At 42.2% G+C, this 72,089-nt stretch overlaps 4 protein-coding genes across 4 annotated transcripts; all 4 read right to left on the reverse strand.

The window, feature by feature from the left end:
• Nucleotides 1-3,012: 3,012 nt before the first annotated feature.
• On the reverse strand, nt 3,013-4,286 carry LOC123420313. The gene is made up of 3 exons (XM_045107323.1): nt 4,226-4,286; nt 3,397-4,041; nt 3,013-3,315 (listed from the first exon to the last, which is right to left on the reverse strand). Exons 1-3 carry the CDS (start codon nt 4,229-4,231, stop codon nt 3,058-3,060), a joined length of 909 nt encoding a protein of 302 aa, XP_044963258.1. The 5' UTR covers nt 4,232-4,286; the 3' UTR covers nt 3,013-3,057.
• Nucleotides 4,287-17,641: 13,355 nt separating this feature from the next.
• LOC123420316 lies at nt 17,642-19,145 on the reverse strand. The gene is made up of 3 exons (XM_045107327.1): nt 19,082-19,145; nt 18,253-18,897; nt 17,642-18,171 (listed from the first exon to the last, which is right to left on the reverse strand). The coding sequence occupies exons 1-3, from the start codon at nt 19,085-19,087 to the stop codon at nt 17,914-17,916; spliced, it is 909 nt and encodes a 302-aa protein (XP_044963262.1). The 5' UTR covers nt 19,088-19,145; the 3' UTR covers nt 17,642-17,913.
• Nucleotides 19,146-35,873: 16,728 nt separating this feature from the next.
• On the reverse strand, nt 35,874-37,149 carry LOC123420312. Its single transcript, XM_045107322.1, has 3 exons — nt 37,087-37,149; nt 36,258-36,902; nt 35,874-36,176 (listed from the first exon to the last, which is right to left on the reverse strand). Exons 1-3 carry the CDS (start codon nt 37,090-37,092, stop codon nt 35,919-35,921), a joined length of 909 nt encoding a protein of 302 aa, XP_044963257.1. The 5' UTR covers nt 37,093-37,149; the 3' UTR covers nt 35,874-35,918.
• Nucleotides 37,150-57,674: 20,525 nt separating this feature from the next.
• LOC123420314 (protein trichome birefringence-like 8) lies at nt 57,675-59,053 on the reverse strand. Its single transcript, XM_045107324.1, has 3 exons — nt 58,752-59,053; nt 58,284-58,673; nt 57,675-58,194 (listed from the first exon to the last, which is right to left on the reverse strand). The coding sequence occupies exons 1-3, from the start codon at nt 59,051-59,053 to the stop codon at nt 57,675-57,677; spliced, it is 1,212 nt and encodes a 403-aa protein (XP_044963259.1).
• Nucleotides 59,054-72,089: the final 13,036 nt, after the last annotated feature.

Genomic DNA, 72,089 nt, shown 5'->3' on the forward strand with positions numbered 1-72,089 from the left:
CCCAAATCTTCCGGTCAGAGGGTATTGCCTTTCTGAAAAGTACTCAAGACCATATTTGTTCTGTCAAAGTAACTACTATTGACATGAATGAAGAGGTCATAAAAAATATGAATGAACGTCTTTGAAAATAAAATTTCATGAGAGAGTACATAAAGAAATATTGTTTTGAAATATACTCTGTTCTGGCTAGCATGTGGTCTCCTCATGTTCATTGAGAGGTCACAAATCAGCGGTGAAAATATGTTGCATGAGAAAGGATAGTGCACGTTTTTTAAACGCTAAAAATACATCCCACCATGTGTTGGATGCTTTAGTGAGGAGGCTGCACATGAGGAGAACATGACCGGCGACCAGCCTCGATCTCGCTCGGCCATGCAGGACATGTCAGAGCAGAGTAATGACAAGAGAATAGACATGTACTTCACCATGGCAACCCGAATCAAGAGAAGAACATGGGCCACGGCCAGCTCGCACCTGATCTGGATACATCCGGCCAATGCTGAATTTTCAAATGCCACGGCCACACGAATCAAGATTAGTAGGTAGTCGGACCATGATCTGGATGTGTCAGTCCTCGTCCCGGCTTCCACATGGGCCCCTACGACGCTGCCGCAGTTCGGCAGCAGCCCATGCCCCCAAGCGCTTCATGAGTTGTTGCAGTCGTGGCCGAGCGAGATCTCAAGGTGACCTCGACGAAGGCGAGCGAGGCGTGGCGTCGGTGTCGGCGTCGGCGTCGGGCGGGACGGGGCGATGTGTGAGGCCATGGCGACGGGGTTGGTGGGGGCGCGGCGGCACCTGGATGGCCGGGCCGAAGCGGAGGAGCGGCGGTAGGAAGGGGAGGCTGGGAAGGAAAGATGTGGTGATTGGGGTGCGGGGGCGAAGGACGTGCTTAGGTTTCATCGTGTTCTTTTTTTCACCATCGGTTTTATGTGGGGGGGATGGAGTCAGAGGTGGGATAAAAAAAGGACGAAAATAAGCCGGGAGCGGTAGCTACCAACTCCCAAATTAGGAGTAGAGATACCAATCTCAAAAATCATTGTTACCAGTTCCTCGCGATCATACTACCTTACACTGATGTAAGTGGATTAAGCCCTAGGTGTCATAAGGATTGATTTTCAACATTTCAAAGACAAGATCGCCGCTAAGTCTTTTTTTCTTACAAGAACGTAAAAGCCTCCAGTGCCATGTTACAAATTGTTCAGCATCTCATAATTTTTTTTCCTTCAGCAAATCTCTGCACGGTGAAAATATTGTGTTCTCGTGGCAGCAAAAACCTCGCAAATAAAGTCCAAATTAAATGCATAGCATCTAGCCTGTCCAGGGACGAATCACCGTTTTTGGAACTTGGTCGTCTCGGTTTTCCTACGGACAGCTATAGTCAAGTAGCATGAAACATATATATACAAGATACTTAAAATTCGACAGATAATTTGAAATGGACGAACTAATAATTAAGTACTTCAACCGCTCATCAGAGGAGATGACGTCGTCGTGGCACTAGGTGTCGGCATTGTTGGCGGCGTATGGTTGGCCCGTACCCGAGGCCTCGGCAACATCATCGTAGGCGCTGCACTTCTTGGTGATGGTCTTATGATGCTTGGATGGTGGGGCAGTGGCACCCTTGTGCCCCACCTTGCGGCGGCGCTCCTCCTCCAGCCTTGGAGGAGTCTCCGAAGACTTCTGAACCAAATGGTACGTCTCCTCAAGCCTCCGATCGTCAGCTTCATAATCACTAAGACACAGTGTCCACGATGAATCGGATGTGGCCGAATCAGTGTCCTCGACCAAATTGGACGACGAGCCGGGGGGACGGCAATGACCGAGGAGTCGCGCTTGGCATTAGCATGTGGTAAGCAGTTGGGGATCCTGCTGGCCTGTGCTGGACCATCTTATTGGGGGGGGGGGGGGCATCGCCTTCGCCGGTGAGGGAATGGACTCAGAATTTGGTATCTCATCGACTTTTTGGACTTGTAGCGACGTAGCGCACGGCTCTGGCGGCGGCACTCGTACAAATAGGCAAGAGTGGAGAGGCGGGAAAGCAGCGAAACGGCGGGGAGAAGAAGCGGGAAGGTGGCGGAACGGCGGAAAAAGGAGGCGGGAAGACAGAACAATATAATGGCGGGAACATGAGGTGATCCTTGTTAATGATATTGTGAAGGCGTGAACGATATGGTCAAACTACGAAGACGGATAAGTTGAAATAACCGTGTGCGATATTTCGCACACGATTAGTCATGAAAAAAATCGTGTGCGATATTCTATACAAGGAACACGGCTGCAGAATTCGGTAACGGCTTTAAAGTTGTTGTGTAACCGACGTGCATGTCACAACGCACACGGAATGCTACATCCGTGTGTGATGGGAGGGTGTAATTCGTTTCTTATTATTGATAACAAGGGATAATATTGCAGATATAGTAAAGTCTACAAAAGCCAATTGAAAACATATGTGTATGGAGCTCAGGGAAGATTACTTGTAAATTATCGTGACAAATTATTTGTAACAATTACTTTAGGTGTAGGCTTGGCATCACTATCAGTCTGTGGTTCAATATTATTATTGTGTACGTCCTTTTCATCTGTCTTAACACTATCCATTTTCTTATGAGGGATGTTGATGATGTTGCTAAAAAGAGCCTCACCTACATTCTTTTCCATGTGCATAACATAAACGTTACGGGGAAGTTTTAGGTCCTTGGAGTGGGGGAGTGTAATGTTGATATGTTGATACCGTGCTAAAACTTTAGGATGTAAAAGCAACGGAGCAGATACATGTGTGTAAGGAAACGGGTGGTACAACTTTATTGCAAGCCATGGGCGCACATTATTACATGCACATACACAAACACACACATTACCCTTGAAAGTAGGTAGATCGAGCTGCAGCCCGCAAAGTGGGACCCCATCGTCCTTATTCACCACGTACAAACACACACATAGCCAGCTAGCATAGCATGCAGCTGGGGTTTAATTGGAACGTACATACGTGCTAGGATCTGCAGGTACGTACGTGTGGGATCGATGGGATAGAGTAGAGCTGCTAGCAAGGTGGATGGTTCATTCGGGCGCGACCCCGACGTAGGCGCCGATGGCGACGAGGCTATCCCCGGAGCTGCCGAAGAAGGCGACCGCGGCCGCATCATCCAGTGCACCGTTGTCCGGCAGCGGCACGCTAAAGGTCTTAGTCCCTGCAGATGGGTTGCGCCCGAACGTGTGCGAAGCCCCCTGGTTGGTGTCGAAATTGAGGAAGGTGATGCCATAGGTGTCGTAAGCGCCGGTGATGCTGCTCACGTACTCGCTTTGGTTCATGAAAATCTGCACCACATCACAAGCATGCAAAAACTAACTAAGTATACTTGTATAGTAGACAAGTAGAAAGGAAATTAATTAACGTACGGTATGCTCCTCTCCAGCTTTCTTGCCCCAGAGGGGGACACTAATGGCCTGGTCACTCTTGGTAAGGTAGGTGAAGGAGAAGCCATGGATGCGCTCGCTGCTGTGGATGGTGAAGCTCTCCAGCTTGCATGGATCGGCATCTGGCCTGATGTCCCGTGGTGCGCCGCTTTTGGCGCCCCACTTACCGACCTTGGCGGGCGAGCCTTTCACGTAGACGCCCAACGCCTTGAGGGTCACGTCTGAGCGGCCAAAGAAGGCGACCAACTCGCCTTTCCCCTGCGGCAGCGGCAAGCTGAACTCGCCTCCCTGCACCGGATACCCGTAGGTCTTGTGCTTGGTCGTGTTCGTTTCTAGCGTGAGCGATCCGATGCCCTCATTGTCGAAGGTGCCGCCCACGAGCTTGAGCTGCTCGCCTTCCCTCATTTCAATGGTGTTGGGATTCCCGCTGTTGCTGCCCCAGATGGCGCTCTTGACGCTGCTCCCCTGCTGGTCCACGTATTTGAAGGAGAAACCTTTGATGCCGCATACCCCAGGAGATTCGACGCTATAGATGGTGATGCTCTCTAGGCGTTGGGGCCTGCTTTCGGCGTTGATATCCTGAGGGGATCCGTCTGGTGCACCCCATGCACCAACCTTCATCACAACCTAAATGCATCACAAATTCATTAATCAACATCCTGCACATGCATTTCATTTCTCTATACATGTATACATCCATCCAACTCTAGCTCATTGATTCATTGGTATTTATGCGTGCCATGTTTGTATATATAAAACAGCTACGGTAAAGAAAAAAAGGTTACATGCACATACTACCCATATTTCTTACCGCCATCTTTTTCTGGAGCTACTTCAACTGCAAGTCCAACTCTGAAATGTATGTGTGTGTGAGAGTGTGTTGCGATGGATCGTATGATCAGGCATGGCCGCCTATTTATAGCGAGTTTGCGCCCAACAATGATACTATCTGCATGCTACAGTTGGCATCAATTAGTCACATAGGCTATTAATTGCATGGAGTGAGTAGGTCACTAATTAATAGCTTAGACTTATAGAGTCCGTTGGTTCAATGAATCCTAAGCCTATGACACCCCGCTACCGACTAGATCGTGATGACGCGCGTTGTGGCGCCGGACCATTTTTTCAATAGATTGTTTGGATTTTCTTACAAATTTATATGGAGGCAACAAAAAGTATCACATTGTTACACCCCATCCATTCTGACAAAGCGACCATAGAAATATTTAAAAACATTGACGCTAGAAATATGTGAACTTCTTCACAAAAAAAATCAATTCATTGCGGTTATTATAGTTGAGAAATATTTCCGAATTCACAAGCTAGCTAGGTTAATCCAAGTTTTTTATCGTGTATTCACATCAATCACAGCCAACAAAAGAAGCACATAATTCTTTTGCGGCTTGATGATCCGGTGTCCTCCTCTTTTACACACCAACATGATCCAGATGGAGCATGGGTGACCACACTGCTTGTTGGCCAGTGGTGATTGTACTATTCCAACTAATTTGTGGTCACGGATTGAGTCTGATGCATTCCCATGGCGCCTGCTGATTGTACCGTTCCAATTAATTGGTGGTCACAAAATGAGTCAGATGCATTCCCATGACACCTATCAAGTTATAGTTGGATTTCTCGTGCTGCAATTAGGCCTTCCGTAATGCATTGTATCTTAGCGTGTTATCCTAGGTATGACTAGGATCTAAGAAACAACCATCCTAATGCATTGTTTCTTAGAGGTTGTATCTAAAATAAGTTGCATTAAATGTTTTGGGGCTAATACTTGCTTGTGATTGGGCTAGCATCTTTTTTTGCCTATGATCTCATGCTAGAGCCGTATGTTATATAAGATACAACTACACTCTCTTTCTTCATTAACTATGGTGCCACATAAGCAAATTGCCTATGATACCGCGCTAAGATACTCTCATTACGGAAGGCCTTAGTTGTTGGTTGCAAAATGAGTCACGTGCATTCCCGTTTACTTAGCCTATGAAGCTAGCTACAGCTGGATTAATTGATCATGGTGCCTCTACTATTCGAATTTATTGCTGGTCTAAAAGAGAGTCAAATACATTCCCATGACCTTGTTCTTAGGTTTTGCATATTCTCAGTCAAGTTTCTTCTTCTCCGTGCGAAGCGATATGGTGGAAGCCATCATGTTTCTCCATCAGCATGATGATTTACGCTTGGTTGATGTTAGCGAGATGGGCTCACTGTTCGCGGAAGTTATCGTTGCCTCTCATTTTCGAAATGCTGGGTCTAGGTTGCTGGACACATATTGAGGAATCGCAGCCCTCGCAGAACACACTACTAGAAAAAAGGCTGTTAGTGGCGCACATGTTTTGGATACTTATGGCGCACTATAGGTGCGCCACTATTATCACGCCACTACTAATAAATAGTAATGACGCACGCATGGTGCGTCACTGTTAATATACATAACAGTGGCGCATCACCTGGTGTGCCATTACTAGGCCCACAAGTGCGCCACTGCTGTGGGTTACTAATGGCGTATTTTTAGATAATGCGCCACTGAGGTGTTTATTTATGTGGGCCACTAAAATGCAATATGGTGCGTCACTACTATGAATATTAGGAATTATTTTTTTTGCTTTTCTGATATTTGCAGAGGTTACAAAATACATTACAACACAGAATATAAACAGCACAACATATAAACAACAGATTTATCGAATACAATAAAAGATTAGTCTCCGAATACAATTCATCATAGTGATACATATATAAGTGATGTAGAAGTAAGTTATACATATTCTATACAATAGTTTCATAAAATATCATGACATCATCTCGAAAATAGTGATACATAGTGATGTAGAAGTAATCATCATAGTCAATGAGACATCATATAACAAAAGTTGGTCACTAGTCATAACCACAACTCCTCCTCATCATCATCGTCAACTCTAACACATTGTAGCACATCATCACATCATCTCGGAAATAGCTAATAATCATCATAGTCATTACCGCCAATACTATTTAATATCATTTTCGTCAATGAGACATCATATAACAAAAGTTGGTCACTAGTCATAATCACAACTCCTCCTCCTCATCATCATCAACTCTAACACATTGTAGCACATAATAACACATTGTACCTAGGACCTACTCCTCTGCTTAGGTAGAATATCATAAAACAAGATAGACCCTGACTCTCCATTATGGAGAATGGAGATGATCTTGTCTCCAATTCTTGGCCTATGCACAATGTTGCTTCCGAGTAGCTCTCTACGATTGACCATACATTTTTTCCAATCTTTGATTGTCATGACTTCATCGGTTTTAGAAATCCGGTATGGACAGGAGTGATGCAGATACATAGGCTGACCTGGCCGTGCTGGTCGTATCATCATAACATCAACGCGACCTCTTGGTAACATCAGATGAGGCACACAATCTTGCGGGATTTTCTGTTGAAAAACATAGTATTAGCTTTGTAGCTAGCAATGTAGTTTAGTTTTACAAGAATTTATGCAAAATATGCATGGATGTCGTAATAGTAGAAAATCTTACCATGCAATCTCCATGCATGTTACCGTAGTTCACCACGTGCACTGGTGGCACATATTGACCATAATGTTGGGGAGTTTGCTGATAGGTATTGTAATTCTCAAAATTATTGATAAATGCGACAAGAAGATGTTTCACCTTACAAGTTAATTCTGCTTCATCATTGTAGTAATAGGTTCTGCCTACCATTTTCCGTTCATTTTTTGAAGAATGAAAATAAGATATCAATGGAAATAAGTTGTCAACTATTTTTAAATAAAAAATATAAATTACTTAATAAATGTGGTGGAGAAACTCACATAATGGTAGAACTGGAGGCGTACGCACATCGACGATATTACCTTCAATTTCATCTTCCGGACGAATATCAAAGGTGATAAGCATATTAGGCTCAAATGCATAAGCCTTGCATAGTGCTACCCAAGTTTTGCATTCAAAAAAGGAGTAGGTGTCTACATTGTACAATTTTACGGCAAAAGTATAACCATGCTCGGTCCTCAAGTGAACTATCTTTACCTCCATATTTATTTCAGTACTGAAACCAATTTTATCCAACACATAATGTCTTGCATCGCAGGGGATATGCTAGTAGAATAGTAAAAAATAAAAATTATAAGTTGAAGCAAAAGAAGTCATGCTTAATTACGAATAAAGACTTGTCATTGTGACTTACTGTATCCACTTCGAAGTCCTCATCCAGCATGATGCTGAAGCGCCTATCATCAACTAGGTAAGGCGTGTCGCAAAGGCCGTGCTTATCTTGGCTGTATTCGCACATAACGAATTCCTCTTCGTCGTCGGACATTTCCTAAAATAGAGAAAATTTGGGCATGACATTTACTAAAAAGTGGACATATGGAGCGTCTGAAATTTGCCGAAACGGAAATGAATCAACATTCTGACAAAACATAGGCCACTCGGATATAGCAACAATGAACAAGTACAAAAGATGCTGTAAAATAGAGAATATTATGAACAACATCTCATGCCTAACCATATTGCAAAATTTCTTATACCAAAACATAGGCCACTCGGATATAGCAACATTATAAGTCTCTTAACCCCTAGATGCATTGGTAGACCCTCATACCAAAATTACTGATAAACACTACTACTATCTCCTATCCACATATATTACTTTAGATGGATTGAATAACCTTTGGACAAACTTTAGGTGAAAATATTACTATCTACTATAGAGATAGTAACTTAGACTAATAATTCTACGTAGTTGCACCATTCATCCATCCATCTAGCAAGCAACTAGCACCACTAATCCATCCTTCAAGCAAATCATATACGGAGTACTACCTACCGTCAGCATACATCCATCTATCCACCATCCATGTGTGTAACTAGTAGTACAAACTATATTTACATTTCTGCCATATGAACACACCTATAATAAAATTATTTCTGCCATATCAACACAATACTATCAATACATCTATATGAAAATTTTGTCTGCCATTTCATCACAATACAATCAATACATCTATAGAACACATCATAGCAAATCAGAGGAGCTGCTCACAGGAGAAAACCACTTCCAAAAAATCAGAGTCGGGCCATGGGGAGGGGGGATGAGGGTGGGGCGCCGTTCGCCGGAGTAGGTCGCCGGAGGGGCCGGACCGGGCTAGGAGCTCGCGGCGAGGGAGGGATGGACCCGTAGGGAGGAAGGAGGCGTTGGGATCGGGCCGAGGGAGGGGTGGAGCCCGTGGAGAGGGAGGAGTCGTCGGGTTTGGGCGGAGGGAAAGATCGCCTGAGATGGCCTCGGCGGCCGCGGCGACGGCGGTGGGGGGCGAACCCTAGAAGCAGCGAGCGACAGAGGAGAGAGAGGAGCCTGGTCGAGTGCGTGAGGAGCCTGGGGTCGGGTCGAGTGTGGGAGGAGCCTGGGGTCGGGTCGGTGGCATTTTGCATGTAATAAGAGCAAAGATTGTTAGTAGTGGCGCACCGTAGGTGTGGTGCGCCATTACTAGTTAAAACTAGTAACGGCGCACTTTCCCCTGGTTCACCACTGCTAAGTCTGGAAAGGGTGTGGGACGAGGACAAAAACTAGTAATGAGCACCGCACAACAGGTGCGTCATTAGTAATATGGCAAATAATGGTGCACCTATATGTGATGCGCCACTACAATATAGCAGTGGCGCATCACATACATGATGCGTCATTAATGTCCATATTAGCTATAGCCGTTTTTCTAGTAGTGACATGATCACCAGCGACACTAGCATAAGCTTGGGAATGCAGTGTCTCGAGGGATGGCAAACTTCATATATTGTCCGAGGGAAGTTCCGGTGCAAGCACATGAGGCGAGTGTCAAAACCAGATTGCGAAGGGGCCAATGCATGTATGTTTATCTCTTAAGTTTCAACTTTGAATGACATGTTTATTCTTATCCTGATGATTGCAGTGGGCCACCCGCACTAGTAGGAAATATCTTAGCAGTGGCCTGGCAATTTGGCCCTTAGTGGCCTGATTTAGAACCGCCACTGATTATGCGACAGGTAATGGCTACTGGTGGTGTGTGGGATCACACGCTACTGATAACAAGTTATTAGTTGTGTGCTTTCGTTTGCGCACGCCACTGATAAAACCAATTCTAGCGGCGTGACCGTACAACGCACGTCACAAATATCTATAGAAAGCGAGTGGCGAGCCATTTATGTCATACACCCTTGCAAGATATATGAAAAACAAAAAAAAATCATGGACGACGATTTGGTTGTCCTCTTAAATCTCCACGATGATGCACGGGAGGGAATCGCTCGGGTCGACGCCAGATTCCCTCCGGCTGGCGCTGCCTACTAGTGAGAGGGGTGTGACCCAGACCTCACGTCGCATAGCCGGGGACAAGTGCCATGTGCACATGCTTCGCTTGATTGCAGCGGTCCGTAATCTTGGATAACCCGACAAATAATGAAGCAGCAGTAAGTGTTCCACTGATAATAAAAATGTTCATTTATGCTTATGTAATCATATTTTTGTTTTTCTACCCAATTTACCTAAGGGCATCCCATTTATGGTATTTAGTATATCAGTTACTTGATTTCCTAATTAATTGAAATCCTTGTTAGCACTCTTCTCCATGACTATGATACACTGCATACAAGAAGTGTCTAGGTGCACCAAACTCGCGTAATTCTTCTATGTTGCGGAACATGGTGGCCTGTTGGTAGAGAGGCACGTGAACATTTCATTAATGCACCATGTATACAATCTATAATGACAATTCATATCCCATGTTGCATGTTTGTTTTTGCCATGGCTTATTATTTGTCTTGGCACTATGGATTGGTTTTATTTACTGAATACATGGATGTGTATGTTGTCATTCCAAGCCAATTTGTGTATGTTAACCTTACTTTTTTATCTTAGTATATATGCGACTTTCAATATTTATTGACTAATATAATGTTATATTTGTACAAGTATAATATATTTTATGTGCCCATATATATTATAAAATCCTAACTAGGTGACTATGATACACTGCATACAAGAAGTGTCTAGGTGCACCAAACTCGCGTAATTCTTCTATGTTGTGGAACATGGTGGCCTGTTGGTAGAGAGGCACGTGAACATATGCACCAAACTCACCTTCCTTTTTTATCTTAGTATATATGTGACTTTCAATATTTATTGACTAATATAAGGTTATGTTTGTACAAGTATAATATATTTTATGTGTCCATATATATTAAAAAATCCTATCAATTATCGTATAAATAGACGGGCACGGCAACGAGCCAGCAACCCTTGTTCCTTGCTCGCGCTTATGTGTATGCACGCTGCACCCAGACCAGTCAATCGGCTGGGTCTCTTCATATTGGACCTAGTCAATCGATCACCATGCACGCGCGCGCCCCATGGTTGGACGCATGCACCCAAGAAGCCCATCCAATCCCTTCTCTTCTAGCTATGCCCATTCATGCAGCCAGGCACGCCTTTGATAGGTAGGGTGGTTTCGCCGGTTCGCCTGCGGACTTTGATAGTTTTGGCCGTTTTTCCTATATGAGGACAATTTTTTAGATGGGTTCTTTTTACCGTCCCGTCTGAGGCTATCACAAGAGGCCCGGCGGCGTCCGAGGTCACGGGTCCTGTGGAGCGGGGGACCGTCCCGGCTGGATCTAACTTGTCGCACTAGGGTTGCAGCGGCGGCGCTCCCACGGGCGAAGAAGACGAGCAATGCATCTTGTCGGCGAGGAGACTCGTCGGCGCAACAGATGGAGGACCAGAGCCTCAGCCGCCTTGCAAACTCATCTCCTGCTATCAAGCCAAGAGTCGTTGGTAGGACGGGATGCTAGTAGGGGTCCTGGCAGAACCTGCTCCGGTTCGTCTAGGCTGATCTGAGGGAGCGCATGAGAGAGAGAGGGGGAGGGAGGGAGGGAGAGAGAGAGAGATAGATAGATAGATAGAGAGAGAGAGAGAGAGAGACTGACTGATGGGGCAGGGTCGGTTGACCCGAGCCAGCCCACTTAAGTGGATGGACCCACTATCAGAAGGGCAGAAGGGTAATTTGATAAATCTAGTTAAATTCAAATAACGTTCAAACTTCAATGATTTGCTCACAAAATTCTACACACCCAAAAATAAATAAAAATATGCTACACACTCCTAAATTTATGAGCAATTTTAATATAACTTTTGTTTTGTGCTTAAAGAAACCTTTTCTTTCAATGAAAAATTCAAAGATCCTTAAGTGGAAATGATTTGAAATTATTTTTATTAAAATTAATTTCTTGAGGAAAATATATGGGAAACTTTTTATAAAGGTCAATTATATGAACTACTTGAATTTCAAATCATAACAAGTTTATTCCTCATTATAAATGTTTATGAAACCCTAATAATACACATTTACTTAGGAAAAATTCTCAAAAACACTTTTAAATCAAATTTTGGGGATTAAAAAAGGGCATCTCATTATATGCATAATAGTATGAATTTGGATATTAAACATTGTCGTATCAGACAATGATGCTGATTTTCAGAACCCGAAGTTCGCGGGTCACTCAAAGATTTAGACTTCACTTTATCTCAGTCTCAAGGAAAGTTCATTCTTGCATATCAACTAAAGTATTTTACTACAGTACTTTTAAAAACTTTATTTTATTTCTGCATGATTGATTGGTTGGTGAAACGACAGACTGATTGTTGTGGTGGAGGTTACATCGTACCGGAAAGTTAGGACTAATAACAATTGTTCCACGGCTTATAGAGCGCCGTATTTACGCGTCAACCAAAGGTTCTGGTATGGGCCGGAGGGGTCATAAGTATCTTCTTCCTTATAACATATTCTCGGATACGCTGCCTGGTTGGGTCGTTGATACAACCAACGTGCGTGGGAACGCCGTGAACTTTCCCCGACGGGTCCGATGAAGGTAGTGATGTCTCGGGTGGGGTGACAGAGATGGATTGGGGCCCACGTAGGCCAGGGATCTGATCTGTCACGACAAGGGCGAATGTGTGGGGTTGAAGAATACTCGGAATGTATCCAAGAATCTCAGACATGACAAACCACACTCTGGAGTGTGAAACTTGTATCAGGGGTAATGCTACTTTTGGGAAAGGTGGCGCACCTCTGCAGAGTGTATCAAATTGTGACAGTTACATCCGTGTTCCTGAAAGAAACTATGTTCGCGGTGGAAAAGGAACCTTAACTGATTCTCAAACCCGTGAGGGCTGACTAAACTTGTTGTGTGACCCTCGTTACTCAACCCATCCATTGACCCTTTGCTTAGATTTTGAGGAGGTCAACAATGATGTCAACGATCAGAGCACCGAAGGCCCCAGGAATTCTAGTACGAAGCGCCAGATCTATGCGCAGGAGTAGAAGGAGTCGACTACATCATCGCATACGGAACTGATGACAATAGAGAAGATGAATCAGAGGAGTAACTGAAAGTGAGACTAGACTAGTATTAGAAGGTAACCTAGTCGAGCAGCTCTAGTATCTAAATTGTTGGGCTATCATGTTTCTCAGTTAGCTTTTACAAGTGTTAGGTCAACTATCTCAAGTTGAGTACGTACCGTTTGATCTTTATTTGATGTCTGAGGAAGAGGTTGAACAGTTTATGCACTTTTGGCTTGTAATATTAAGCGTTCTGTAATATTAGTGGACCGCAATATTTCTGTTGTACTACTCTGAGGGATGTAATATTTATGCAAAAGGACTTCCATGAGTGTTATGTCAATGAATTGTGCACTACGCATGCAGGGTTGTACGGGGTCACCGTGCCACCCCTCTTGTCGCCGACGAGACTGTCAGACGTGAGAGGAGAGGGGGACAGGGGTGGCGGCGCTAGGGAAGCCTTAGCTTGGTGGGGTGAGAGAGTACCCGTTTGTGACTGACCCACTTCTGTCCAAATCATATGACCTATTTTTTGGTTCTCAAGTAAAAGTGACCATTTATAGATTACTATTAGAACGCACGTGCGTTGCTACGGGCTACAATGTATGTAAATAAATTAAAAAATAAACAAATAAGGTCATCTTCAAGGTCGATGTTTATTTCTCACTCGTACGTTCGAGCGTGTTCAGACATCAAACAGGCACACTGTCTACAAACTCCGGGCTCCCTCAAATAGAGTCCATGTGTTAGGGAGAATGTGGTTGTCCAGACTATCCACAATGTTATCTCCAAACATGCGATCCCGACTCAAAAACGTCACCCCATGACGCGCTCTTCCATTTTCATGCCGAATTCTCCCCTTGTCCCTCGGTTTCCCTCCGTAGCAGGACAATTCTCATTGGAGCCCTCTTCTTTAAAATCGGATGACACCCATCTCACCTTCGTCATGGCTTCCTATTTCCTTCACACCCTAATTCCTCATGCATCGCCAAGGAGGAGTCCCCCACTAGCTATCCCGCTCTCCTTCCTAATCACCACCCCTAGTATTCATGTTGATATACCACCGGCATCAAAGAGGCCGAGGTTTGCGCCGCCTATGATGCCCGCGAACCAATAAGGAAGATCCGATGTCTCATGTGCCATTGTTACCGTGTCCTTTATTAACTCATGAAGCAAAACCGCTTGCTCATGCAATTTGCTCTACAACTTCGATAAAATTGAATACTCCAATCGAGCCATCTGGAACAAATCGCACTACAGGATCAACACCGCAAATCATTACCGACAGAAACTTATACAACAAGCATCATTTGGTTAAAATAAAACACCACACCTAAAGAAAATGCGATCATTTGACATATACACCTCCACCATCACTTACAGTCATAGCCGCTCCATACTACAATGACATCATGTGCAGCGTGTCCGTACTACGCTGATGACTCAGAATCTCCTTCACTGCGGTTATCTACACAATCGATTACTACGCCGGTCTTCTTCAGGTAATGAACCTTGGTGTGGTCTTGCAGGAGATTGTGCCGACCCCAGCTTGTCATGTTCTTCTACTTTCAGTAGAGCATCATGTTTGAGCTAAGAATGAGGCCTTCAATCTGACCAAAGGAAATTCTCAAGTATGGTCAGGAGATAATACTTGTGGCACTAAAACTATGCTCTTGCGAGGAACTTTGGAAGTGCATATTTATCGAACTGATAACTGTTCTGCTACAGACCATAGCATAGATGCTACGTCTACTGCTCCCCTGAAATGGCATGAGATGATTGTGCCATTTCGCATTACAGGAATATAAGCTGACTAACTGCTAGTGAGTAAGATATATGTAGCGCGTAGCAAACCCCCTACAATGTACATTCCTTCTTTTTCATATCACACTACAAAAATAACAGTGCAAAATAAATAAAAATATGTAGCAAATTGGATGGCAGCCTGCAAATATTCTTGTAACTTAACAAGAAAGTATGTGACATATCACGCTTATATATTTTCTTCAAGCAGATATGGACAAAGAACATGTTGTATATTGTCCCAAATCTTCCGGTCAGAGGGTATTGCCTTTCTGAAAAGTACTCAAGACCATATTTGTTCTGTCAAAGTAACTACTATTGACATGAATGAAGAGGTCATAAAAAATATGAATGAACGTCTTTGAAAATAAAATTTCATGAGAGAGTACATAAAGAAATATTGTTTTGAAATATACTCTGTTCTGGCTAGCATGTGGTCTCCTCATGTTCATTGAGAGGTCACAAATCAGCGGTGAAAATATGTTGCATGAGAAAGGATAGTGCACGTTTTTTAAACGCTAAAAATACATCCCACCATGTGTTGGATGCTTTAGTGAGGAGGCTGCACATGAGGAGAACATGACCGGCGACCAGCCTCGATCTCGCTCGGCCATGCAGGACATGTCAGAGCAGAGTAATGACAAGAGAATAGACATGTACTTCACCATGGCAACCCGAATCAAGAGAAGAACATGGGCCACGGCCAGCTCGCACCTGATCTGGATACATCCGGCCAATGCTGAATTTTCAAATGCCACGGCCACACGAATCAAGATTAGTAGGTAGTCGGACCATGATCTGGATGTGTCAGTCCTCGTCCCGGCTTCCACATGGGCCCCTACGACGCTGCCGCAGTTCGGCAGCAGCCCATGCCCCCAAGCGCTTCATGAGTTGTTGCAGTCGTGGCCGAGCGAGATCTCAAGGTGACCTCGACGAAGGCGAGCGAGGCGTGGCGTCGGTGTCGGCGTCGGCATCGGGCGGGACGGGGCGATGTGTGAGGCCATGGCGACGGGGTTGGTGGGGGCGCGGCGGCACCTGGATGGCCGGGCCGAAGCGGAGGAGCGGCGGTAGGAAGGGGAGGCTGGGAAGGAAAGATGTGGTGATTGGGGTGCGGGGGCGAAGGACGTGCTTAGGTTTCATCGTGTTCTTTTTTTCACCATCGGTTTTATGTGGGGGGGATGGAGTCAGAGGTGGGATAAAAAAAGGACGAAAATAAGCCGGGAGCGGTAGCTACCAACTCCCAAATTAGGAGTAGAGATACCAATCTCAAAAATCATTGTTACCAGTTCCTCGCGATCATACTACCTTACACTGATGTAAGTGGATTAAGCCCTAGGTGTCATAAGGATTGATTTTCAACATTTCAAAGACAAGATCGCCGCTAAGTCTTTTTTTCTTACAAGAACGTAAAAGCCTCCAGTGCCATGTTACAAATTGTTCAGCATCTCATAATTTTTTTTCCTTCAGCAAATCTCTGCACGGTGAAAATATTGTGTTCTCGTGGCAGCAAAAACCTCGCAAATAAAGTCCAAATTAAATGCATAGCATCTAGCCTGTCCAGGGACGAATCACCGTTTTTGGAACTTGGTCGTCTCGGTTTTCCTACGGACAGCTATAGTCAAGTAGCATGAAACATATATACAAGATACTTAAAAATCGACAGATAATTTGAAATGGACGAACTAATAATTAAGTACTTCAACCGCTCATCAGAGGAGATGACGTCGTCGTGGCACTAGGTGTCGGCATTGTTGGCGGCGTATGGTTGGCCCGTACCCGAGGCCTCGGCAACATCATCGTAGGCGCTGCACTTCTTGGTGATGGTCTTATGATGCTTGGATGGTGGGGCAGTGGCACCCTTGTGCCCCACCTTGCGGCGGCGCTCCTCCTCCAGCCTTGGAGGAGTCTCCGAAGACTTCTGAACCAAATGGTACGTCTCCTCAAGCCTCCGATCGTCAGCTTCATAATCACTAAGACACAGTGTCCACGATGAATCGGATGTGGCCGAATCAGTGTCCTCGACCGAATTGGACGACGAGCCGGGGGGACGGCAATGACCGAGGAGTCGCGCTTGGCATTAGCATGTGGTAAGCAGTTGGGGATCCTGCTGGCCGGTGCTGGACCATCTTATTGGGGGGGGGGGGGGGTGGGGCGTTGCCTCCGCCGGTGAGGGAATGGACTCAGAATTTGGTATCTCATCGACTTTTTGGACTTGTAGCGACGTAGCGCACGGCTCTGGCGGCGGCACTCGTACAAATAGGCAAGAGTGGAGAGGCGGGAAAGCAGCGAAACGGCGGGAAGAAGAAGCGGGAAGGTGGCGGAACGGCGGAAAAAGGAGGCGGGAAGACAGAACAATATAATGGCGGGAACATGAGGTGATATTTGTTAATGATATTGTGAAGGCGTGAACGATATGGTCAAACTACGAAGACGGATAAGTTGAAATAACCATGTGCGATATTTCGCACACGATTAGTCATGAAAAAAATCGTGTGCGATATTCTATACAAGGAACACGGCTGCAGAATTCGGTAACGGCTTTAAAGTTGTTGTGTAACCGACGTGCATGTCACAACGCACACGGAATGCTACATCCGTGTGTGATGGGAGGGTGTAATTCGTTTCTTATTATTGATAACAAGGGATAATATTGCAGATATAGTAAAGTCTACAAAAGCCAATTGAAAACATATGTGTATGGAGCTCAGGGAAGATTACTTGTAAATTATCGTGACAAATTATTTGTAACAATTACATTAGGTGTAGGCTTGGCATCACTATCAGTCTGTGGTTCAATATTATTATTGTGTACGTCCTTTTCATCTGTCTTAACACTATCCATTTTCTTATGAGGGATGTTGATGATGTTGCTAAAAAGAGCCTCGCCTACATTCTTTTCCATGTGCATAACATAAACATTACGGGGAAGTTTTAGGTCCTTGGAGTGGGGGAGTGTAATGTTGATATGTTGATACCGTGCTAAAACTTTAGGATGTAAAAGCAACGGAGCAGATACATGTGTGTAAGGAAACGGGTGGTACAACTTTATTGCAAGCCATGGGCGCACATTATTACATGCACATACACAAACACACACATTACCCTTGAAAGTAGGTAGATCGAGCTGCAGCCCGCAAAGTGGGACCCCATCGTCCTTATTCACCACGTACAAACACACACATAGCCAGCTAGCATAGCATGCAGCTGGGGTTTAATTGGAACGTACATACGTGCTAGGATCTGCAGGTACGTACGTGTGGGATCGATGGGATAGAGTAGAGCTGCTAGCAAGGTGGATGGTTCATTCGGGCGCGACCCCGACGTAGGCGCCGATGGCGACGAGGCTATCCCCGGAGCTGCCGAAGAAGGCGACCGCGGCCGCATCATCCAGTGCACCGTTGTCCGGCAGCGGCACGCTAAAGGTCTTAGTCCCTGCAGATGGGTTGCGCCCGAACGTGTGCGAAGCCCCCTGGTTGGTGTCGAAATTGAGGAAGGTGATGCCATAGGTGTCGTAAGCGCCGGTGATGCTGCTCACGTACTCGCTTTGGTTCATGAAAATCTGCACCACATCACAAGCATGCAAAAACTAACTAAGTATACTTGTATAGTAGACAAGTAGAAAGGAAATTAATTAACGTACGGTATGCTCCTCTCCAGCTTTCTTGCCCCAGAGGGGGACACTAATGGCCTGGTCACTCTTGGTAAGGTAGGTGAAGGAGAAGCCATGGATGCGCTCGCTGCTGTGGATGGTGAAGCTCTCCAGCTTGCACGGATCGGCATCTGGCCTGATGTCCCGTGGTGCGCCGCTTTTGGCGCCCCACTTACCGACCTTGGCGGGCGAGCCTTTCACGTAGACGCCCAACGCCTTGAGGGTCACGTCTGAGCGGCCAAAGAAGGCGACCAACTCGCCTTTCCCCTGCGGCAGCGGCAAGCTGAACTCGCCTCCCTGCACCGGATACCCGTAGGTCTTGTGCTTGGTCGTGTTCGTTTCTAGCGTGAGCGATCCGATGCCCTCATTGTCGAAGGTGCCGCCCACGAGCTTGAGCTGCTCGCCTTCCCTCATTTCAATGGTGTTGGGATTCCCGCTGTTGCTGCCCCAGATGGCGCTCTTGACGCTGCTCCCCTGCTGGTCCACGTATTTGAAGGAGAAACCTTTGATGCCGCATACCCCAGGAGATTCGACGCTATAGATGGTGATGCTCTCTAGGCGTTGGGGCCTGCTTTCGGCGTTGATATCCTGAGGGGATCCGTCTGGTGCACCCCATGCACCAACCTTCATCACAACCTAAATGCATCACAAATTCATTAATCAACATCCTGCACATGCATTTCATTTCTCTATACATGTATACATCCATCCAACTCTAGCTAATTGATTCATTGGTATTTAAGCGTGCCATGTTTGTATATATAAAACAGCTACGGTAAAGAAAAAGAGGTTACATGCACATACTACCCATATTTCTTACCGCCATCTTTTTCTGGAGCTACTTCAACTGCAAGTCCAACTCTGAAATGTATGTGTGTGTGAGAGTGTGTTGCGATGGATCGTATGATCAGGCATGGCCGCCTATTTATAGCGAGTTTGCGCCCAACAATGATACTATCTGCATGCTACAGTTGGCATCAATTAGTCACATAGGCTATTAATTGCATGGAGTGAGTAGGTTACTAATTAATAGCTTAGACTTATAGAGTCCATTGGTTCAATGAATCCTAAGCCTATGACACCCCGCTACCGACTAGATCGTGATGGCGCGCGTTGTGGCGCCGGACCATTTTTTCAATAGATTGTTTGGATTTTCTTACAAATTTATATGGAGGCAACAAAAAGTATCACATTGTTACACCCCATCCATTCTGACAAAGCGACCATAGAAATATTTAAAAACATTGACGCTAGAAATATGTGAACTTCTTCACAAAAAAAAATCAATTCATTGCGGTTATTATAGTTGAGAAATATTTCCGAATTCACAAGCTAGCTAGGTTAATCCAAGTTTTTTATCGTGTATTCACATCAATCACAGCCAACAAAAGAAGCACATAATTCTTGTGCGGCTTGATGATCCGGTGTCCTCCTCTTTTACACACCAACATGATCCAGTTGGAGCATGGGTGACCACACTGCTTGTTGGCCAGTGGTGATTGTACTATTCCAACTAATTTGTGGTCACGGATTGAGTCTGATGCATTCCCATGGCGCCTATCAAGCTACAGGTGGATGAACCGTGCTGATTGTACCGTTCCAATTAATTGGTGGTCACAAAATGAGTCAGATGCATTCCCATGACACCTATCAAGTTATAGTTGGATTTCTCGTGCTGCAATTAGGCCTTCCGTAATGCATTGTATCTTAGCGTGTTATCCTAGGTATGACTAGGATCTAAGAAACAACCATCCTAATGCATTGTTTCTTAGAGGTTGTATCTAAAATAAGTTGCATTAAATGTTTTGGGGCTAATACTTGCTTGTGATTGGGCTAGCATCTTTTTTTGCCTATGATCTCGTGCTAGAGCCGTATGTTATATAAGATACAGCTACACTCTCTTTCTTCATTAACTATGGTGCCACATAAGCAAATTGCCTATGATACCGCGCTAAGATACTCCCATTACGGAAGGCCTTAGTTGTTGGTTGCAAAATGAGTCACGTGCATTCCCGTTTACTTAGCCTATGAAGCTAGCTACAGCTGGATTAATTGATCATGGTGCCTCTACTATTCGAATTTATTGCTGGTCTAAAAGAGAGTCAAATACATTCCCATGGCCTTGTTCTTAGGTTTTGCATATTCTCAGTCAAGTTTCTTCTTCTCCGTGCGAAGCAATATGGTGGAAGCCATCATGTTTCTCCATCAGCATGATGATTTACGCTTGGTTGATGTTAGCGAGATGGGCTCACTGTTCGTGGAAGTTATCGTTGCCTCTCATTTTCGAAATGATGGGTCCAGGTTGCCGGACACATATTGAGGAATCGCAGCCCTCGCAGAACACACTACTAGAAAAAAGGCTGTTAGTGGCGCACATATTGACCATAATGTTGGGGAGTTTGCTGATAGGTATTGTAATTCTCAAAATTATTGATAAATGCGACAAGAAGATGTTTCACCTTACAAGTTAATTCTGCTTCATCATTGTAGTAATAGGTTCTGCCTACCATTTTCCATTCATTTTTTGAAGAATGAAAATAAGATATCAATGGAAATAAGTTGTCAACTATTTTTAAATAAACAATATAAAGTACTTAATAAATGTGGTCGAGAAACTCACATAATGGTAGAACTGGAGGCGTACGCACATCGACGATATTACCTTCAATTTCATCTTCCGGACGAATATCAAAGGTGATAAGCATATTAGGCTCAAATGCATAAGCCTTGCATAGTGCTACCCAAGTTTTGCATTCAAAAAAGGAGTAGGTGTCTACATTGTACAATTTTACGGCAAAAGTATAACCATGCTCGTTCCTCAAGTGAACTATCTTTACCTCCATATTTATTTCAGTACTGAAACCAATTTTATCCAACACATAATGTCTTGCATCGCAGGGGATACGCTAGTAGAATAGTAAAAAATAAAAATTATAAGTTGAAGCAAAAGAAGTCATGCTTAATTACGAATAAAGACTTGTCATTATGACTTACTGTATCCACTTTGAAGTCCTCATCCAGCATGATGCTGAAGCGCCTATCATCAACTAGGTAAGGCGTGTCGCAAAGGCCGTGCTTATCTTGGTTGTATTCGCACATAACGAATTCCTCTTCGTCGTCGGACATTTCCTAAAATAGAGAAAATTTGGGCATTGACATTTACTAAAAAGTGGACATATGGAGCGTCTGAAATTTGCCGAAACGGAAATGAATCAACATTCTGACAAAACATAGGCCACTCGGATATAGCAACAATGAACAAGTACAAGAGATGCTGTAAAATAGAGAATATTATGAACAACATCTCATGCCTAACCATATGGCAAAATTTCTTATACCAAAACATAGGCCACTCGGATATAGCAACATTATAAGTCTCTTAACCCCTAGATGCATTGGTAGACCCTCATACCAAAATTACTGATAAACACTACTACTATCTCCTATCCACATATATTACTTTAGATGGATTGAATAACCTTTGGAAAAACTTTAGGTGAAAATATTACTGTCTACTATAGAGATAGTAACTTAGACTAATAATTCTACGTAGTTGCACCATTCATCCATCCATCTAGCAAGCAACTAGCACCACTAATCCATCCATCAAGCAAATCATATACGGAGTACTACCTACCGTCAGCATACATCCATCTATCCACCATCCATGTGTGTAACTAGTAGTACAAACTATATTTACATTTCTGCCATATGAACACAACTATAATAAAATTATTTCTGCCATATCAACACAATACTATCAATACATCTATATGAAAATTTTGTCTGCCATTTCATCACAATACAATCAATACATCTATAGAACACATCATAGCAAATCAGAGGAGCTGCTCACAGGAGAAAACCACTTCCAAAAAATCAGAGCCGGGCCATGGGGAGGGGGGATGAGGGTGGGGCGCCGTTCGCCGGAGTGGGTCGCCGGAGGGGCCGGACCGGGCCAGGAGCTCGCGGCGAGGGAGGGATGGACCCGTGGGGAGGAAGGAGGCGTTGGGATCGGGCCGAGGGAGGGGTGGAGCCCGTGGAGAGGGAGGAGGAGTCGGGTTTGGGCCGAGGGAAAGATCGCCTGAGATGGCCTCGGCGGCCGCGGCGACGGCGGTGGGGGGCGAACCCTAGAAGCAGCGAGCGACAGAGGAGAGAGAGGAGCCTGGTCGAGTGCGTGAGGAGCCTGGGGCCGGGTCGAGTGCGGGAGGAGCCTGGGGTCGGGTTGGTGGCATTTTGCATGTAATAAGAGCAAAGATTGTTAGTAATGGCGCACCGTAGGTGTGGTGCGCCATTACTAGTTAAAACTAGTAACGGCGCACTTTCCCCTGGTTCACCACTGCTAAGTGTAGGAAGGGTGTGGGACGAGGACAAAAACTAGTAATGAGCACCGCACAACAGGTGCGTCATTAGTAATATGGCAAATAATGGTGCACCTATATGTGATGCGCCACTGCAATATAGCAGTGGCGCATCACATACATGATGCGCCATTAATGTCCATATTAGCTATAGCCGTTTTTCTAGTAGTGACATGATCACCAGCGACACTAGCATAAGCTTGGGAATGCAGTGTCTCGAGGGATGGCAAACTTCATATATTGTCCGACGGAAGTTCCGGTGCAAGCACATGAGGCGAGTGTCAAAACCAGATTGCGAAGGGGCCAATGCATGTATGTTTATCTCTTAAGTTTCAACTTTGAATGACATGTTTATTCTTATCCTGATGATTGCAGTGGGCCACCCGCACTAGTAGGAAATATCTTAGCAGTGGCCTGGTAATTTGGCCCTTAGTGGCCTGATTTAGAACCGCCACTGATTATGCGACAGGTAATGGCTACTGGTGGTGTGTGGGATCACACGCTACTGATAACAAGTTATTAGTTGTGTGCTTTCGTTTGCGCACGCCACTGATAAAACCAATTCTAGCGGCGTGACCGTACAACGCACGTCACAAATATCTATAGCAAGCGAGTGGCGAGCCATTTATGGTATTTAGTATAGCAGTTACTTGATTTCCTAATTAATTGAAATCCTTGTTAGCACTCTTCTCCGTGACTATGCTACACTGCATACAAGAAGTGTCTAGGTGCACCAAACTCGCGTAATTCTTCTATGTTGCGGAACATGGTGGCCTGTTGGTAGAGAGGCACGTGAACATTTCATTAATGCACCATGTATACAATCTATAATGACAATTCATATCCCATGTTGCATGTTCGTTTTTGCCATGGCTTATTATTTGTCTTGGCACTATGGATTGGTTTTATTTACTGAATACATGGATGTGTATGTTGTCATTCCAAGCCAATTTGTGTATGTTAACCTTACTTTTTTTTATCTTAGTATATATGCGACTTTCAATATTTATTGACTAATATAAGGTTATATTTGTACAAGTATAATATATTTTATGTGCCCATATATATTATAAAATCCTAACTAGGTGACTATGATACACTGCATACAAGAAGTGTCTAGGTGCACCAAACTCGCGTAATTCTTCTATGTTGTGGAACATGGTGGCCTGTTGGTAGAGAGGCACGTGAACATATGCACCAAACTCACCTTCCTTTTTTATCTTAGTATATAGGTGACTTTCAATATTTATTGACTAATATAAGGTTATGTTTGTACAAGTATAATATATTTTATGTGTCCATATATATTAAAAAATCCTATCAATTATCGTATAAATAGACGGGCACGGCAACGAGCCAGCAACCCTTGTTCCTTGCTCGCGCTTATGTGTATGCACGCTGCACCCAGACCAGTCAATCGGCTGGGTCTCTTCATATTGGACCTAGTCAATCGATCACCATGCACGCGCGCCCCATGGTTGGACGCATGCACCCAAGAAGCCCATCCAATCCCTTCTCTTCTAGCTATGCCCATTCATGCAGCCAGGCACGCCTTTGATAGGTAGGGTGGTTTCGCCGGTTCGCCTGCGGACTTTGATAGTTTTGGCCGTTTTTCCTATATGAGGACAATTTTTTAGATGGGTTCTTTTTACCGTCCCGTCTGAGGCTATCACAAGAGGCCCGGCGGCGTCCGAGGTCACGGGTCCTGTGGAGCGGGGGACCGTCCCGGCTGGATCTAACTTGTCGCACTAGGGTTGCAGCGGCGGCGCTCCCACGGGCGAAGAAGACGAGCAATGCATCTTGTCGGCGAGGAGACTCGTCGGCGCAACAGATGGAGGACCAGAGCCTCAGCCGCCTTGCAAACTCATCTCCTGCTATCAAGCCAAGAGTCGTTGGTAGGACGGGATGCTAGTAGGGGTCCTGGCAGAACCTGCTCCGGTTCGTCTAGGCTGATCTGAGGGAGCGCATGAGAGAGAGAGGGGGAGGGAGGGAGGGAGAGAGAGAGAGAGAGATAGATAGAGAGAGAGAGAGAGAGAGAGAGAGAGAGAGACTGACTGATGGGGCAGGGTCGGTTGACCCGAACCAGCCCACTTAAGTGGATGGACCCACTGTCAGAAGGGCAGAAGGGTAATTTGATAAATCTAGTTAAATTCAAATAACGTTCAAACTTCAATGATTTGCTCACAAAATTCTACACACCCAAAAATAAATAAAAATATGCTACACACTCCTAAATTTATGAGCAATTTTAATATAACTTTTGTTTTGTGCTTAAAGAAAACTTTTCTTTCAATGAAAAATTCAAAGATCCTTAAGTGGAAATGATTTGAAATTATTTTTATTAAAATTAATTTCTTGAGGAAAATATATGGGAAACTTTTTATAAAGGTCAATTATATGAACTACTTGAATTTCAAATCATAACAAGTTTATTCCTCATTATAAATGTTTATGAAACCCTAATAATACACATTTACTTAGGAAAAATTCTCAAAAACACTTTTAACTCAAATTTTGGGGATTAAAAAAGGACATCTCATTATATGCATAATAGTATGAATTTGGATATTAAACATTGTCGTATCAGACAATGATGCTGATTTTCAGAACCCGAAGTTCGCGGGTCACTCAAAGATTTAGACTTCACTTTATCTCAGTCTCAAGGAAAGTTCATTCTTGCATATCAACTAAAGTATTTTACTATAGTACTTTTAAAAACATTATTTTATTTCTGCTTGATTGATTGGTTGGTGCAACGACAGACTGATTGTTGTGGTGGAGGTCACATCCTACCGGAAAGTTAGGACTAATAACAATTGTTCCACGGCTTATAGAGCGCCGTATTTACGCGTCAACCAAAGGTTCTGGTATGGGCCGGAAGGGTCATAAGTATCTTCTTCCTTATAACATATTCTCGGATACGCTGCCTGGTTGGGTCATTGATACAACCAACGTGCGTGGGAACGCCGTGAACTTTCCCCGACGGGTCCGATGAAGGTAGTGATGTCTCGGGTGGGGTGACAGAGATGGATTGGGGCCCACGTAGGCCAGGGATCTGATCTGTCACGACAAGGGCGAATGTGTAGGGTTGAAGAATACTCGGAATGTATCCAAGAATCTCAGACATGACAAACCACACTCTGGAGTGTGAAACTTGTATCAGGGGTAATGCTACTTTTGGGAAAGGTGGCGCACCTCTGCAGAGTGTATCAAATTGTGACAGTTACATCCGTGTTCCCGAAAGAAACTATGTTCGCGGTGGAAAAGGAACCTTAACTGATTCTCAAACCCGTGAGGGCTGACTAAACTTGTTGTGTGACCCTCGTTACTCAACCCATCCATTGACCCTTTGCTTAGATTTTGAGGAGGTCAACAATGATGTCAACGATCAGAGCACCGAAGGCCCCAGGAATTCTAGTACGAAGCGCCAGATCTATGCGCAGGAGTAGAAGGAGTCGACTACATCATCGCATACGGAACTGATGACAATAGAGAAGATGAATCAGAGGAGTAACTGAAAGTGAGAGTAGACTAGTATTAGAAGGTAACCTAGTCGAGCAGCTCTAGTATCTAAATTGTTGGGCTATCATGTTTCTCAGTTAGCTTTTACAAGTGTTAGGTCAACTATCTCAAGTTGAGTACGTACCGTTTGATCTTTATTAGATGTCTGAGGAAGAGGTTGAACAGTTTATGCACTTTTGGCTTGTAATATTAAGCGTTCTGTAATATTAGTGGACCGCAATATTTCTGTTGTAGTACTCTGAGGGATGTAATATTTATGCAGAAGGACTTCCATGAGTGTTATGTCAATGAATTGTGCACTACGCATGCATGGTTGTACGGGGTCACCGTGCCACCCCTCTTGTCGCCGACGAGACTGTCAGACGTGAGAGGAGAGGGGGACAGGGGCGGCGGCGCTAGGGAAGCCTTAGCTTGGTGGGGTGAGAGAGTACCCGTTTGTGACTGACCCACTTCTGTCCAAATCATATGACCTATTTTTTGGTTCTCAAGTAAAAGTGACCATTTATAGATTACTATTAGAACGCACGTGCGTTGCTACGGGCTACAATGTATGTAAATAAATTAAAAAATAAATAAATAAGGTCATCTTCAAGGTCGAGGTTTATTTCTCACTCGTACGTTCGAGCGTGTTAAGACATCAAACAGGCACACTGTCTACAAACTCCGGGCTCCCTCAAATAGAGTCCATGTGTTAGGGAGAATGTGCTTGTCCAGACTATCCACAATGTTATCTCCAAACATGCGATCCCGACTCAAAAACGTCACCCCATGACGCGCTCTTCCATTTTCATGCCGAATTCTCCCCTTGTCCCTCGGTTTCCCTCCATAGCAGGACAATTCTCATTGGAGCCCTCTTCTTTAAAATCGGATGACACCCATCTCACCTTCGTCATGGCTTCCTATTTCCTTCACACCCTAATTCCTCATGCATCGCCAAGGAGGAGTCCCCCACTAGCTATCCCGCTCTCCTTCCTAATCACCACCCCTAGTATTCATGTTGATATACCACCGGCATCAAGGAGGCCGAGGTTTGCGCCGCCTATGATGCCCGCGAACCAATAAGGAAGATCCGATGTCTCATGTGCCATTGTTACCGTGTCCTTTATTAACTCATGAAGCAAAACCGCTTGCTCATGCAATTTGCTCTACAACTTCGTTAAAATCGAATACTCCAATCGAGCCATCTGGAACAAATCGCACTACAGGATCAACACCGCAAATCATTACCGACAGAAACTTATACAACAAGCATCATTTGGTTAAAATAAAACACCACACCTAAAGAAAATGCCTACATAATAGATCATTTGACATATACACCTCCACCATCACTTACAGTCATAGCCGCTCCGTACTACAATGACATCATGTGCAGCGTGTCCGTACTACGTTGATGACTCAGAATCTCCTTCACTGCGGTTATCTACACAATCGATTACTACGCCGGTCTTCTTCAGGTAATGAACCTTGGTGTGGTCTTGCAGGAGATTGTGCCGACCCCAGCTTGTCATGTTCGTCTACTTTCAGTAGAGCATCATGTTTGAGCTAAGAATGAGGCCTTCAATCTGACCAAAGGAAATTCTCAAGTATGGTCAGGAGATAATACTTGTGGCACTAAAACTATGCTCTTGCGAGGAACTTTGGAAGTGCATATTTATCGAACTGATAAATGTTCTGCTACAGACCATAGCATAGATGCTACGTCTACTGCTCCCCTGAAATGGCATGAGATGATTGTGCCATTTCGCATTACAGGAATATAAGCTGACTAACTGCTAGTGAGTAAGATATATGTAGCGCGTAGCAAACCCCCTACAATGTACATTCCTTCTTTTTTATATCACACTACAAAAATAACAGTGCAAAATAAATAAAAATATGTAGCAAATTGGATGGCAGCCTGCAAATATTCTTGCAACTTAACAAGAAAGTATGTGACATATCACGTTATATATTTTCTTCAAGCAGATATGGACAAAGAACATGTTGTATATTGTCCCAAATCTTCCGGGTAGAGGGTATTGCCTTTCTGAAAAGTACTCAAGACCATATTTGTTCTGTCAAAGTAACTACTATTGACATGAATGAAGAGGTCATCAAAAATATGAATGAACGTCTTTGAAAATAAAATTTCATCAGATAGTACATAAAGAAATATTGTTTTGAAATATACTCTGTTCTGGCTAGCATATGGTCTCCTCATGTTCATTGAGAGGTCACAAATCAGCGGTGAAAATATGTTGCATGAGAAAGGATAGTGCACGTTTTTTAAACGCTAAAAATACATCCCACCATGTGTTGGATGCTTTATTGAGGAGGTTGCACATGAGGAGAACATGACCGGCGACCAGCCTCGATCTCGCTCGGCCATGCAGGACATGTCGGCGTCGGCGTCGGGCGGGACGGGGCGATGCGTGAGGCCATGGCGACGGGGTTGGTGGGGGCGCGGCAGCACCTGGATGGCCGGGCCGAAGCGGAGGAGCGGCGGTAGGAAGGGGAGGCAGGGAAGGAAAGAGGTGGTGATTGGGGTGCGACGGCGAAGGACGTGCTTAGGTTTCATCCTGTTCTTTTTTTCTCCATCGGTTTTGTGGGGGGGGGGGGGATGGAGTCAGAGGTGGGATAAAAAAAAGAACGAAGATAAGCCGGGAGCGGTAGCTACCAACTCCCCAATTAGGAATAGAGATACCAATCTCAAAAATCATTGTTACCAGTTCCTCGCGATCATATTAGCTTACACCGCTGATGTAAGTGGATTAAGCCCTAGGTGTCATAAGCATTGATTTTCAACATTTGAAAGACAAGATCGCCACTAAGACTTTTTTTCTTACAAGAGCGTAAAAGCGTCCAGTGCCATGTTACAAAATGTTCAGCACCTCATAATTTTTTTTCCTTCAGCAAATCTCTTCACGGTGAAAATATTGTATTCTCTTGGCAGCAAAAACCTCGCAAAGAAAGTCCAAATTAAATGTATAGCATCTAGCCTGTCCATGGACGAATCACCGTTTTTGGAAGTTGGACGTCTCCGTTTTCCTACGGACAGCTATAGTCAAGTAGCATGAAACATATATATACAAGATACTCCAAAATCGACAGATAATTTGGAACAGACGGACTAATAATTAAGTAATTCAACCGCTCATCAGAAGAGATGACGTCGTCGTGGCACTGGGTGTCGGCATTGTTGGTGGCGTATGGTTGGCCTGTACCCGAGGCCTCGGCAACATCATCGTAGGCGATGCACTTCTTGGTGATGTTCTTATGATGCTTGGATGGTGGGGCAGTCGCACCCTTGTGCCCCACCTTGCTGCGGCGCTCCTCCTCTAGCCTTGGAGGAGGTTCCGAAGACTTCTGAACCAAATGGTACGTCTCCTCAAGCCTCCGATCGTCAGCTTCATAATCACTAAGAGACAGTGTGGACGATGAATCGGATGTGGCCGAATCAGTGTCCTCGACCGAATTGGACGACGAGCCGGGGGGACGGCAATGACCGAGGAGTCGCGCTTGGCCTGTGCTGGACCATCTCATTGGGGGGGGGGTGGCACTACAAGAAATAAGGTCAATTATGACTCCCTATATTGGTCACTGATTCGTCATTGCTGTCGTTTATTGACCTTTTTTCGACCAAATTTACAACGTCAACAGTTGGCCGTCAAGAATGAACAAACATGACCTTTCTAAAATTTTGGTCGCAGGTCTCTATCGACCAAAATTTTGGTTCGTTCATTACCCAATCGTGTGAGCCACATAGGATCTGACGTGGCCAAGATGACGTGGCATTGCTAGTGACCAAATGGAATCATCATAAATTTTAGATCCCTGTCCACCAATCTAGTTACATGGGCCTGGCCCAATACCTATTTTACTATTGAAAATGTCTGATTTGTTTGGGCTGAGTCATTTTTTTGCTAGAAGCACGCATATCTCACGATAGGCCCATTAAAAATAAGTAACAGAATAAAAGATTGCAAATAAAATGTATATTTCATTTCAGTAGCATATCACATCAAATACAATACATCATCTACCGGCTCCACGCATTAAGGTTCATCGCCTAACAAGGGCACATCAAAATAATTTTACATGTGCACAATAGAATACTTCTGCAAGTGCAAGTGCACAAAAAAAGGACTCAACAAGTGCACAATCGCACAAAAAGAGAGATCCACAAAGATTGGATGAGAACCACAAGTTTCTTCTCATCATCTTCCTCTGCACAATATGCTCTTGCCATTGCCGCCTGCAAGAAGAACATGATGGTAAGGCTTTCAGACCAAGAAAACTAGTAAAATTGCACGCACGATAACCAATGATAAAATAGTAGAAAAAATATACAAGATAAATTTTGCCTACAAGCAGTGGTAGTTACCACCTAGGTGCTTGCCTTCCACGTGTCCCAAATTATCTCCAACCAAACGGGTTAGTGAATGTGAGGGAAAACCGGATAGCAGCCAACCACCCACAACCTAATTAGTTGACTAAAAAATGGTACGGTGTGGGTTAGTTTCAACAAAATGCTACTTTCTTCCATTCCAAACAAGTCGAGACATGCTAGCGTGACAGCTGCTGCATATACTTTGTATAATTCGGACTAGAGTATATAGATTCTAGTATACATGTTGCAAAATAATATGTATTATTGTATGAAACAAAAAATATAATGTTGCATATTACTGAAAAATAGTATCATTGTGAATCGTGAGTGTGAATATGTATAATTATTACTGTTGTATGTGTGTATATATATCGATGGCGTGACGCTACTTGTTTGCACTATAGTATAGCTACGTGGACGCATGTAGTATATGTTCGTATACCTGATACTTCTTGTGTGTATGCACTCATTTTGATCCAATTGCTAATGAACAGTAAATGTGAGTGTCTGACATGCATATTCATAATCATTCATTGATGTTCTATCTGTACTTAAAAATAAACTATACTGTATGCCGTATATTACTTTTAAAAAGGTATAAAGTATATGGTCATTTATAAAAGAATTTGAAGTATATAGTATTTTATAAAGAAAGTAGTATGTTTATTTTTCATAATAAAAGGAGTATATGTATGAAGAATTATGATGTACTTAGTATGTACGTAGTATGTAAGGGATTTCGCAAAAGAAAAGCAGTATGAGGTATCTGAAAAAGAAGTATGGAGTATGTCTAAATTAGGAATATACCAAAATAGTATGATTTTTGCAGTCTAAGTAGCATTTTTTTTCTCATATACATATTTTTCTTAGAAAAAGTATATATATCCTCAAGTTGCCGTATATACACGATAGAGAAACAAAGTGTACGTATGTGGTAGCTAGCTTCTTGGACTCGTGCAGGTGCATGCTCATGTACGTACATACACAAATCTAGTATAACTTAGATCGAACGGCTGGTCCCTGGCTGCCAGACTTGAAAACTAGCTTTATCTATTGATGGGACGTTGTTATACCGTATCCATTCATAAAAGTCGGAACAATATTGCTGGTTGATTTATCAGGTGGAAAGAAAGTTACTGCAACCAAACCCGTTAATCAGCACACCACGTTTGGGTGGGATCGAACGGCAATGGGGGTGGAGGTATCTACTACATGTAATTATCAGCATGTAGTACACGGGCTCTACTACATGTATCTTTTAACACATAACTTTTTTCTTGTGGGGACATTGATCAACTTCTTTTAGGATGGGTTGACTAATTTTTTTAATGGGTTTTACTACATACGTATCTTTATAACGGATCATTTTTCTAAAAGGGAAAGAAAATCTACCAGTTAATTCCCAGGCCTGTAAGGAATTAGGAGTCTAACGCAAACGAAAATACTTGCTACTAATTCAGTTGACAGCAGTAGGAACTCGGCAGCCCGACACAAGGAATTTGGGAGCAGACGTAAACAATATTATGAGGAATGCATGGTCCACTAATTGAATTAAGGTGTGGAATGATTTGATAGACATCTGCCATGTAAAACATGGGAGAGAAATGCAACATAAAAACTAATAGGAATGCTATCTTCCAAGGAAGCGACTTCTGAAGACCACAAAACAAAAGTGCATGCTGGGAGAATATATCCTTATTGGCAGTGCAGAGGGGCATATTTATTGATAAGGAGTATAGTTTTATTTCATTTATGTACTGGTAATAGTCATGAAGGAAAGCACGCATTACTACTATGAATTGAAGGTTTTTTCCACACCTGTGCAGATAACTTTTGCTTGAACAGCTACAGTACATATGTGAATAGGTTGCGCCAGTAAGCTTCATCACACTGTAACAAAACAAAATGATAAATAACTGAAAAGCCAACAACAGTTGATGCCAAGAAGAGGGTCAATATCCAGCCCTTTGAAATGCAAATAAATCAAACTGGAGGCTAGTACTAACCAAGCATTGCTCCGAGCATCATAAGATGATAAAAAGTAAATTACTTGTGTATTCAGCTAAATAGTCAATGTTACTCATGTAGTCGGCTAATGATAGAATACCAGGTTGCTTTCACATAAAGAATGAAGATTGCTATGAATAAGGAGTAGACAACCACACATACTGTTATTTTTGCTATTCTAAATTCTAGACAGTTATTTTTGTTTTCAATAAATAAGGATTGTAGTAATTTAACAAATTCTCCCTACTGGTTCTAAATAGGACCGTGAACATGAGATGCATGTCATTTCTTGTCCAGCGGTAAACTAATACCCATCTACTGATGGCATAAAAGAAGTAGCTTTGTTCTTCCTCTGATCCTGACTGAGATAGTGAGATGTACACTAAAGTTGATGGTCATGTCATTGGCAGACTAGAACACAGAACAATTGGTGGGCGCACCATCGTACCATGAAAGTCTGATGTGCGCTTGTCTAAGTACTTGCGTTAGCATTCTGAAAGTTGTGTGGATTAGGAAATGGTTAAACAAAATGCACCATGTTCTCAGCTATTACTATAAGTACATGGACCTAAAACATGGTGAAAACATCGATCCATATGGTTCATTGATGATATGGCGTAAGCCTGAAAGGAACTCTGTGATAAATTACTCCACAAGAATCACGACTATTATCAATATTCATACTCCTCCAACCTAAACTTAGTAACAGTAACACAACCTCAAGATACAGAAAGATAGCGCATCTGATATAAATCAGAACAACTAAAGTCCAAGTTTGTGTAACCTTATAAAAAATATCTTTTGTTTCAGGGAAAGCACCATTAGTCGACCTAGCTTTCAATACCTGCAAACAAATATTTTTCCGTTAAAATAGATATTCTACTAATAATAACAATGCATTGTAAAAACTCATGACTCAATTATGTCAAATTGAGCCATTGCTATTGAGCTAAATAAGCTAGTGATGAATTGATTCCTGAAAACTGTAAGAACTGTAACTGAAAATAATTTTCTAACATAAAACAACTTCCGATGATTTCCCTTCACAACTAAACGTTTTACCTAAATATCTCTAGTTGCAGAAATATTTGGAATACATAGAAGGACGATATATGTGCACAGGAAATAAGTTGGATTGGGAATGTGGTCAACCAATCGATGCCTACATCATGTTTCCTTGCTCTGAATTTGTTTTCTTCAGAATGGCGACTTTTCACTCACATAACTAAATTTGATAACAGGTTCATCTTCCTTGCTCTAATCCTCACTTTCATCTTTTTTCCGAAACGACCCCCAGGCGGACTCCATTACCATTGATAATGAAAGAAAAGTATTTCATCACGTAATGCATGATGCTTGATCTATTCATCAAGGTAGATGACAAAATAAAAGTACTACTGTCATGCAGAAACAAGGATTGGAAACAATGGTGCTTTCAGTAAACTGAAAAAATGTTTTATAATGTTTGCCAAATCAGATTACCACCTATCAGGCATGAGTTGTTGCTTTAAACAACAAGCACTAACATTGTTCAGCATCTCATAATTTTTTTTCCTTCAGCAAATCTCTGCACGGTGAAAATATTGTGTTCTCGTGGCAGCAAAAACCTCGCAAATAAAGTCCAAATTAAATGCATAGCATCTAGCCTGTCCAGGGACGAATCACCGTTTTTGGAACTTGGTCGTCTCGGTTTTCCTACGGACAGCTATAGTCAAGTAGCATGAAACATATATATACAAGATACTTAAAAATCGACAGATAATTTGAAATGGACGAACTAATAATTAAGTACTTCAACCGCTCATCAGAGGAGATGACGTCGTCGTGGCACTAGGTGTCGGCATTGTTGGCGGCGTATGGTTGGCCCGTACCCGAGGCCTCGGCAACATCATCGTAGGGGCTGCACTTCTTGGTGATGGTCTTATGATGCTTGGATGGTGGGGCAGTGGCACCCTTGTGCCCCACCTTGCGGCGACGCTCCTCCTCCAGCCTTGGAGGAGTCTCCGAAGACTTCTGAACGAAATGGTACGTCTCCTCAAGCCTCCGATCGTCAGCTTCATAATCACTAAGACACAGTGTCCACGATGAATCAGATGTGGCCGAATCAGTGTCCTCGACCGAATTGGATGACGAGCCGGGGGGACGGCAATGACCGAGGAGTCGCGCTTGGCATTAGCATGTGGTAAGCAGTTGGGGATCCTGCTGGCCTGTGCTGGACCATCTTATTGGGGGGGGGGGGGGTGGGGGCGTCGCCTCCGCCGGTGAGGGAATGGACTCAGAATTTGGTATCTCTTCGACTTTTTGGACTTGTAGCGACGTAGCGCACGGCTCTGGCGGCGGCACTCATACAAATAGGCAAGAGTGGAGAGGCGGGAAAGCAGCGAAACGGCGGGAAGAAGAAGCGGGAAGGTGGCGGAACGGCGGAAAAAGGAGGCGGGAAGACAGAACAATATAATGGCGGGAACATGAGGTGATCCTTGTTAATGATATTGTGAAGGCGTGAACGATATGGTCAAACTACGAAGACGGATAAGTTGAAATAACCGTGTGCGATATTTCGCACACGATTAGTCATGAAAAAATCGTGTGCGATATTCTATACAAGGAACACGGCTGCAGAATTCGGTAACGGCTTTAAAGTTGTTGTGTAACCGACGTGCATGTCACAACGCACACGGAATGCTACATCCGTGTGTGATGGGAGGGTGTAATTCGTTTCTTATTATTGATAACAAGGGATAATATTGCAGATATAGTAAAGTCTACAAAAGCCAATTGAAAACATATGTGTATGGAGCTCAGGGAAGATTACTTGTAAATTATCGTGACAAATTATTTGTAACAATTACTTTAGGTGTAGGCTTGGCATCACTATCAGTCTGTGGTTCAATATTATTATTGTGTACGTCCTTTTCATCTGTCTTAACACTATCCATTTTCTTATAAGGGATGTTGATGATGTTGCTAAAAAGAGCCTCGCCTACATTCTTTTCCATGTGCATAACATAAACGTTACGGGGAAGTTTTAGGTCCTTGGAGTGGGGGAGTGTAATGTTGATATGTTGATACCGTGCTAAAACTTTAGGATGTAAAAGCAACGGAGCAGATACATGTGTGTAAGGAAACGGGTGGTACAACTTTATTGCAAGCCATGGGCGCACATTATTACATGCACATACACAAACACACACATTACCCTTGAAAGTAGGTAGATCGAGCTGCAGCCCGCAAAGTGGGACCCCATCGTCCTTATTCACCACGTACAAACACACACATAGCCAGCTAGCATAGCATGCAGCTGGGGTTTAATTGGAACGTACATACGTGCTAGGATCTGCAGGTACGTACGTGTGGGATCGATGGGATAGAGTAGAGCTGCTAGCAAGGTGGATGGTTCATTCGGGCGCGACCCCGACGTAGGCGCCGATGGCGACGAGGCTATCCCCGGAGCTGCCGAAGAAGGCGACCGCGGCCGCATCATCCAGTGCACCGTTGTCCGGCAGCGGCACGCTAAAGGTCTTAGTCCCTGCAGATGGGTTGCGCCCGAACGTGTGCGAAGCCCCCTGGTTGGTGTCGAAATTGAGGAAGGTGATGCCATAGGTGTCGTAAGCGCCGGTGATGCTGCTCACGTACTCGCTTTGGTTCATGAAAATCTGCACCACATCACAAGCATGCAAAAACTAACTAAGTATACTTGTATAGTAGACAAGTAGAAAGGAAATTAATTAACGTACGGTATGCTCCTCTCCAGCTTTCTTGCCCCAGAGGGGGACACTAATGGCCTGGTCACTCTTGGTAAGGTAGGTGAAGGAGAAGCCATGGATGCGCTCGCTGCTGTGGATGGTGAAGCTCTCCAGCTTGCATGGATCGGCATCTGGCCTGATGTCCCGTGGTGCGCCGCTTTTGGCGCCCCACTTACCGACCTTGGCGGGCGAGCCTTTCACGTAGACGCCCAACGCCTTGAGGGTCACGTCTGAGCGGCCAAAGAAGGCGACCAACTCGCCTTTCCCCTGCGGCAGCGGCAAGCTGAACTCGCCTCCCTGCACCGGATACCCGTAGGTCTTGTGCTTGGTCGTGTTCGTTTCTAGCGTGAGCGATCCGATGCCCTCATTGTCGAAGGTGCCGCCCACGAGCTTGAGCTGCTCGCCTTCCCTCATTTCAATGGTGTTGGGATTCCCGCTGTTGCTGCCCCAGATGGCGCTCTTGACGCTGCTCCCCTGCTGGTCCACGTATTTGAAGGAGAAACCTTTGATGCCGCATACCCCAGGAGATTCGACGCTATAGATGGTGATGCTCTCTAGGCGTTGGGGCCTGCTTTCGGCGTTGATATCCTGGGGGGATCCGTCTGGTGCACCCCATGCACCAACCTTCATCACAACCTAAATGCATCACAAATTCATTAATCAACATCCTGCACATGCATTTCATTTCTCTATACATGTATACATCCATCCAACTCTAGCTAATAGATTCATTGGTATTTAAGCGTGCCATGTTTGTATATATAAAACAGCTACGGTAAAGAAAAAGAGGTTACATGCACATACTACCCATATTTCTTACCGCCATCTTTTTCTGGAGCTACTTCAACTGCAAGTCCAACTCTGAAATGTATGTGTGTGTGAGAGTGTGTTGCGATGGATCGTATGATCAGGCATGGCCGCCTATTTATAGCGAGTTTGCGCCCAACAATGATACTATCTGCATGCTACAGTTGGCATCAATTAGTCACATAGGCTATTAATTGCATGGAGTGAGTAGGTTACTAATTAATAGCTTAGACTTATAGAGTCCGTTGGTTCAATGAATCCTAAGCCTATGACACCCCGCTACATAGGCTATTAATTGCATGGAGTGAGTAGGTTACTAATTAATAGCTTAGACTTATAGAGTCCGTTGGTTCAATGAATCCTAAGCCTATGACACCCCGCTACCGACTAGATCGTGACGGCGCGCGTTGTGGCGCCGGACCATTTTTTCAATAGATTGTTTGGATTTTCTTACAAATTTATATGGAGGCAACAAAAAGTATCACATTGTTACACCCCATCCATTCTGACAAAGCGACCATAGAAATATTTAAAAACATTGACGCTAGAAATATGTGAACTTCTTCACAAAAAAAATCAATTCATTGCGGTTATTATAGTTGAGAAATATTTCCGAATTCACAAGCTAGCTAGGTTAATCCAAGTTTTTTATCGTGTATTCACATCAATCACAGCCAACAAAAGAAGCACATAATTCTTGTGCGGCTTGATGATCCGGTGTCCTCCTCTTTTACACACCAACATGATCCAGTTGGAGCATGGGTGACCACACTGCTTGTTGGCCAGTGGTGATTGTACTATTCCAACTAATTTGTGGTGACGGATTGAGTCTGATGCATTCCCATGGCGCCTATCAAGCTACAGGTGGATGAACCGTGCTGATTGTACCGTTCCAATTAATTGGTGGTCACAAAATGAGTCAGATGCATTCCCATGACACCTATCAAGTTATAGTTGGATTTCTCGTGCTGCAATTAGGCCTTCCGTAATGCATTGTATCTTAGCGTGTTATCCTAGGTATGACTAGGATCTAAGAAACAATCATCCTAATGCATTGTTTCTTAGAGGTTGTATCTAAAATAAGTTGCATTAAATGTTTTGGGGCTAATACTTGCTTGTGATTGGGCTAGCATCTTTTTTTGCCTATGATCTCGTGCTAGAGCCGTATGTTATATAAGATACAACTACACTCTCTTTCTTCATTAACTATGGTGCCACATAAGCAAATTGCCTATGATACCGCGCTAAGATACTCCCATTACGGAAGGCCTTAGTTGTTGGTTGCAAAATGAGTCACGTGCATTCCCGTTTACTTAGCCTATGAAGCTAGCTACAGCTGGATTAATTGATCATGGTGCCTCTACTATTCGAATTTATTGCTGGTCTAAAAGAGAGTCAAATACATTCCCATGGCCTTGTTCTTAGGTTTTGCATATTCTCAGTCAAATTTCTTCTTCTCCGTGCGAAGCGATATGGTGGAAGCCATCATGTTTCTCCATCAGCATGATGATTTACGCTTGGTTGATGTTAGCGAGATGGGCTCACTGTTCGCGGAAGTTATCGTTGCCTCTCATTTTCGAAATGCTGGGTCCAGGTTGCCGGACACATATTGAGGAATCGCAGCCCTCGCAGAACACACTACTAGAAAAAAGGCTGTTAGTGGCGCACATGTTTTGGATACTTATGGCGCACTATTGGTGCGCCACTATTATCACGCCACTACTAATAAATAGTAATGGCGCACGCATGGTGCGTCTCTGTTAATATACATAACAGTGGCGCATCACCTGGTGTGCCATTACTAGGCCCACAAGTGCGCCACTGCTGTGGGTTACTGATGGCGTATTTTTAGATAATGCGCCACTGAGGTGTTTATTTATGTGGGCCATTAAAATGCAATATGGTGCGCCACTACTATGAATATTAGGAATTATTTTTTTTGCTTTTCTGATATTTGCACGGGTTACAAAATACATTACAACACAGAATATAAACAGCACAACATATAAACAACAGATTTATCGAATACAATAAAAGATTAGTCTCCGAATACAATTCATCATAGTGATACATATATAAGTGATGTAGAAGTAAGTTATACATATTCTATACAATAGTTTCATAAAATATCATGACATCATCTCGAAAATAGCGATACATAGTGATGTAGAAGTAATCATCATAGTCAATGAGACATCATATAACAAAAGTTGGTCACTAGTCATAACCACAACTCCTCCTCATCATCATCGTCAACTCTAACACATTGTAGCACATCATCACATCATCTCGGAAATAGCTAATAATCATCATAGTCATACCGCCAATACTATTTAATATCATTTTCGTCAATGAGACATCATATAACAAAAGTTGGTCACTAGTCATAATCACAACTCCTCATCATCATCATCATCAACTCTAACACATCGTAGCACATAATAACACATTGTACCTAGGACCTACTCCTCTGCTTAGGTAGAATATCATAAAACAAGATAGACCCTGACTCTCCATTATGAAGAATGGAGATGATCTTGTCTCCAATTCTTGGCCTATGCACAATGTTGCTTCCGAGTAGCTCTCTACGATTGACCATACATTTTTTCCAATCTTTGATTGTCATGACTTCATCGGTTTTAGAAATCCGGTATGGACAGGAGTGATGCAGATACATAGGCTGACCTGGCCGTGCTGGTCGTATCATCATAACATCAACGCGACCTCTTGGTAACATCAGATGAGGCACACAATCTTGCGGGATTTTCTGTTGAAAAACATAGTATTAGCTTTGTAGCTAGCAATGTAGTTTAGTTTTACAAGAATTTATGCAAAATATGCATGGATGTCGTAATAGTAGAAAATCTTACCATGCAATCTCCATGCATAAGCCTACCACAATGTTACCGTAGTTCACCACGTGCACTAGTGGCACATATTGACCATAATGTTGGGGAGTTTGCTGATAGGTATTGTAATTTTCAAAATTATTGATAAATGCGACAAGAAGATGTTTCACCTTACAAGTTAATTCTGCTTCATCATTGTAGTAATAGGTTCTGCCTACCATTTTCCGTTCATTTTTTGAAGAATGAAAATAAGATATCAATGGAAATAAGTTGTCAACTATTTTTAAATAAACAATATAAATTATTTAATAAATGTGGTCGAGAAACTCACATAATGGTAGAACTGGAGGCGTACGCACATCGACGATATTACCTTCAATTTCATCTTCCGGACGAATATCAAAGGTGATAAGCATATTAGGCTCAAATGCATAAGCCTTGCATAGTGACCCAAGTTTTGCATTCAAAAAGGGAGTAGGTGTCTACATTGTACAATTTTACGGCAAAAGTATAACCATGCTCGGTCCTCAAGTGAACTATCTTTACCTCCATATTTATTTCAGTACTGAAACCAATTTTATCCAACACATAATGTCTTGCATCGCAGGGGATACGCTAGTAGAATAGTAAAAAATAAAAATTATAAGTTGAAGCAAAAGAAGTCATGCTTAATTACGAATAAAGACTTGTCATTGTGACTTACTGTATCCACTTTGAACTCCTCATCCAGCATGATGCTGAAGCGCCTATCATCAACTAGGTAAGGAGTGTCGCAAAGGCCGTGCTTATCTTGGTTGTATTCGCACATAACGAATTCCTCTTCGTCGTCGGACATTTCCTAAAATAGAGAAAATTTGGGCATTGACATTTACTAAAAAGTGGACATATGGAGCGTCTGAAATTTGCCGAAACGGAAATGAATCAACATTCTGACAAAACATAGGCCACTCGGATATAGCAACAATGAACAAGTACAAGAGATGCTGTAAAATAGAGAATATTATGAACAACATCTCATGCCTAACCATATTGCAAAATTTCTTATACCAAAACATAGGCCACTCGGATATAGCAACATTATAAGTCTCTTAACCCCTAGATGCATTGGTAGACCCTCATACCAAAATTACTGATAAACACTACTACTATCTCCTATCCACATATATTACTTTAGATGGATTGAATAACCTTTGGAAAAACTTTAGGTGAAAATATTACTGTCTACTATAGAGATAGTAACTTAGACTAATAATTCTACGTAGTTGCACCATTCATCCATCCATCTAGCAAGCAACTAGCACCACTAATCCATCCATCAAGCAAATCATATACGGAGTACTACCTACCGTCAGCATACATCCATCTATCCACCATCCATGTGTGTAACTAGTAGTACAAACTATATTTACATTTCTGCCATATGAACACACCTATAATAAAATTATTTCTGCCATATCAACACAATACTATCAATACATCTATATGAAAATTTTGTCTGCCATTTCATCACAATACAATCAATACATCTATAGAACACATCATAGCAAATCAGAGGAGCTGCTCACAGGAGAAAACCACTTCCAAAAAATCAGAGCCGGGCCATGGGGAGGGGGGATGAGGGTGGGGCGCCGTTCGCCGGAGTGGGTCGCCGGAGGGGCCGGACCGGGCCAGGAGCTCGCGGCGAGGGAGGGATGGACCCGTGGGGAGGAAGGAGGCGTTGGGATCGGGCCGAGGGAGGGGTGGAGCCCGTGGAGAGGGAGGAGGAGTCGGGTTTGGGCCGAGGGAAAGATCGCCTGAGATGGCCTCGGCGGCCGCGGCGACGGCGGTGGGGGGCGAACCCTAGAAGCAGCGAGCGACAGAGGAGAGAGAGGAGCCTGGTCGAGTGCGTGAGGAGCCTGGGGTCGGGTCGAGTGCGGGAGGAGCCTGGGGTCGGGTCGGTGGCATTTTGCATGTAATAAGAGCAAAGATTGTTAGTAGTGGCGCACCGTAGGTGTGGTGCGCCATTACTAGTTAAAACTAGTAACGGCGCACTTTCCCCTGGTTCACCACTGCTAAGTCTGGGAAGGGTGTGGGACGAGGACAAAAACTAGTAATGAGCACCGCACAACAGGTGCGTCATTAGTAATATGGCAAATAATGGTGCACCTATATGTGATGCGCCACTGCAATATAGCAGTGGCGCATCACATACATGATGCGCCATTAATGTCCGTATTAGCTATAGCCGTTTTTCTAGTAGTGACATGATCACCAGCGACACTAGCATAAGCTTGGGAATGCAGTGTCTCGAGGGATGGCAAACTTCATATATTGTCCGACGGAAGTTCCGGTGCAAGCACATGAGGCGAGTGTCAAAACCAGATTGCGAAGGGGCCAATGCATGTATGTTTATCTCTTAAGTTTCAACTTTGAATGACATGTTTATTCTTATCCTGATGATTGCAGTGGGCCACCCGCACTAGTAGGAAATATCTTAGCAGTGGCCTGGCAATTTGGCCCTTAGTGGCCTGATTTAGAACCGCCACTGATTATGCGACAGGTAATGGCTACTGGTGGTGTGTGGGATCACACGCTACTGATAACAAGTTATTAGTTGTGTGCTTTCGTTTGCGCACGCCACTGATAAAACCAATTCTAGCGGCGTGACCGTACAACGCACGTCACAAATATCTATAGCAAGCGAGTGGCGAGCCATTTATGTCATACACCCTTGCAAGATATATGAAAAACAAAAAAAATCATGGACGACGATTTGGTTGTCCTCTTAAATCTCCACGATGATGCACGGGAGGGAATCGCTCGGGTCGACGCCAGATTCCCTCCGGCTGGCGCTGCCTACTAGTGAGAGGGGTGTGACCCAAACCTCACGTCGCATAGCCGGGGACAAGTGCCATTTGCACATGCTTCGCTTGATTGCAGCGGTCCGTAATCTTGGATAACCCGACAAATAATCATATTTGAGAATACGAAATGAAGCAGCAGTAAGTGTTCCACTGATAATAAAAATGTTCATTTATGCTTATGTAATCATATTTTTGTTATTCTACCCAATTTACCTAAGGGCATCCCATTTATGGTATTTAGTATATCAGTTACTTGATTTCCTAATTAATTGAAATCCTTGTTAGCACTCTTCTCCGTGACTATGATACACTGCATACAAGAAGTGTCTAGGTGCACCAAACTCGCGTAATTCTTCTATGTTGCGGAACATGGTGGCCTGTTGGTAGAGAGGCACGTGAACATTTCATTAATGCACCATGTATACAATCTATAATGACAATTCATATCCCATGTTGCATGTTTGTTTTTGCCATGGCTTATTATTTGTCTTGGCACTATGGATTGGTTTTATTTACTGAATACATGGATGTGTATGTTGTCATTCCAAGCCAATTTGTGTATGTTAACCTTACTTTTTTTTATCTTAGTATATATGCGACTTTCAATATTTATTGACTAATATAAGGTTATATTTGTACAAGTATAATATATTTTATGTGCCCATATATATTATAAAATCCTAACTAGGTGACTATGATACACTGCATACAAGAAGTGTCTAGGTGCACCAAACTCGCGTAATTCTTCTATGTTGTGGAACATGGTGGCCTGTTGGTAGAGAGGCACGTGAACATATGCACCAAACTCACCTTCCTTTTTTATCTTAGTATATATGTGACTTTCAATATTTATTGACTAATATAAGGTTATGTTTGTACAAGTATAATATATTTTATGTGTCCATATATATTAAAAAAATCCTATCAATTATCGTATAAATAGACGGGCACGGCAACGAGCCAGCAACCCTTGTTCCTTGCTCGCGCTTATGTGTATGCACGCTGCACCCAGACCAGTCAATCGGCTGGGTCTCTTCATATTGGACCTAGTCAATCGATCACCATGCACGCGCGCCCCATGGTTGGACGCATGCACCCAAGAAGCCCATCCAATCCCTTCTCTTCTAGCTATGCCCATTCATGCAGCCAGGCACGCCTTTGATAGGTAGGGTGGTTTCGCCGGTTCGCCTGCGGACTTTGATAGTTTTGGCCGTTTTTCCTATATGAGGACAATTTTTTAGATGGGTTCTTTTTACCGTCCCGTCTGAGGCTATCACAAGAGGCCCGGCGGCATCCGAGGTCACGGGTCCTGTGGAGCGGGGGACCGTCCCGGCTGGATCTAACTTGTCGCACTAGGGTTGCAGCGGCGGCGCTCCCACGGGCGAAGAAGACGAGCAATGCATCTTGTCGGCGAGGAGACTCGTCGGCGCAACAGATGGAGGACCAGAGCCTCAGCCGCCTTGCAAACTCATCTCCTGCTATCAAGCCAAGAGTCGTTGGTAGGACGGGATGCTAGTAGGGGTCCTGGCAGAACCTGCTCCGGTTCGTCTAGGCTGATCTGAGGGAGCGCATGAGAGAGAGAGGGGGAGGGAGGGAGGGAGGGAGAGAGAGAGAGAGAGAGATAGATAGAGAGAGAGAGAGAGACTGACTGATGGGGCAGGGTCGGTTGACCCGAACCAGCCCACTTAAGTGGATGGACCCACTGTCAGAAGGGCAGAAGGGTAATTTGATAAATCTAGTTAAATTCAAATAACGTTCAAACTTCAATGATTTGCTCACAAAATTCTACACACCCAAAAATAAATAAAAATATGCTACACACTCCTAAATTTATGAGCAATTTTAATATAACTTTTGTTTTGTGCTTAAAGAAAACTTTTCTTTCAATGAAAAATTCAAAGATCCTTAAGTGGAAATGATTTGAAATTATTTTTATTAAAATTAATTTCTTGAGGAAAATATATGGGAAACTTTTTATAAAGGTCAATTATATGAACTACTTGAATTTCAAATCATAACAAGTTTATTCCTCATTATAAATGTTTATGAAACCCTAATAATACACATTTACTTAGGAAAAATTCTCAAAAACACTTTTAAATCAAATTTTGGGGATTAAAAAAGGGCATCTCATTATATGCATAATAGTATGAATTTGGATATTAAACATTGTCGTATCAGACAATGATGCTGATTTTCAGAACCCGAAGTTCGCGGGTCACTCAAAGATTTAGACTTCACTTTATCTCAGTCTCAAGGAAAGTTCATTCTTGCATATCAACTAAAGTATTTTACTACAGTACTTTTAAAAACTTTATTTTATTTCTGCTTGATTGATTGGTTGGTGAAACGACAGACTGATTGTTGTGGTGGAGGTCACATCCTACCGGAAAGTTAGGACTAATAACAATTGTTCCACGGCTTATAGAGCGCCGTATTTATGCGTCAACCAAAGGTTCTGGTATGGGCCGGAAGGGTCATAAGTATCTTCTTCCTTATAACATATTCTCGGATACGCTGCCTGGTTGGGTCATTGATACAACCAACGTGCGTGGGAACGCCGTGAACTTTCCCCGACGGGTCCGATGAAGGTAGTGATGTCTCGGGTGGGGTGACAGAGATGGATTGGGGCCCACGTAGGCCAGGGATCTGATCTGTCACGACAAGGGCGAATGTGTGGGGTTGAAGAATACTCGGAATGTATCCAAGAATCTCAGACATGACAAACCACACTCTGGAGTGTGAAACTTGTATCAGGGGTAATGCTACTTTTGGGAAAGGTGGCGCACCTCTGCAGAGTGTATCAAATTGTGACAGTTACATCCGTGTTCTCGAAAGAAACTATGTTCGCGGTGGAAAAGGAACCTTAACTGATTCTCAAACCCGTGAGGGCTGACTAAACTTGTTATGTGACCCTCGTTACTCAACCCATCCATTGACCCTTTGCTTAGATTTTGAGGAGGTCAACAATGATGTCAACGATCAGAGCACCGAAGGCCCCAGGAATTCTAGTACGAAGCGCCAGATCTATGCGCAGGAGTAGAAGGAGTCGACTACATCATCGCATATGGAACTGATGACAATAGAGAAGATGAATCAGAGGAGTAACTGAAAGTGAGACTAGACTAGTATTAGAAGGTAACCTAGTCGAGCAGCTCTAGTATCTAAATTGTTGGGCTATCATGTTTCTCAGTTAGCTTTTACAAGTGTTAGGTCAACTATCTCAAGTTGAGTACGTACCGTTTGATCTTTATTAGATGTCTGAGGAAGAGGTTGAACAGTTTATGCACTTTTGGCTTGTAATATTAAGCGTTGTGTAATATTAGTGGACCGCAATATTTCTGTTGTACTACTCTGAGGGATGTAATATTTATGCAGAAGGACTTCCATGAGTGTTATGTCAATGAATTGTGCACTACGCATGCAGGGTTGTACGGGGTCACCGTGCCACCCCTCTTGTCGCCGACGAGACTGTCAGACGTGAGAGGAGAGGGGGACAGGGGCGGCGGCGCTAGGGAAGCCTTAGCTTGGTGGGGTGAGAGAGTACCCGTTTGTGACTGACCCACTTCTGTCCAAATCATATGACCTATTTTTTGGTTCTCAAGTAAAAGTGACCATTTATAGATTACTATTAGAACGCACGTGCGTTGCTACGGGCTACAATGTATGTAAATAAATTAAAAAATAAATAAATAAGGTCATCTTCAAGGTCGAGGTTTATTTCTCACTCGTACGTTCGAGCGTGTTCAGACATCAAACAGGCACACTGTCTACAAACTCCGGGCTCCCTCAAATAGAGTCCATGTGTTAGGGAGAATGTGGTTGTCCAGACTATCCACAATGTTATCTCCAAACATGCGATCCCGACTCAAAAACGTCACCCCATGACGCGCTCTTCCATTTTCATGCCGAATTCTCCCCTTGTCCCTCGGTTTCCCTCCATAGCAGGACAATTCTCATTGGAGCCCTCTTCTTTAAAATCGGATGACACCCATCTCACCTTCGTCATGGCTTCCTATTTCCTTCACACCCTAATTCCTCATGCATCGCCAAGGAGGAGTCCCCCACTAGCTATCCCGCTCTCCTTCCTAATCACCACCCCTAGTATTCATGTTGATATACCACCGGCATCAAAGAGGCCGAGGTTTGCGCCGCCTATGATGCCCGCGAACCAATAAGGAAGATCCGATGTCTCATGTGCCATTGTTACCGTGTCCTTTATTAACTCATGAAGCAAAACCGCTTGCTCATGCAATTTGCTCTACAACTTCGCTAAAATTGAATACTCCAATCGAGCCATCTGGAACAAATCGCACTACAGGATCAACACCGCAAATCATTACCGACAAAAACTTATACAACAAGCATCATTTGGTTAAAATAAAACACCACACCTAAAGAAAATGCCTACATAATAGATCATTTGACATATACACCTCCACCATCACTTACAGTCATAGCCGCTCCGTACTACAATGACATCATGTGCAGCGTGTCCGTACTACGTTGATGACTCAGAATCTCCTTCACTGCGGTTATCTACACAATCGATTACTACGCCGGTCTTCTTCAGGTAATGAACCTTGGTGTGGTCTTGCAGGAGATTGTGCCGACCCCAGCTTGTCATGTTCTTCTACTTTCAGTAGAGCATCATGTTTGAGCTAAGAATGAGGCCTTCAATCTGACCAAAGGAAATTCTCAAGTATGGTCAGGAGATAATACTTGTGGCACTAAAACTATGCTCTTGCGAGGAACTTTGGAAGTGCATATTTATCGAACTGATAAATGTTCTGCTACAGACCATAGCATAGATGCTACGTCTACTGCTCCCCTGAAATGGCATGAGATGATTGTGCCATTTCGCATTACAGGAATATAAGCTGACTAACTGCTAGTGAGTAAGATATATGTAGCGCGTAGCAAACCCCCTACAATGTACATTCCTTCTTTTTTATATCACACTACAAAAATAACAGTGCAAAATAAATAAAAATATGTAGCAAATTGGATGGCAGCCTGCAAATATTCTTGTAACTTAACAAGAAAGTATGTGACATATCACGTTATATATTTTCTTCAAGCAGATATGGACAAAGAACATGTTGTATATTGTCCCAAATCTTCCGGGCAGAGGGTATTGCCTTTCTGAAAAGTACTCAAGACCATATTTGTTCTGTCAAAGTAACTACTATTGACATGAATGAAGAGGTCATCAAAAATATGAATGAACGTCTTTGAAAATAAAATTTCATCAGATAGTACATAAAGAAATATTGTTTTGAAATATACTCTGTTCTGGCTAGCATATGGTCTCCTCATGTTCATTGAGAGGTCACAAATCAGCGGTGAAAATATGTTGCATGAGAAAGGATAGTGCACGTTTTTTAAACGCTAAAAATACATCCCACCATGTGTTGGATGCTTTATTGAGGAGGTTGCACATGAGGAGAACATGACCGGCGACCAGCCTCGATCTCGCTCGGCCATGCAGGACATGTCGGCGTCGGCGTCGGGCGGGACGGGGCGATGCGTGAGGCCATGGCGACGGGGTTGGTGGGGGCGCGGCAGCACCTGGATGGCCGGGCCGAAGCGGAGGAGCGGCGGTAGGAAGGGGAGGCAGGGAAGGAAAGAGGTGGTGATTGGGGTGCGACGGCGAAGGACGTGCTTAGGTTTCATCCTGTTCTTTTTTTCTCCATCGGTTTTGTGGGGGGGGGGGGGGGGGATGGAGTCAGAGGTGGGATAAAAAAAAGAACGAAGATAAGCCGGGAGCGGTAGCTACCAACTCCCCAATTAGGAATAGAGATACCAATCTCAAAAATCATTGTTACCAGTTCCTCGCGATCATATTAGCTTACACCGCTGATGTAAGTGGATTAAGCCCTAGGTGTCATAAGGATTGATTTTCAACATTTGAAAGACAAGATCGCCACTAAGACTTTTTTTCTTACAAGAGCGTAAAAGCCTCCAGTGCCATGTTACAAAATGTTCAGCACCTCATAATTTTTTTTCCTTCAGCAAATCTCTTCACGGTGAAAATATTGTGTTCTCTTGGCAGCAAAAACCTCGCAAAGAAAGTCCAAATTAAATGTATAGCATCTAGCCTGTCCATGGACGAATCACCGTTTTTGGAAGTTGGACGTCTCCGTTTTCCTACGGACAGCTATAGTCAAGTAGCATGAAACATATATATACAAGATACTCCAAAATCGACAGATAATTTGGAACAGACGGACTAATAATTAAGTAATTCAACCGCTCATCAGAAGAGATGACGTCGTCGTGGCACTGGGTGTCGGCATTGTTGGTGGCGTATGGTTGGCCTGTACCCGAGGCCTCGGCAACATCATCGTAGGCGATGCACTTCTTGGTGATGTTCTTATGATGCTTGGATGGTGGGGCAGTCGCACCCTTGTGCCCCACCTTGCTGCGGCGCTCCTCCTCTAGCCTTGGAGGAGGTTCCGAAGACTTCTGAACCAAATGGTACGTCTCCTCAAGCCTCCGATCGTCAGCTTCATAATCACTAAGAGACAGTGTGGACGATGAATCGGATGTGGCCGAATCAGTGTCCTCGACCGAATTGGACGACGAGCCGGGGGGACGGCAATGACCGAGGAGTCGCGCTTGGCCTGTGCTGGACCATCTCATTGGGGGGGGTGGCACTACAAGAAATAAGGTCAATTATGACTCCCTATATTGGTCACTGATTCGTCATTGCTGTCGTTTATTGACCTTTTTTTGACCAAATTTACAACGTCAACAGTTGGCCGTCAAGAATGAACAAACATGACCTTTCTAAAATTTTGGTCGCAGGTCTCTATCGACCAAAATTTTGGTTTGTTCATTACCCATTCGTGTGAGCCACGTAGGATCTGACGTGGCCAAGATGACGTGGCATTGCTAGTGACCAAATGGAATCATCATAAATTTTAGATCCCTGTCCACCAATCTAGTTACATGGGCCTGGCCCAATACCTATTTTACTATTGAAAATGTCTGATTTGTTTGGGCTGAGTCATTTTTTTGCTAGAAGCACGCATATCTCACGATAGGCCCATTAAAAATAAGTAACAGAATAAAAGATTGCAAATAAAATGTATATTTCATTTCAGTAGCATATCACATCAAATACAATACATCATCTACCGGCTCCACGCATTAAGGTTCAACGCCTAACAAGGGCACATCAAAATAATTTTACATGTGCACAATAGAATACTTCTGCAAGTGCAAGTGCACAAAAAAAGGACTCAACAAGTGCACAATCGCACAAAAAGAGAGATCCACAAAGATTGGATGAGAACCACAAGTTTCTTCTCATCATCTTCCTCTGCACAATATGCTCTTGCCATTGCCGCCTGCAAGAAGAACATGATGGTAAGGCTTTCAGACCAAGAAAACTAGTAAAATTGCACGCACGATAACCAATGATAAAATAGTAGAAAAAAATATACAAGATAAATTTTGCCTACAAGCAGTGGTAGTTACCACCTAGGTGCTTGCCTTCCACGTGTCCCAAATTATCTCCAACCAAACGGGTTAGTGAATGTGAGGGGAAACCGGATAGCAGCCAACCACCCACAACCTAATTAGTTGACTAAAAAATGGTATGGTGTGGGTTAGTTTCAACAAACTGCTACTTTCTTCCATTCCAAACAAGTCGAGACATGCTAGCGTGACAGCTGCTGCATATACTTTGCTGCTGCATATACTTTGTATAATTCGGACTAGAGTATATAGATTCTAGTATACATGTTGCAAAATAATATGTATTATTGTATGAAACAAAAAATATAATGTTGCATATTACTGAAAAATAGTATCATTGTGAATCGTGAGTGTGAATATGTATAATTATTACTGTTGTATGTGTGTATATATATCGATGGCGTGACGCTACTTGTTTGCACTATAGTATAGCTACGTGGACGCATGTAGTATATGTTCGTATACCTGATACTTCTTGTGTGTATGCACTCATTTTGATCCAATTGCTAATGAACAGTAAATGTGAGTGTCTGACATGCATATTCATAATCATTCATTGATGTTCTATCTGTACTTAAAAATAAAGTATACTGTATGCCGTATATTACTTTTAAAAAGGTATAAAGTATATGGTCATTTATAAAAGAATTTGAAGTATATAGTATTTTATAAAGAAAGTAGTATGTTTATTTTTCATAATAAAAGGAGTATATGTATGAAGAATTATGATGTACTTAGTATGTACGTAGTATGTAAGGGATTTCGCAAAAGAAAAGCAGTATGAGGTATCTGAAAAAGAAGTATGGAGTATGTCTAAATTAGGAATATACCAAAATAGTATGATTTTTGCAGTCTAAGTAGCATTTTTTTTCTCATATACATATTTTTCTTAGAAAAAGTATATATATCCTCAAGTTGCCGTATATACACGATAGAGAAACAAAGTGTACGTATGTGGTAGCTAGCTTCTTGGACTCGTGCAGGTGCATGCTCATGTACGTACATACACAAATCTAGTATAACTTAGATCGAACGGCTGGTCCCTGGCTGCCAGACTTGAAAACTAGCTTTATCTATTGATGGGACGTTGTTATACCGTATCCATTCATAAAAGTCGGAACAATATTGCTGGTTGATTTATCAGGTGGAAAGAAAGTTACTGCAACCAAACCCGTTAATCAGCACACCACGTTTGGGTGGGATCGAACGGCAATGGGGGTGGAGGTATCTACTACATGTAATTATCAGCATGTAGTACACGGGCTCTACTACATGTATCTTTTAACACATAACTTTTTTCTTGTGGGGACATTGATCAACTTCTTTTAGGATGGGTTGACTAATTTTTTTAATGGGTTTTACTACATACGTATCTTTATAACGGATCATTTTTCTAAAAGGGAAAGAAAATCTACCAGTTAATTCCCAGGCCTGTAAGGAATTAGGAGTCTAACGCAAACGAAAATACTTGCTACTAATTCAGTTGACAGCAGTAGGAACTCGGCAGCCCGACACAAGGAATTTGGGAGCAGACGTAAACAATATTATGAGGAATGCATGGTCCACTAATTGAATTAAGGTGTGGAATGATTTGATAGACATCTGCCATGTAAAACATGGGAGAGAAATGCAACATAAAAACTAATAGGAATGCTATCTTCCAAGGAAGCGACTTCTGAAGACCACAAAACAAAAGTGCATGCTGGGAGAATATATCCTTATTGGCAGTGCAGAGGGGCATATTTATTGATAAGGAGTATAGTTTTATTTCATTTATGTACTGGTAATAGTCATGAAGGAAAGCACGCATTACTACTATGAATTGAAGGTTTTTTCCACACCTGTGCAGATAACTTTTGCTTGAACAGCTACAGTACATATGTGAATAGGTTGCGCCAGTAAGCTTCATCACACTGTAACAAAACAAAATGATAAATAACTGAAAAGCCAACAACAGTTGATGCCAAGAAGAGGGTCAATATCCAGCCCTTTGAAATGCAAATAAATCAAACTGGAGGCTAGTACTAACCAAGCATTGCTCCGAGCATCATAAGATGATAAAAAGTAAATTACTTGTGTATTCAGCTAAATAGTCAATGTTACTCATGTAGTCGGCTAATGATAGAATACCAGGTTGCTTTCACATAAAGAATGAAGATTGCTATGAATAAGGAGTAGACAACCACACATACTGTTATTTTTGCTATTCTAAATTCTAGACAGTTATTTTTGTTTTCAATAAATAACATTGTAGTAATTTAACAAATTCTCCCTACTGGTTCTAAATAGGACCGTGAACATGAGATGCATGTCATTTCTTGTCCAGCGGTAAACTAATACCCATCTACTGATGGCATAAAAGAAGTAGCTTTGTTCTTCCTCTGATCCTGACTGAGATAGTGAGATGTACACTAAAGTTGATGGTCATGTCATTGGCAGACTAGAACACAGAACAATTGGTGGGCGCACCGTCGTACCATGAAAGTCTGATGTGCGCTTGTCTAAGTACTTGCGTTAGCATTCTGAAAGTTGTGTGGATTAGGAAATGGTTAAACAAAATGCACCATGTTCTCAGCTATTACTATAAGTACATGGACCTAAAACATGGTGAAAACATCGATCCATATGGTTCATTGATGATATGGCGTAAGCCTGAAAGGAACTCTGTGATAAATTACTCCACAAGAATCACGACTATTATCAATATTCATACTCCTCCAACCTAAACTTAGTAACAGTAACACAACCTCAAGATACAGAAAGATAGCGCATCTGATATAAATCAGAACAACTAAAGTCCAAGTTTGTGTAACCTTATAAAAAATATCTTTTGTTTCAAGGAAAGCACCATTAGTCGACCTAGCTTTCAATACCTGCAAACAAATATTTTTCCGTTAAAATAGATATTCTACTAATAATAACAATGCATTGTAAAAACTCATGACTCAATTATGTCAAATTGAGCCATTGCTATTGAGCTAAATAAGCTAGTGATGAATTGACTCCTGAAAACTGTAAGAACTGTAACTGAAAATAATTTTCTAACATAAAACAACTTCCGATGATTTCCCTTCACAACTAAACGTTTTACCTAAATATCTCTAGTTGCAGAAATATTTGGAATACATAGAAGGACGATATATGTGCACAGGAAATAAGTTGGATTGGGAATGTGGTCAACCAATCGATGCCTACATCATGTTTCCTTGCTCTGAATTTGTTTTCTTCAGAATGGCGACTTTTCACTCACATAACTAAATTTGATAACAGGTTCATCTTCCTTGCTCTAATCCTCACTTTCATCTTTTTTCCGAAACGACCCTCAGGCGGACTCCATTACCATTGATAATGAAAGAAAAGTATTTCATCACGTAATGCATGATGCTTGATCTATCCATCAAGGTAGATGACAAAATAAAAGTACTACTGTCATGCAGAAACAAGGATTGGAAACAATGGTGCTTTCAGTAAACTGAAAAAATGTTTTATAATGTTTGCCAAATCAGATTACCACCTATCAGGCATGAGTTGTTGCTTTAAACAACAAGCACTAACATTGTTTTTAGCCCTGTGAAATTTAAATCGAAACCTGAGTATTAAGCTTGTACTAGTTTGGATATGCCCAAATCAATTAAAGTTGGGGTGAAATCAAAATTGAATAACATAAAAGATATACCGGATCACTTAATCACTTGAGATGTAGGTGTGCATGACACCATCTGGAACTAAAACGAATGCAGACTTCGAGCTGGTAGCACATCTCAGGGGTGACGGTGCTGTCAAAATTGATGGATTGAAGGACTAGAGGACAGCAGGAACAGGAGCGAACAACACCAAGCAACCGAGCGACCATCACCAAGCAAAAAAATCAAGCAGCTGCAGTGTGTTGTCGGCTACTAACAGCAGGAGCAGCACGGGTCGGCCACGAGCGGGAGCGGTAGCAGCACGTTCGGTCTCAGGTCGAGGATGCGGGCCGCAAGCTCCTAAACCTAACCCTAGGTCGCCGCTGCAAGGAGAAGGGGATGAACGGGAGATGTGGAAGACGACTCACCGTGCGTCGCCGGACGGCAAGCCACTGCAAGCGGAAGGAGGAGGAGTCGGTGGTGCTCTGCTACTCAGCTCGTCGAAGCCCGACCACGAACAGGTCGGCGGCGCGACCGTAGAGTGGACGAGCTGTAGGTGGAGGAGGACCGCGGGCTCTGGAGCGATCTTGGGGAGGGAGACCGCGGGCTCGGCATCGCCTCCAGGTGGAGGAGCGAACGGCAGCGTGCAGGGGTGCGGGGAGGGTGGGAGCCGCAGATGGTGGCGGCGGTGATTTGAAATGGGAGGAGCCGACGAGTGGTTCGGTAGGGTGCGGGGAGGGTGGGTTTGCTAGTTTTTTTTTCCTTTTCTTAGAAGGATGAATAGATGAAGGATGGATGGACGTGGGATTGCTAGGAAATGACGGTAGGATTTGTGCCATGTCATCGATCCGTGACATAAATAGTTCCACCAATCAGAATCCAGCTTATGTAATTGTGTTTTTTTCTTTTTTTTTTCTTTTATATTTTTTATCCTCTTATTTCGGATAAACACTCAACATATTAGCCTTATGTGGTATGTTTAAATGAACCTATATTTATGGACCCATATTGGATTAGATATTAGTCTGAATATATGTTGGATTTAGGAAATATGGACCCATATTGTTGTCTCTAGTTGTATTTTTTGATTGCCTAAAAAGAGTTGTCCAATATTTATTATTTCACTCAAAATAAAGCTATATGTTTTGGTTAAGTGTTGTGGGTGGAAACACTTTTCATTTAATTATGATAGTATTTGGCATTACTGACAAATTCAGCCACATATTTTTTATTGTCATGTTTAAGTTTTTATTGTGTGAAACACCAAGTTAAGGTTCCCTATACCACCTTTTAAAAATATTTATCTCAATAGGGTCTACACATTATGAGATTAGCATGGGCTCATATATTTCATTTTGGTAATTATATTGTATTTTCTAAAATATTTAGGATATTAAAATGAATAATTATAATTTATTGGTATTAATCATGATCACATATTTAAGAAAAGATTCATGCATTTCTCAATAAATACGTATATATATTTTACACAAAAAATATGTAGAGGCAGAAAATGGAGAAAGGGAGAAAAGAGGGGGCGGGGGTGCGGGAGAAAAAGAAAAGGGAAAACCCAAAAAAAAGTAAGAAGAAAACAATGAAAATACTAACATGATACACAAGAAAAGACAAACAAAAACTGAAAACCCCTTACAGGTTTGGGTCCATCTAGGTCACTTTGTTGATTCTGTGCTGCATACTTGTTTGTATAAAAGGTTATCATGATCCGTATCCTTGAAAAAAAAAGAGGTTATCATGATCAAACTTATTTGAGCAACATCGAAGCTCCCAAACTTGTTGAATTCTGGTAGGAAGTACGGACTACCGTCTCTTATGTTGGATATTCTCTTTACACACAATCCAACACAAATATGGTCGCTAAATAGGTCACTTTGTTGATTCCGTGCTGCATACTTCTATAGGCGCCAAATACCATTTTGGGTCCATCTTGTTTGTATAGGTTATCATGATCCGTATCCTTGAAAAAAAAAAGAGGTTATCTTTATCTTTATCTTTCTATATATTCACCACTTTCCCTAATAATAAAGTAAATACAGTTTCTGGTCGTCCGTCTTGAAAATTACCCCTAAAGTTTGCATAAATTAGCCACCATGCCACCGGTAAGTAATAGAAAACGTTTCATAAAGTAAAAAAACTTTGACTGGGCCGGACCATGTAGAAACATCCTATATTACGCTCTCCATGCTGGTAGAATATCCAACGCACCCTATGGGCCGGCCCATGCACAGGCGCCTGCTTTTAGTTCCATTTATTTATTTATTTTCAGTTCCGTTTTATTTTTTTATTTTATATAATTTAGAACTTCAAATAATTTTTAAAATTTTAATAAACTGAAAATTACAAATCAACACATTTCAAAAATTAAAATGTTTGTGACTTCAAAAACTGCTCGGAGTTTTGTAAAAAATGCTCGCATACACAACAAAATATTTGCAAATTTAGAAAAATATTTGTACAATAAGAAAAGTCCATGATCTGAAATACAATTCCATGTATTAAAAATTATTAAAGGCATTTAACAAAATGCTTTCTAATTCAGAATATGTTAATGCATTTAAAAAATGTCCTAATATTTTAAAAATAGCTAATGCCTGTTTTATTAGTTTCTTTTTTTTATTTAAATTTTTCCGTTCCATTTTTGTTTATTTATAATTTAAATAATTTAGAATTACAAAAACTTTTGCATACTAAAAAATAGGAATTTTGAATTAAAATGCTGACGGCTTTTTATTTCGAATTAAAAATAGGATTCAAAAAAGGCGCCGGATTTTTATATATATTTTTTTCAAATTCCAAAACAATGTCCATGAATTTAATAAATATATTACTGATTTATAAAAATGTTTGTTTATTCAGAAAACTTCATGCGTTTCAAAAAAATGTTTGTGAATTTAAAATAAAATCCTCCAACATCAAAAATTATGTTCGTCTTTTCTTGAATTGGTCGCCAATACGAAAGAAAATATTTAAACCCGTTTGAAATATAAAAAATATTCATGATTTTTAGTAAATGTTTGTAAATTGTAAAAAATGTTCTTGATTTTAAAATTGTTCTCATATTTGTAAAATTGTTCATGAAAGATCTAATGTATGTAGTTAAACATTAATGCTTCTAAGTCTATGTGACAATAGACCTGTGTGAATTTTGAAGAATAAACTGTTGGATGCATCGGATTATTATTGTATGTTTTCTAAAAAAATCTTGAAATTCAGAATAATTCTTTGAGTTACCAAGATTTTTGACAACCATGATATATTTTTTTAAATGTAAAGATTGCTTCAACTTGTAAATAAATTTAAAAGAAGAAACATTTTCTTGCCTTTGTGCATAAAATTTTAAAATCAAGCGATGATGTGTGAACATAATATGGTTATCATCATTAAAGATTATGTTTTTTTCCGTTGCAACGCATGGGCCATTTTGCTAGTCATGATCAAACTTATTTGAGCACCATCTAAGCTCCCAAACTTGTTGAATTCTGGTAGGAAGTACGGACTACCGTCTCTTATATTGGATATTCTCTTTACACACAATCCAACACAAATATGGTCGCTAAATTCAGTACTCATCAACGAACCAAACTCACTTAATCTTGATGGGGGTCTAATATGTGTATAATTATATTAAAGTTCAGAATAAATATAACTATATAAAGTACTACAACCTAAGTATTTAGATGACTACACAATAAAGTTTTAATTAGTTATGCACTAGGACTGGTCCGATCTTGCCTTCCAAACAATATACATGCACACACAACCACATATATATTATGCATCTACCTATCTATTAATCGACCCCATGTCGAATCCCATGGACACGAGGTGCCCGTACATCATCTGGTTCCACACGTCCGGCACACCCGGCAGGCACCAGTGGCTACAATCCTCGGGCGCATCCGATGGCGTCTCGGGCTCCCGGTACCGCGACGGATGCCCATCCCTCCTCAAGCCCGTCGTGTATGTTATGTTCAAGAACACCGCATCCTTGTTCATCCCATGCCGTCTCCTCATGCTCCGTGCCACACTCGAGATCATTGTATTGATCCACGAGTGCTCCTGCTGGTCCCTCTCACTCGTGCTCGTCGTCAGCGGATCCCATTGGTCCGTGCAGGAGCCACCCGTGTCCCATGTCCGATTGCCGTAGTGTGATGGGGAATAGCTCCTGAAGAAGAGGTGGCCCCTCTTGGAGAGTCGGGGATTGGTCAGTGCCCAATCTTTCACCGTCTGCAAAGACCGTCGGAATGCTTCCTTGATGTTTGTTGTCACGTTGAACCGATCGCCCACGGTGAAATAGTTTCCTCTGCAAGCATTGATTGCAGCTCCAGTCAAATAACTAACCATTGTGATAACAATATAAAAATTTCATGTGGCAGCTAGCTAATTACATACGATTTGATGGTCTTATGCAGGTTCCACCAGTGACCCGTGTTGAGGACGAGCACATCGGCGCTGGCCCAGCGGGCGGCATGCCGCGGCACCACGTCAAGCCGGATGGCCCTCTTGATTGCGCCATCGCTCGTCGGCGGGAGACGGTCGACCTTGACGAGCATGGGCGCGCGGTAGTACTCCACGGAGAGGTTGTAATCCGCAAAGACCATGGAGAGGTAGCCCTTGTGCCGGCTCAGGGGCTTCCCGAACTTCTCTTTTATCCTCGAACCGGCCGGCACGGCGGCGGCGAGCATGCACAACATGGACTCCCATTGGTTGCGACCGATGGAGTCGCCGACGAACACGATCCGGCCGTTCCGGCTCCTCTCCAGCATATCGGACGCGTTAAACCTATCAAATTTAAACATGTAAGTTCTATTTCATTGGAGATGTCAATGACGATAACGATGACGATGAATACAAACATACTTAGGGAGGTGGCAGCTACCATGGCGAGGTTGCCAGCGCCACTGACGAAAGGACGAGTCGTTTCGGCCATTTTGCATGCAACGGAAGCCGGGGTCGAGGAACGGGTAGTCCTCCCCATAGGTCGTGGTGGTGGCGGTGATGTCCCTCACCCATTTCCCGTCGGAGTAATCGCACCCACCGTTGACGTGGTTGATGAGACGCGGCGGTGACCGAGTCGGGAAGAGGGGCTTCTGTGTGACGATGACGGAGAGCATGAAGAGGACGAGCAAGACGGAGAAGATTGTAGCGTGTCTAACATGCATGAGGTTGGTCTGTGGCTATACCTGGGTGGTGATTGAAGGCTTGAGAGGAGAAGGAGGAGAGTGAGCGAGCGAGTGGCGCTAAGAGCATCTCTAGTAGAACCCTCAAACCCCCAAACCCTTAAAAATAACCGTTTTTTACAGTTTTCGTCCGAAAAACGGCTTAGACTAGAACCCTTAAACCCTTAAACCCGTAAATATTTTTAGAGGTCCAACCCTCAAACTAGTTTTGAGCCTGTAGAAGTGAGGGTTGGGAGGAGAAACTCCTCCCAACCCGCACTCCACCTCAGCTCCAGCGCGGGAGGGATTTTCATCCCGCTTCCGTCTCCAACCGCCGCCTCCTCGCGCCCGCCTCGCCGCCATGGAGGGCCCCGCCCCGCCGCCTCCTCGCCGGCCGCCGCGCACGCCCCGGCTGCCCCCGCCCTCGCCCCTGCCGGCCCCGCGCCCGCCCCGGCCGGCCCCGCGCCCACCGCCGCGCCGCCCCGTCCGCAGCGCCGCCGCGCCCCCGCCGGCCGCCGCGCACGCCCCGGCTGCCCGCGCCCTCGCCCCTGCCGGCCCCGTGCCCGCCCCGGCCGGCCCCGCGCCCACCGCCGCGCTGCCCCGTCCGCAGTGCCGCCCCGCCCCGCGCCGTCCCGTCCGCAGCGCCGCCGCGCCCTCGCCGGCCGCCGCGCACGCCCCGGCTGCCCGCGCCCTCGCCCCTGCCGGCCCCGCGCCCGCCCCGGCCGGCCCCGCGCCCACCGCCGCGCCGGCCCTCCGCAGCCCCGGCCTCCCCTCCGCTGCCTAGAAGGTTCGAAAGTTATGTTAAATTCCAGTCATTGTTCAGAGATTGTTGTGTTCCTTTTTCTGTGAGCATGCGACATTGTTCATTCTATCAGTATTTGGTGTTAAGTTATATCTGTCTTATTCTATCATGTTCATTCTCTTTCGAATCCTAATTTTGATTTGTGTTTTTTGCTTTTGATTTGTGTGGATCTAGCGGTTTGTAGTGATAGATTATGTCTCTTGTTCTTAGGGAGTGCTGTAGAAATTTTCTGCACTAGTATTGCTCTGTCATGGATTTGTGTTGGTGCTCTGTCATGAATAGACGCTGCAGGCGCCGGTCCAGTATTCAGTTTTGTAGGTGCATTAGTGGTGGGATTTGGGGTTGGGATCTGGACTCTGATTGATCTCTGAATTTATGAATGTATTCTCTTGTTGATCTCTGAATTTATGAATGTATAATAGACCTATAATGTGGAAGAGAAGCTTAGTTTTTCTGTCTCTAGAGTTCCATATTTTTGGAGTCTAACAGGCAACAACCAAAGTATCTATTGAATTTTATCTGAAGAACATTATGTAATCATATATCTAATGAAGCTTGGACTAGATAATAGTATACTGAGTTTGCAAGATAAAATAAGGCTGATATGCTTGGCATGAATAGAACTGATGTGAAGTAGAATGGTATACATCTTCATTTCTGAATATGTTTCCTATCAGAGTTTTAAGGGTTGGGGTTGGGGCAAAGACTAGAACCCTCAAACCCAACCCTTATAACGGAATATTCCGTTATAAGGGTTGGGTTTGAGGGTTCTAGTCTTTGCCTCTGTTTTTCAACCTTTAAAATTGTCAAAAATGACAAATTCTCAACCCTTAAAACTGATTTTAGATTTAAGGGTTTGAGGGTTCTACTAGAGATGCTCTAATGCCATGCCAAAAGCACATGCAAACCTCCGGTTAGAGTCTTCATTAATTAATTAATAGGTTAGTTAGGTCAATCATCATCTTGGTGTGACTCTTTCTGTGCAAGCACCCTTTTTTAGCTTGGTAAATATGTTATGTGCCCTTTTTCCCATCCAAAGTGTAGATGAGTTGTTTGAAACGATTGGCTGTCCAATTTAAACCTAATGTGTCTACTTACATTGTTTTTACGGATGAAAATGATATATTTCATCTTCTTGATTTACATAATATTCAATTGCGAACCTTAGGAACATTCGTCCTCATGTATGAAGAACTAAGGCTTAATTTGAATGAACATTCGTCCTCATGTATGTGAACCTTAGGAACATTCGTCCTCATGTTATTGAACCCACCTGACAAGGGTCAGCTGTAACCAATCTAATGCACATAATAAGCGCGATGCTGGTGAAATGGATTGCGAGAGAAGTCAAAAATAGATCAAAGATCTTCAACAAGTGGGGGAATCCCCCATCTAAATATATTGCTCGAAGGTTGTAACCACCGTTTAAGTGAAGGAAAAGGTATGACCGCCATGCAGAGGCAGCGACCTTGTGAGCCTGCTACTTAAGCCTATGATAGATATCACATAGCCAATTCATCAATAATAACTAATAAGGCGTGCGATGAAGTTGTAGAGCTATGCTAAACGATCTTGTTGAAATCCATGGCATTCCTGAAGACACAAATCTTCCATGGAATAATGAGTAGCACCGAGGACAAGATGGAGAGGTCCAAGCCGGGGTGCATCCTGCACGCCCAAAGCTCGTCGATGCAGCGAGGTGGGATGATGCCAAGATACTGCCATACCATGTCAGCGTGCGGGCACTATATATATATATATATATGTGTGTGTAATGTCTGCACCAGGGAAGACGGAGAGCAATGGACAGACGGTGTCGCTCTAGATGTGCTTGTGGTGAAGGTGTTGAGCTTATTTCTGAAGAGAAGTCATGATAAGATCTTCACATGGTTAGGGACTCTGGATGTCCAAATAGTCGTAGCCTTTGTGTGTCCAAAACTCCAAATCATCTTGAGCCATGGCAGGTGATAAGCCGCACGGGTGGAGAAGGGGCGACCACCGTGAAGGAAGAGCAGATCATGGTCCGCACAAGTCATCCTGCAGAAGCAGCATTAGATAGACGGTTCCACACACAAAACTCTAAATCATACTCCCTCCTTAAACTAATATAAGAACATTTAGATCATTACTTTAGTGTTCTAAACGCTTTTATATTAGTTTACAGAGGGAATAGGTAAATATGGTCGCCACTCTGACAAAACAATTAGTAGCGTGGGTAAATAAAATTGAGAAAGCGAGAGCTAGGGGCAAGTATGTGGATCCAAGTGTATGGCACATGCATATAATTCAAGAAATGTGCATATCTTTTTTATCCCTGTAACCCCATGGCCCCAGGATGCATTACCGAAATAACAGAACAGTTGTTCAGTACATGCGAAAAGTAAAGCTTCATCCAAACAGAAGCTGTGCACTCAGCCGCGGCGAGGCACAAAATAATGGTTCAATGTAACAATAAAAACATTAACAAGTAATCTGTATACTAACAGTTTTGTTTATACTTTCATTTACATACCCGCTGCGTTGAGGGGAGCAGGGCATGGCAGGTCTCTGTGCATATAGAACATATACTAGTGTGTATACATGAGAGCTTCTCATATACATGAAGTTGTGATAAATATTTCATGATCTGTCGAAGACATATACTAGTGCATGCATTGATTTTCTAGGTGCACTTTATAGCATTTTTCAAGGTTTTAAATTATCCTCATTTTCACAACTAAACAAATGATGATATGCAAATGATCATGCTGCACATTACAACCCTTATAATTATCAGTTACTAAATCGGGGATGTCACAGCAGAACACCTTCCAGTTCCCACCAAGATGATAATCCCCAAGCCCTCGACCACACACGAGGTATCAACTACCGTATGCAACCTCCAGTATATATGATCACAAATGTCACTTGGAAAAGGTTTGGCCATAAATTAGGTGTACAACTCTTGCTAATGGTTAGGAAATCACAACCATAAGAAAATAAACTTTGGAGATGAACCCAATAATAAAGTTGCATTTTTATATTACATATACATATCTCGACGAGTAAGGTTGAGTACAACAAACACGAGCATCTTGACGTGAGTGAGGAACTCCCCTCCAGCGCTCAGCTGCTTAGCGTGGAACCCATGATCACAGTTGCGTGCGATGTAGCAGAGCATTTCCACCCATACCGTTGCGACCATCTCCCACCGTTTAGCTGCCCCAACTTTGCTGTCGAGCACACAGTCCAAACAGTTCAGGCCATCATATATACGAGCTAGACTGTTTGTACGTATATGCTGAAAGAGATCTGCTCTTTGACTGCAGAATCTCTGGAGGAAGTCACTCTTATCATAGTTGCCATCTTTCCAAAATGTTCCAATAAACTGCATATATTCTTTGAATAGTAAATGCCCGTCAGAGTCAACCATCAAGTTGCACTTGTAGACCAGGTGCATGATGTAATTGGACAAGTGTTGGCTGCAGGTTCTAAACTTGGAGGGCGTCTCATCCCGCATTAGGCATATGTCTGTCACAAGATGCCAAAACAAGGCACTAAAGACAAGATCTGTAACACCTCCAAAGGTGTCGCTGACTTTCTGTTGGGCTTCACTAAACCCAGAGGAAGAAAGAATATGAGTTGCCCACTCGGCACGGAAGCTGGTCAACATCAACCTCCAGTTATTGTCGTGCAGTTTATCAAGGAACAGCTCCTTTACCTCTGGGGAGATGGCAACATGTTTGGTTGTGTGGTGATATTGCTTGATGCCCATACGCCACATCATCCATTTCAGCCATCCATATTGCTTTCTCGCCTTCTCTTGGATTATTTCATCAATCATGTTATACTGCTGCAGCTTACCTGACCACTCCAATCTGTCGTTTTCCGAGCCTGGGCGGAGGCCCTTGAGGATACTAAGCACAATTCTTGGACTATGGCCTCCTCCTGGGCATACCTTGTATGGCCAATATGATGTCATGAGCCACATCAATATAGAGGATATCTCCAATGCCACTGCACCAACAAGCAATATGTAAGAGATGGCAACATCAGCTACACCATAGTACTTGACAGCTTCTGATCGCCCCTTCCCTCCCTTATGATGAACAACAAACAGAGCAAGAGCTGTAGAGTTTATGACAAGGATGGTGAGCCGGTGCAACACACCATCGAGGCTTCCAAACTTGGTGTACAAGTAGTCATAGATCAATGAGAGTTGGATCTCAGTTAACTTGTGTGCCAAGTTAACTCTGTCGTCTGGCAGCACACGACATGGTTCCTTCCGTCTCAAATCAACACCGGAGTACACTTCATAGAACCTGTTCATGAAATATCCCATGCTTCTATAAAATATGTCATGAACTACCTCTATCTGCAACCTGGATTTTTTGTCAGAAGACATAAATGACCAGATAGCTCTTTGTTCCTTCGGGGTTCTTTTCTGCCCAAGCAACGGACCCCAAGGCCTGCTTATAGGTCCCCATGAACCGGCTCTCCCAAGTATCCATATTCTCTCCATATATTTGGCTATCCCAGAGATGAAGATTAGCACCATGGGAGCCACAAGCTGCTTGTCCCCTTGCCATTGCTTGCCCACGACATAGATGGCCAGTGCAACCTGGGTGGTGAGGTTCAGCAGGTGCCTCTTCCACAGTGCACAATCCTCCATGGAGAAGGCTGTGATGGTGTCCTGCCCTCCGAGGTGGAGCAACATAAACGGTGCCCAGAAGAGCACCATATGGTGCCGCGGGTCATCACGCACAACACATGTGAGGTGCCCGAGAACGAAGACCGCCACGGTGTCCGCCGACAGGTAGGCAAGCCACAGCAGCACGCTGAGCAAGCGGGAGCGGTAGCGCTTCCGGAACCCCGCAAAGAAGAGGAGAAACACTTGTAGGGAGAAGCTCGCAAACACCAGGCACTGGATCTCCCACTCGTTCCATAGCTGCTGGATGCTCGCTACTGTCAGTCTGCCAATAAGCTGAAATATTTTAGTTCACTCCAAAGTATCATCGGTTGCTCTAACATACTGAACTATTTGTTTTTGCTCTAACTATTTTAGATAATCTATTATATTATTATTAAAACAAAGGGTGACAAAGCGACTATATTCGTCGGCAGAAAATATATAATGTCCGTTTGATCCTAGTGGGATCTAACTGTTAAGTGTTAAGATTGAATAACGGAACAACTATCTACGTCAGCCGGGGGGAGCAGCTCGTGTTTAATTCAGGTCTGCTTTTAAAAACTGGAGAACAGATTGTGTGTATTGCCATCAGAAACAGCGTAACTAAAATGGATGATGCCATATCAGGCCAAGGCCTAAACTTCTATACACATGCTCAAGGCAAGTTGTTAAAGAAAGGCAAAAGTTATATCTCAGTTACAACTAAAAAGGATCTTCACTGTTTAGAATTCTCCACTGAGCTAGAAGACATCATAATAAATTCGAAATTGTCATTTGATAAGCTCTACTCATATGTTCTTCGATTATCACTATGAGATTCTTTTTTATGGCAGTTCTCCGAAAATCAATATGTAGAATAAAACATGTCTTGGTACGAAATCAGCATTACATTCATAAACAGATTAATTTAGAAAAAACTCTTTCTTAGGTGCATAACAAATGCGACTCTGTTTTATAGAATATTACATACGGAATAATAAAAATAAGAAATAGACCTGATTTTCATACGAACTCCATCAGACATCTATAGTAAGTAAATCCATACCAATAAATATATGAAAACTAGTATAAGTGGATAAATAATATAATTATACACATATATTACAAGTAATAAAAATTGTAGAAATTTGTTTTGTATACAAATTTGTATGAAAACCTTAATAGTTAAAGGGAAACGCTTGTGGCAGGCGGCGCGCCGGCCGAAACGTTCGGCCGGTCGCGCGCGACCAGCGCGTGTAGCTGATTAGGCATGCATCTTTTTTCCCGTCTAAATTTGCTGCAACTAGCTTTTAAATTTATTACAAGTGTTTTCTATTTGCTACATTTGTTCACTAAAAAGCTGCATATACGTTTGGTTGCAACCCCAGTTCATCAGATTTTTGGTTACAACTAAAAAGGATCTTCACTGTTTAGAATTCTCCACTGAGCTAGAAGACATCATAATAAATTCGAAATTGTCATTTGATAAGCTCTACTCATATGTTCTTCGATTATCACTATGAGATTCTTTTTTATGGCAGTTCTCCGAAAATCAATATGTAGAATAAAACATGTCTTGGTACGAAATCAGCATTACATTCATAAACAGATTAATTTAGAAAAAACTCTTTCTTAGGTGCATAACAAATGCGACTCTGTTTTATAGAATATTACATACGGAATAATAAAAATAAGAAATAGACCTGATTTTCATACGAACTCCATCAGACATCTATAATAAGTAAATCCATACCAATAAATATATGAAAACTATTATAAGTGGATAAATAATATAATTATACACATATATGAAAACTATTATTCGTATTGTTTCGGTCCAACTTGGTATATTTTCTCTTATCTGAAAATATATTTTTTTAAATAGACAAATCGACATATACTAGTAATCACGCTTCATTTCTTGTTTCCGAATATGTCTCTACAGCAAGATGTAGCTCCTCCAACAACTTATATATGAAATGACATCATTTAACACTTTTCTCGTAACCGTTTTATTCATTACATATAGATTTTCTCTTCCCGGGGAAGTGGAATATTTTTCAAATAGGGTAGTCGCCATATTACAACATCATTTTCTTCATTTCATAGTTTGCCACTACTTTGTGCAGCAGTATGTGGCTCAGCCTTATGTAGGAATTATACATCATTAGAATCATTTTCGCATCATCTTAATCAGTCAATTTAGATTTCCGTTCGTCTAAAACTAAAAATTATATTATATGGCATCGTCGACACATAACAGTAGCCTTTCGACCAATTCTATATTACATGATAGTTTTTGTTGCATGATGTACCTCAAACAACAACTTACATGTAGAAATCAGACAATTCGTAATATGTTTTCTACCATTTCAATCCATCATGGTATATTTTCTCTTGTGTGAAACTGAAAAGTTGCTTAAATAGCAAAATTTACATATACTATCAGTCCTGCTTCATTTGTTGATGTCGAAGTTTTCTCTGCAGCAGTATGTAGCTCCTCCAAAAATTTATTTGTACAAATGATACAATTTTAGCACGTTTAGAAAACCTTTTTATTCATTACTGTAAATTTCCATATCCTATAAATTGAAACATTTTTAAAACAGGATAGAAGTCATATTACAACAACCTTTCCTTTATTTCATGCTTCGGGATTAGTCTCTGCAGCAGTATGCAGCTCCTCTTATATAGAAATCATACATCTTTAGCACCATTTTCGTACCCTCTCGATTCATCACTCTAGATTTTCACTTCATGTGAAAATGAAAACATATTTACATAGCATCTCGACATATTCCACTCGCCTTTCCTTCATTTCAATCTTCAAGAGTAGTTATCGATGCATTATATACCTCACACAACGACTTAAATGTGGAAATCGGACAACTTGTAATATGTTTTGTACAATTTCGTACCATCATGGTATATTTTTCTCTTATGTGAAACTGAAAAGTTGTTTAAATGGTGAAATCGACATATGCTATCAGTCCTGCTTCATTTGTTGCTGTCAAAGTTGTCTCTGCAGCAGTATGTAGCTCCTCCAAAAACTTATTTGTACAAATGATATAATTTTAGCACATTTTCTTAATCTTTTCATTCATTACTGTATATTTCCCTACCGTGTAAACTGAAACATTTTTCAAACATGATAGAAGTCATATTACAACAACCTTTCCTTCATTTCATACTTCGGGATTAGTCTTTGCAGCAGTATGTGGCTCCTTTTATATAGGAATCATACATCTTTAGCACCATTTTCGAACCCTCTTTATTCATCACTCTAGATTTTCACTTCATGTGAAAATGAAAACATATTTGTATAGCATCTCCACATATTCAACTCACCTTTCCATCATTTCAATCTTCAAGAGCAGTTACCGTTGCATTATATACCTCACACAACGACTTACATGTGAAAATCGGACAACTTGTAATATTATTCGTATTTTTTCGGTCCAACATGGTATATTTTATCTTATCTGATAATATATTTTTTAAATAGACAAATCGACTTATGCTAGTAATCAGGCTTCATTTCTTGCTTCCGAATATGTCTCTACAGCAAGATGTAGCTCCTCCAACAACTTATATATGAAATGATATCATTTAACACTTTTCTCGTAACCGTTTTATTCATTACATATAGATTTTCTCTTCCCGGGGAAGTGGAATATTTTTCAAATAGGGTAGTCGCCATATTACAGCATCATTTTCTTCATTTCATAGTTTGCCACTACTTTGTCCAGCAGTATGTGGCTCAGCCTTATGTAGAAATTATACATCATTAGAATCATTTTTGCATCATCTTAATCAGTCAATTTAGATTTCCGTTCGTCTAAAACTGAAAATTATATTATATGGCATCGTCGACAGATAACAGTAGCCTTTCGACCAATTCTATATTACATGATAGTTTTTGTTGCATGATGTACCTCAAACAAAAACTTACATGTAGAAATCAGACAATTCGTAATATGTTTTGTTACCTTTTTATTCATTACTTTAAATTTCCATATCCTATAAACTGAAAAAAATTTAAAACAGGATAGAAGTCATATTACAACAACCTTTCCTTTATTCCATGCTTCGGGACTAGTCTCTGCAGCAGTATGTAGCTCCTCTTATATAGGAATCATACATCTGTAGCACCATTTTCGTACCCTCTTGATTCAACACTCTAGATTTTCACTTCATGTGAAAATGAAAACATATTTACATAGCATCTCGACATATTCCACTCGCCTTTCCTTCATTTCAATCTTCAAGAGTAGTTATCGATGCATTATATACCTCACACAACGACTTAAATGTGGAAATCGGACAACTTGTAATATGTTTTGTACAATTTCGTACCATCATGGTATATTTTTCTCTTATGTGAAACTGAAAAGTTGTTTAAATGGTGAAATCGACATATGCTATCAGTCCTGCTTCATTTGTTGCTGTCAAAGTTGTCTCTGCAGCAGTATGTAGCTCCTCCAAAAACTTATTTGTACAAATGATATAATTTTAGCACATTTTCTTAATCTTTTCATTCATTACTGTATATTTCCCTACCGTGTAAACTGAAACATTTTTCAAACAGGATAGAAGTCATATTACAACAATCTTTCCTTCATTTCATACTTCGGGATTAGTCTTTGCAGCAGTATGTGGCTCCTTTCATATAGGAATCATACATCTTTAGCACCATTTTCGTACCCTGTTTATTCATCACTCTAGATTTTCACTTCATGTGAAAATGAAAACATATTTGTATAGCATCTCCACATATTCAACTCACCTTTCCATCATTTCAATCTTCAAAAGCAGTTTCCGTTGCATTATATACCTCACACAACGACTTACATGTAAAAATCGGACAACTTGTAATATTATTCGTATTGTTTCGGTCATGGTATATTTTATCTTATCTGAAAATATATTTTTTTAAATAGACAAATTGACTTATGCTAGTAATCACGCTTCATTTCTTGCTTCCGAATATGTCTCTACAGCAAGATGTAGCTCCTCCAACAACTTATATATGAAATGATATCATTTAACACTTTTCTCGTAACCGTTTTATTCATTACATATAGATTTTCTCTTCCCGGGAAAGTGGAATATTTCAAATAGGGTAGTCGCCATATTACAACATCATTTTCTTCATTTCATAGTTTGCCACTACTTTGTGCAGCAGTATGTGGCTCAGCCTTATGTAGGAATTATACATCATTAGAATCATTTTCGCATCATCTTCATCAGTCAATTTAGATTTCCGTTCGTCTAAAACTGAAAATTATATTATATGGCATCGTCGACAGATAACAGTAGCCTTTCGACCAATTCCGTATTACATGATAGTTTTTGTTGCATGATGTACCTCAAACAACAAGTTACATGTAGTAATCAGACAATTCGTAATATGTTTTGTACCATTTCAATCCATCATGGTATATTTTCTCTTGTGTGAAACTGAAAAGTTGCTTAAATAGCAAAATTTACATATGCTATCAGTCCTGCTTCATTTGTTGATGTCAAAGTTGTCTCTGCAGCAGTATGTAGCTCCTCCAAAAATTTATTTGTAAAATTGATACAATTTTAGCACGTTTAGATAACCTTTTTATTCATTACTGTAAATTTCCATATCCTATAAACTGAAACATTTTTAAAACAGGATAGAAGTCATATTACAACAACCTTTCCTCTATTTCATGCTTCGGGATTAGTCTCTGCAGCAGTATGTAGCTCCTCTTATATAGGAATCATACATCTGTAGCACCATTTTCGTACCCTCTCGATTCAACAATCTAGATTTTCACTTCATGTGAAAATGAAAACATATTTACATAGCATCTCGACATATTCCACTCGCCTTTCCTTCATTTCAATCTTCAAGAGTAGTTATTGATGCATTATATACCTCACACAACGACTTAAATGTGGAAATCGGACAACTTGTAATATGTTTTGTACAATTTCGTACCATCATGGTATATTTTTCTCTTATGTGAAACTGAAAAGTTGTTTAAATGGTGAAATCGACATATGCTATCAGTCCTGCTTCATTTGTTGCTGTCAAAGTTGTCTCTGCAGCAGTATGTAGCTCCTCCAAAAACTTATTTGTACAAATGATATAATTTTAGCACATTTTCTTAATCTTTTCATTCATTACTGTATATTTCCCTACCGTGTAAACTGAAACATTTTTCAAACAGGATAGAAGTCATATTACAACAACCTTTCCTTCATTTCATACTTCGGGATTAGTCTTTGCAGCAGTATGCGGCTCCTTTTATATAGGAATCATACATCTTTAGCACCATTTTCGTAACCTCTTTATTCATCACCCTAGATTTTCACTTCATGTGAAAATGAAAACATATTTGTATAGCATCTCCACATATTCAACTCACCTTTCCATCATTTCAATCTTCAAGAGCAGTTACCGTTGCATTAGATACCTCACACAACGACTTACATGTGAAAATCGGACAACTTGTAATATTATTCGTATTGTTTCGGTCCAACATGGTATATTTTATCTTATCTGAAAATATATATTTTTAAATAGACAAATCGACATATGCTAGTAATCACGCTTCATTTCTTGCTTCCGAATATGTCTCTACAGCAAGATGTAGCTCCTCCAACAACTTATATATGAAATGATATCATTTAACACTTTTCTCGTAACCGTTTTCTTCATTACATATAGATTTTCTCTTCCCGGGGAAGTGGGATATTTTTGAAATAGGGTAGTCGCCATATTACAACATCATTTTCTTCATTTCATAGTTTGCCACTACTTTGTGCAGCAGTATGTGGCTCAGCCTTATGTAGGAATTATACATCATTAGAATCATTTTCGCATCATCTTAATCAGTCAATTTAGATTTCCGTTCGTCTAAAACTAAAAATTATATCATATGGCATCGTCGACAGATAACGGTAGCCTTTCGACCAATTCTATATTACATGATAGTATTTGTTGCATGATGTATCTCAAACAACAACTTACATGTAGAAAAATCTGACAATTCGTAATATGTTTTGTACCAGTTCAATCCATCATGGTATATTTTCTCTTGTGTGAAACTGAAAAGTTGCTTAAATAGCAAAATTTACATATGCTATCAGTCCTGCTTCATTTGTTGATGTCAAAGTTTTCTCTGCAGCAGTACGTAGCTCCTCCAAAAATTTATTTGTACAAATGATACAATTTTAGCACGTTTAGAAAACCTTTTTATTCATTACTGTAAATTTCCATATCCTATAAACTGAAACATTTTTAAAACAGGATAGAAGTCATATTACAACAACCTTCCCTTTATTTCATGCTTCGGGATTAGTCTCTGCAGCAGTATGCAGCTCCTCTTATATAGGAATCATACATCTTTAGCACCATTTTCGTACCCTCTCGATTCATCACTCTAGATTTTCACTTCATGTGAAAATGAAAACATATTTACATAGCATCTCGACATATTCCACTCGCCTTTCCTTCATTTCAATCTTCAAGAGTAGTTATCGATGCATTATATACCTCACACAACGACTTAAATGTGGAAATCGGACAACTTGTAATATGTTTTGTACAATTT

The sequence above is a fragment of the Hordeum vulgare genome, unplaced genomic scaffold, assembly GCF_904849725.1.
Source record: "Hordeum vulgare subsp. vulgare unplaced genomic scaffold, MorexV3_pseudomolecules_assembly, whole genome shotgun sequence".
NCBI lineage: Eukaryota > Viridiplantae > Streptophyta > Magnoliopsida > Poales > Poaceae > Hordeum > Hordeum vulgare.

Coding starts and splice junctions, on each gene's coding strand:
- LOC123420312 (XM_045107322.1), bottom strand. Junction 36,177..36,257: donor AAGCTGGAGAGGAGCATACC/GTACGTTAATTA, acceptor GATGTGGTGCAG/ATTTTCATGAACCAAAGCGA.
- LOC123420314 (XM_045107324.1), bottom strand. CDS start 59,053: ATGCATGTTAGACACGCTACAATCTTCTCCGTCTTGCTCGTCCTCTTC. Junction 58,674..58,751: donor GGTAGCTGCCACCTCCCTAA/GTATGTTTGTAT, acceptor TAAATTTGATAG/GTTTAACGCGTCCGATATGC. Junction 58,195..58,283: donor CTGCATAAGACCATCAAATC/GTATGTAATTAG, acceptor CAATGCTTGCAG/AGGAAACTATTTCACCGTGG.
- LOC123420313 (XM_045107323.1), bottom strand. Junction 3,316..3,396: donor AAGCTGGAGAGGAGCATACC/GTACGTTAATTA, acceptor GATGTGGTGCAG/ATTTTCATGAACCAAAGCGA.
- LOC123420316 (XM_045107327.1), bottom strand. Junction 18,172..18,252: donor AAGCTGGAGAGGAGCATACC/GTACGTTAATTA, acceptor GATGTGGTGCAG/ATTTTCATGAACCAAAGCGA.